The sequence below is a fragment of the Rhinatrema bivittatum genome, chromosome 4 (assembly GCF_901001135.1).
Source record: "Rhinatrema bivittatum chromosome 4, aRhiBiv1.1, whole genome shotgun sequence".
NCBI classification, from domain to species: domain Eukaryota; kingdom Metazoa; phylum Chordata; class Amphibia; order Gymnophiona; family Rhinatrematidae; genus Rhinatrema; species Rhinatrema bivittatum.
Window position 1 is genome coordinate 478,974,858 of NC_042618.1, and position 72,089 is coordinate 479,046,946.

Genomic DNA, 72,089 nt, shown 5'->3' on the forward strand with positions numbered 1-72,089 from the left:
CTTGGAGAAGAGTCCTCTATAAAATAATGAGTGGAGTGGAACCAATAAATGCAAATTGATTGTTTACTCTTTTAAAAAGTACAAAGACTAGGGGACATGCAATGAAGTTACTGAGTAGTAGGGATGTGCATTCGTTTTTCACGAATTAGACAATGTCAACGATATTGTCTAATTTGTCACGGTTCAGTAGCGCCGATATACGAAGCGATTTTTGCCGAACTTTCGGCAAAATTCGTATTTCGTGTTAGTGCGCATTAATAGAGTTACTGCGCACTGCATATCTCTTAGTGCACAGTAATACCAATTAGTGTGCACTGTTTCTCTGGCTAATGAACTCTTCATGAATTAATACTTTTTAATTTTTAAGTAGCATTTTTTTAGTGCGCACTAACATTAGTTACAGCGCACTACTACATGCTTAGGGGGTCATTTACCAAGCGGATCGCACGCAATAATGGACGTTTTGCACGTGAAAAGTCCCTTATCATGTGTGATACCAAGATGGGGGTGGAGTCGGGGTGGCGTCAGCCCCGGAAGAGAAGGAGTCTGGGCAGCAACGGGGCTGACACCGTGAAGACTGTGTCGACAGCGAAAGGTAAGCACCTTTATCACTGTCAGTTTCGCACCGAATAACTACATCTTTTATGGTGTAATTATTCGGTGCGACGCCGGCAGCAATCGCACCGCGGAGGTGCAATCGCTGCCGCCTATCGCAGGACTGCCCCCCCCCGTTTCTTCCCCCGTTACCGCGGGATTCAGGGAACCCTGCGATGTTGGTAAATCTAGGCCTTAGTGCGCTGAAAGTTCTATTAGGGCGCACTAACTAACCTGTTAGTGCGCACTAACGGGCCTTAATGCACATTAACATCTAGCTAGTGCGCACTCTCGTTCATTGTACTGCACACTAATGCGGAGATAGTGTGCACTAACTGGTTGTTAGTGCGCAGTAAGGCCCATTAGTGTGCACTAAGGCACTTTGTTGAAAATTGCCGGAAAAAAAATGAACCGTGGGAAACCGAAATTTCCCGCGCAACAGCCGATCCAAAGCCTGAACCAAAATGTTTAAACGAAGCACATCTCTACTAAGTAGTACATTTAAAAGAAAAAGGAGAAAATATTTTTTTACTCAATTCATAATAAAGCCCTGAAATTCACTGTCAGAAGATACAGTGGAAGCTATTAATATAGCTGGGTTTAAAAAAGGTTTGGACAAGTTCCTGGAAGAAGAGTCCATAAACTATTATTAAAGTAGACTTGAGGAAATCCCTGGGATCCTGCCAGGTACTTGTGAACTGGGTTAGCTACGGTTGGAAACATAATACAGGCTTGATGGACCTATGGTCTGACCCAGTATGGCAAATCTTATGTTCTTATCATACTAATAAAAAGAATAAATATTTCAAAACATTTGAGGAATAGAATAGTATCCAATAATTAAAAACTCATATTAAATAATTTAAAATTTTTTCCAAACACCAGTAAAATATTTCAAAACAGCAAACACATCAAATTACATCCAATAATAAAAACTAATAGTCATTTTAAAAAGTTCTCCACGCTCCATACCTGTGAACTTTGATTTCCAGCTATCTTGAGGCTGTCCTGGAGAGACTGTCCTGGATTAATAGGGGATGGATAGAGTGGACAAACTTTATCCTCTCTCTCTCTATATATCTCTTACACCCACACACTAACACATGTTCATTCTTTCTTTCACACACTCGTAACATATGGGTTCATTCTCACTCACAGTCCCTCACACACACATGCACAACTTCTCACTTACATACTCAGTAGTTCTCTTCCCCTCAAAGACACACACACACACACACACACACACACACACACGCACACTCTCTCTCTCTCTCTCTCAATGGCTTTCTCTCTCTCTCACACACACACAGGCACACTCTCAAGGGCTCTCTGTCTCACACACACACACACATGCACTCTCTCTCTTACTCTCTCACACACACACACACACACACACACACACACACACTCTCTCTCTCACTCTTGGTTGCTGTCTCCAAGGCTGGATTTATATATAGGCAACATAGGCACATGCCTTGGGTGCCCAATTCTGTATGTATCCAAAAACTTGGATTCCTCCCTGCTGATTTCTGATTTCCAGGGTGAGGAGGAGGGATTCCTTTGTCCCAAGTCCTCTGCCAATAGGTAGAACAAAATGGAATAGATGCCGGATGTCCTTTAAAATGCTTTATTTTGGTGGAGACGTATTAAAATTGCCCGACTGGTCGAGTTCCGCCACCTTATGAGTGGCTGCCTCATGCATCGTCTGGAAGAACATGCCCCTGTTGTGGGTGACGCAGTCAATTAATTATATGTTATCTGAATGAATACTTGTGGTTCAGTATCGTGTCAGAAGCCCCTGAGGCAGCCACTCATAAGGTGGTGAAACTCGGCCAGAGTCGGGCAATTTTAATACGTCTCCACCAAAATAAAGCATTTTAAAGGACATCCGGCATCTATTCCATTTTGTTCTATCCTCACGGCTTTTATAGATCGCCTTCCTCACTGTTTCTTGGGTCCATCTCTGCCAATAGGTGCCACCATCTTAAATCCAGCCCGGGATGTCTGTCTGCCTCACACACACACAACACACACACACACACACACGCACTCACTCACTCACATTCAGCAGTTCTGTCACTTTCACACACATACAGTAACTGTCTCACACTCAGTTGTTCTCTTTCCCTCAGACATACACACAGGCACACTTACAGGCACTCTTTCACACTCAGTTGCTACCTGTTTCACCCCTTCACATTCTCACACACAAGCACTCACAGTGGTTCTGTCTCTATCACACACATACAGACACACACACAGTCACACTCTGTGGCTCTCTCTTCCTCACACACACACAGAGACACTCTCTCACAATCAGTGGCTCTCTCTCCCTCACACACACATACATACACACATATGGGAACTCTCTCACACTCAGGCACTACACACATACACAGGCACTCTCTCACCCACGGGCTCTTTCTCTCTCACACACTCACAAAGAGGCTGTCTCTCTCATACACACACAGACTTACTTGCTCTTTCCCTCACACAAACACACACAGGACACTCTCTCACTCTCTGTGGCTCTCTCTTTCACACACAAGTACTCTGTCTCACACACACACAAACTCTCACTTCTCTCTCTCTGTCTCTCTCATACACACATAGGCTCTCACACACGCACACAAGGGATCTCTCTCATACACACAAAGATTCTCTCCCACACACATAGGCTTGCTTTCACACACAAAGGCTTTCTGTCTTTTTCATATACATGCAGACTTTCCTCACACACCCACACACACACACACACACAGGCTCTCTTTTATATTCATGATATACAAGCAGGCTTCTTCTCCCTCACATACATACATACACACACAGGCTCTCTCTTACCCTTTCACTCATACACACACACAGGCTCTCTCTTATACACACACACACACTCTTAAGACCTTCCCTTCTCCTCAGGTCCTTTTCAGGCAGTCCTGCTGGACTTTTCCTTAGGGCACCCCTGGGATAGGGACCTCTTCTGTCCTTCTGCTGAGCCCCTGTTGAGTTTTGCCATTTTCTGCAGTAAGATGGGGTTCTTTTCTGTCCCTCCTGTGGCAATAAGTTCAAACATCAGATGTTTAAAGTGCTTACTGCAGGAGGGACAGAAGAGGGGTGCAAACCACCTCAACTGCAGGTTGTGGGTGGACACTTCAGAACCCCATCTGAAACTGGAGTGACAAACCATTTTTTTGGGGGGTGGCACCTGCCAACCCTTGCCACGCCATAGCAATGTCTTGTGCCTACCAGAGGGGGTGGGGGGGGGGGGGTTGGAAGCAGGAAGAGGGAGAGGGCAGGTCACCTGGCTTGCCCTTTTTTGAGTCCTTACCTGCTGGTCAGTCTCCGAATTGACCCCACCCTGACCATCTCCTTGATGTGCTGCTTCCGTCAGGACCTCTGAATGAACAAGTGGACAGCTGGCAACAAAGAGTGGACAGCAGAAACTTGCAGGACAATGGCAGATCAGGCCTAGAGCCAGAATTTGCACTGAAACAGGAACGTATTTATTTATTTATAATTGTTATATACCGACATTCTTGCATAATATACAAATCATGCCACGAAATAGACAACAGGAAGTTTGTGGCAGGAGTGGGCAGCGAAAACGTGTAACAGGAAGTCTGAAAACCAGGAAGGAAAGTCTTGGCAACAATAGGCTCAGCAGTACGCAGGCTGGGTAGCCTTGTGACTGAGTCCTGCTCAATCCCAAAACCCAGGGGTGAGGCCGTACTCGCTATTCAGTGCACTCGCTTCCCCTTCTCCTCCAACGTGCTCCATGTCACCGGCTGTCCGATCGTTAGGGCTCCCGTCCTGCTTCCTGAGCACTGATGTCTAATGCTGCAGAGTTGCTCTGTCTCCTGTTTCTGCCCGGCTGCGCTCTGCCGATCCTCCCGATAAATGTGTGTGGCCCCCACTCAGCCTCTGCCCTTCACAGCGGCCCAGCTGCTTCTTCGTTGCTTGACCACGTGCGGCGGGGGCCTCCCGCTCCTCTTCACCCTGCTGGCCGATGCCTCCGAAGTGCTCACTCCCGCTCCTAAAGGGGACGGGGCCTCCTCGTGACGGCGCGCGAGCCCCAGCAGGCCTCTTCCTCTTCGGGTGCCTGCACTCTAGGCGGACGCTTGGTTCGGCACAGCGCAGGCCTCCCGCGGACCTCGTCAGACTCCAGAGTCTCTTCACTCCTCCCAGCGACTCGTGGGGGTCACTTCTCATCGTCCTGCTGCACTGACCTGCCCTTCGGGGGTGGGGGGGGACGGCTCACCCCCGTCGCTCGTAGGTGACACCGGAACATTCCCCACAGGAGAGCAGGCGGGAAACCCAAGGGCGGGGAAGAGGGACCTGGGGCAGAGAGAGACCGGAGAAAGGGCACAGAGAAAAGAGGAATGGAAGCGTGAACAGGGGGGCAGGGGAACGAAGGCAGATGCCACAAACCCGAGAAACGATTTTCTCATTTCCATCTATAAACACAGCAATTGGGGGATTTCATGGGGCACGGGGGGCATTAATAGCGTTGTTATGGAAAACGGGTCGTGTTACGATGTTCTTTAAAGTGGTCTGAATGCTCCTAAGAGTGAGAGAATCTCAGGTCACCCGGGGATCCTCCACCGACATAAAGCGGGGGCTGAAAGACTGCATCCTCTTCTCCTGACTGCACTTGTAGAAACAAAACGGTGTTAAGGCATTGCCGAGACAGAGACAGCGAGGAGCAGATTAAGCAGAAGGAGAGCGCTCTTCGGCAAGATTCATGGACCTAGATGAGATTTTAATGCAGCGCTAGAAACAGGAGAGGCATTTGCTTTATGCAAAGCTATTAGGGATGTGAATTTGCTTTGCCCAAATGGGCAAAACCCACAAATGAGTTGATTTTTGGTCCATTATGAGCTAAACAAACCGAAAATATTCAGATGTTTTGTTTTCACCTGCCGTTTTGGAAAAAAAAGAGCACATGGCCCGAGCAGAGCTGGCACCCCACATCCTGGCCATCTGGTGCCTCCCTTCCAGCAGCCCAGAACAGTGAATCCCTAGGATCTGGTGCCTCCCACCAAAACTGCTCCCCAGGCTTACCATGGTATCCCTGGGGTGTAGCGGGGGCAGGATCGATCCCCACTTGCTTCTGCCTGCCCACTGGCACCCACCATATGCTACCCTGACCCAATCAGCGCTGGCCAGCCCCGGGAGCTCCCTGGATGGGCAGGAAAAGACACCGGCAGCCATCACCAGTGTGTTATCAAATAATCTCAGGCTACTTCTCACTGTTATTAGCAGCTGCACACGACAGGAGCACGGACTAGGGATGTGCAAATAATTCAAAAGTGTGTTTTAAGAGGCAGGTTTCAACCCGGTTTGAATTTCAAAGGGATTTCCACATTTTTTTTTTACCCAGATCTGCTGTAAAATAGTGAGCATTACACAGATAAAACTAAAAGAAATGAAACAAATCCCACCCCCCTGTCATGCAAATAAAAATCAAAGGAAATAAACCCCCATCAGCCTCCCTGAGCACCCTATCAAATATTTAGAAATGTTAGTCAGGCGTGGGTCAGGACTCGAAAACCCTTCGGCATTTAGCAAACTTCACTTTTAAGAGAACGGACTTGAATGTGCATTTATTCTGAGTCCTGGAAACCTCAGATGAACTCTGAGACTTCTGGAGGACCCCCCTGTGGAGTAGGGGGGTCCGAGGAGTGATGTCATCTGATAGCTATGTGCGTTCGTTCAATTTGCGATTTATGCACAGAAATGTTTTAGGCGCCTAAAATTTATTTTTAGGAACGTAAAATGGCTTTATCTTCTGAAAATAAATGGGACTTTCTCAACTAAGATCCCCAAAAACAGTCCAAAATAAAAACGGACCAAACCAAACCTCTGCCTTCTGATGAAACCCAGATGGGGGAAAGGTTATGTCAATCCCGCATCATGGACATTTCTTTCGCAGATCCCCTTCTATTCTTAATACAGCTAACGATATAGAGGAACCAAATCCAAAGGGAGGTGGATGGTTTCTGTCCTCCAAACACACCTGTTGCAGGTAAGCAACTTCCACTCTCTCTGAGGACAAGCAGGATACAAAGTCCTTATAGTTGGGAAAATCTCTAGCTACAGACTGCCTTTTACGAAGAAAAGGGGAAACCGGAGAAAAATAGTGCCAACAGGTAAAACTAATTTTCGTGGCAACAAATTATCCACTTTGTCTTTTCTTTTGTTTTTTTAAGGCGTCCTGGAAAAAATAAATTAACGGATCACCTAGGGGTTATGGAGTCAGATTCTAAACCTCAAATCGACCCTGTAGGAAAGATTGACCAATTGATGTCGTGCTGGAAATCTAAACAACAACGAGATGTAACTGGGTGGCCTGAACTCCATATTGCAGCTTTCCAATGTTTTGCATGGAGGCTGATCTCAGGTGGAGCACTGATGTAGCCACATCTCTAACACAATAAGTCTTGACACACACATTGAGAGTCAGACCAGTCTGGGCATAACTGAAAGAAATGTGTCTGGCATCCTTTTGTGGAGAGGTGGTATATAAATTGAATAACCAAATAAATAAATGTGGCAACACCCTGGTCTGCCACTAGAAGGCCCTAGATCCCTGCCAAAGACTTTCCAGCTTAGAGAGATAGACACCATTCTTATGCATCACCTCCCCATGAGGGTGGCTGTGATTGGGAGTCTCTTAGATAGCTTGGAGGGGCTAGGAGTAGGAATGAGGGATGTGAATCGTTTTTTGACGATTTAAAATATCGTCCGATATTTTTTAAATCGTCAATAATCGTTAAAGAGTGCGATACAATAGAAATTCCCCCGATTTATCGTGAAAAAATCGTTAATCGGGTTAGTGTCCACTAACGGGAGTTATTTGGGGGGAGGGCGGGAAAACCGGCACACCAAAACAACCCCTAAACCCACTCCGACCCTTTAAAACTAATCCCTTACCTTCCCCCACCCTCCCAAACCCCCACAAAACTTTTTACAAATATCTGGTGATCTAGCGGAAGTCCCGGGAGCGATCTCCCGGTCTCAGGTCGTCGGCTGCACTAATAAAAATGGCGCCGATGGCCCTTTGCCCTTACCATGTGACAGGGTATCCATGCCATTGGCCGGCCCCTGTCACATGGTAGGAGCACTGGATGGCCCGCGCCATTAAAGGGCCTGGAGGTCATTTACTCTGTGCACTGAAGTGACCGCTTCTAAAAATACAAGCTTCCAGGTCACTGGAGTCTAATGGCTCAGAAGGAGTTTATATCAACTGGGTGAGTACCACATTGAGGACCCAAGAATCTGTTTCATGGTACCATATTACCAGGTTAGGAAGACCCTAATGCGCTAAAAAACGGAGCAAACGTGGCACATGAACTCATCAGGGCACCAAGAGAAGAGCAAAGGGAACCAACAACAGTGGCATTAAGATCCCAAGATACCCAAAAAAGAGTCAAAAGCTGCAAATGAAAAAAACAAGGCACCAAAAGAGAGGAAAAGATCACAAACCATAGTGTCATGAACACCCCAAGGCACCAAGAACGTGGCAAAGAAGCACAAACAGGAGCATGAAGACCCCAAGGCACACAAAGAGGAGAAAGTGGCATAAACAGTGGCATGAACACTCTAAGACATACAGGAGGGGTATGGCAGCACATACAGTGGCATCAACAGCCTAAGATACTGAGTGAGAGGTATGGCATCAAGAAGAGTGCCATCATCCTCCCCAGGACAGCAAGAGGAGTGGCATCAACATGGCATCGCACAAACTAAGAGGCAGAGTAGGAGGAGCAGGCTGGGTAGCAACTGTGGCCCAACAACACAACAAGGTGCTGAACCAGAAGAGAGACTGTGCATGAGGAGCAGAGTAACAAGGCTTCAAGATTCCAAGGTATCCAGAGAGGAGAACATGCTAGTATTACCAGGAGAGAGGCAGGAGATGAGGAGCAGAGCAGGCATCAGTCAGTAGCAGCAGCAAGTCTTCAAGATTCCAAGGTATCCAGAGAGGAGAACATGCTAGTATAACCAGGAGAGAGGCAGGGCACGAGGAGCAGAGCAGGCATTGGTCAGTAGCAGCAGCAAGGCTTCAAGATTCCAAGACGTAGAAACATACATAGAAACATAGAAACATAGAGATGATGACAGAAAAGGACAAAATGGTCCATCTAGTTTGCTCAGCAAGCTTATGGAGGTATCTGCTGTATAGAGTAGATTACCCCCATGGTTATCAGGGACCTTGTTGATTGCTCTTTGAATCTAATTCCCCGTTACACCTTGCTGTTGAATCAGAAAACAATGTTGGCGTTGCATCAAAGTATCAGGCTAATTGGTTAAGGGTAGTAACCGCCGCATCAGTGAGTTACCCCCATACTTACTTGTTTCTCCAGACCATAAAAGTTGGGGTCCTCATTGGTTGCTGTTCAAATCCAATTCCCCTTTTCCCCCTGCCTTGGTCGCAATGGAGATGACTCCGCCCACAGGGAGGAGCCCCGTGGGGAACCACTGCGATAGGCTGACACAGATAGCAGACACAGTATGGACAGAGTCTTTATTGTACTGCTGTAGATAGATGGTAAAGCAGGAAGGTAAGGCACTGATCCACAATGTGCCAGTACGTTCAACAGGCTCAGAAGTGTAGTCTCACCCAGATGTCCACAACAGGCGGGAGCCCGCAGTGCGGGTAACGCTGCAGCTGGTGGGTGGAGTTGGAGCGCCGGTTCGTAGAGGTACTCACAGAATGGAGGCGTCTTCCTCCGTGGTGCAGGATATAAAGTAGATAGGCCCTCGAGGAGCGAGTACCCAAAGTTCAATATCCTGAAAGTAGAATAGAGAGAAAGTCTCCCGTGGAGCGGTTGTCTTAGGTAGTGAGAAGCCCCGAAGGGAAGCTGGAAGCAAGAGACCCCCGAGGAGCGAGTACCTAGAGCTTCTTGCTGGACCGAGGCCCTTAGAGAGAAAGCGGTGTCTAAGCGTGCAGCTTAGAGCAGTCAGAGTAGCGAAGTGAAGTCTTTGCTAACTCAATGTGGTAGCTGAGGCGGAGGCTTGATATACCCGGAGGTACTGACGTCATGCGGTGGGGCCGCCCCCGAGGTTCCCGCCATGACGTGTATTTGAGCGTAGGAGATGTGCGTGCTCTCGCCCTAGGAGGCCACGGGAGTGAGCATGGCGGATGGGGATGCTCATGCTGGTTTGGAAACGCCGAGGCCCTCTGCCATCTGTGACAGACGGACGCAACATGAAGCAGAAAGCAATGTTGGAGTTGAAGGCTAATTGGTTAAGGGCAGTAACCGCTGTACCAGCAAGTTACCCCTTGCATTCTTTTCATTTCCATCCTCTTTAGGGATCCACAGTGTTTATCCCCTGATCCTTTGAATTCTTTCACAGTTTTCGCCTTCACTGCCACCTCTGGAAGGGCGTTCCAGGCATCCATCACCCTCTCTGTGAAGAAATATTTCCTGACATTGGTTCTGAGTCATCCTCCCTGGAGTTTCATTTCGTGACCCCTAGTTCTACTGATTTCATAAGAACATAAGAAATTGCCATGCTGGGTCAGACCAAGGGTCCATCAAGCCCAGCATCCTGTTTCCAACAGAGGCCAAACCAGGCCACAAGAACCTGGCAATTACCCAAACACTAAGAAGAACCCATGCTACTGATGCAATTAATAGCAGTGGCTATTCCCTAAGTCAACTTGATTAATTGCAGTTAATGGACTTCTCTTCCAAGAACTTATCCAAACCTTTTTTGAACCCAGCTACACTAACTGCACTAACCACATCCTCTGGCAACAAATTCCAGAGCTTTATTGTGCGTTGAGTGAAAAATAATTTTCTCCGATTAGTCTTAAATGTGTTACTTGCTAACTTCATGGAATGCCGCCTAGTCCTTCTATTATTCGAAAGTGTAAATAACCGATTCACATCTAATACCTTGTAAAATACCTTGCATGATATACTGCTCCCCCTACTCTCATTTAAAAATAATGTAAGAAATGTTTAAGTTACCATCTACTATGTTGCTAGAATGTAGACACCTTGCAGGATATATTATTGTTCCCGTTTTCATTTGAAATATAATGTAAAAATATTATAAAGTTACAATGTAGAATAAGAAGCACCCGTCTTTTTAAAACCCTAGTTACACTGTAAACCGATGTGACATTCCAGATTGAACACTGGTATAGAAAAACAAACAAACAAACAAATAAATAAATAAATACTCGTTCAAGACCTCTCATGATCTTAAAGACCTCTATCATATCCCCCCTCAGCCGTCTCTTCTCCAAGCTGAACAGCCCTAACCTCTCCAGCCTTTCCTCATAGGGGAGCTGTTCCATCCCCTTTATCATTTTGGTTGCCCTTCTCTGTACCTTCTCCATCGCAACTATATCTTTTTTGAGATGCGGCGACCAGAATTGTACACAGTATTCAAGGTGTGGTCTCACCATGGAGCGATATAGAGGCATTATGACATTTTCCGTTTTAACCATTCCCTTCCTAATAATTCCTAACACTGTTTGCTTTTTTGACTGCTGCAGCACACTGAGCTGACGATTTTAAAGTATTATCCACTACGATGTCTAGATCTTTTTCCTGGGTGGTAGCTCCTAATATGGAACCTAACATCGTGTAACTACAGCAAGGGTTATTTTTACCTATATGCAACACCTTGCACTTGTCCACATTAAATTTCATCTGCCATTTGGATGCCCAATCTTCCAGTCTTGCAAGGTCCTCCTGTAATGTATCACAATCTGCTTGTGATTTAACTACATTGAATAATTGTGTCATCTGCAATTTGATCACATCACTTGTTGTGTCCCTTTTGAGATCACTTATAAATATATTAAAAAGCACCGGTCCAAGTACAGATCCCTAAGGCACTCCACTGTTTACCTTTCTTCACTGAGAAAACAGACCATTTAATCCTACTCTCTGTTTTAACTGGTTCATAATCCATAATAGGACCTTGCCTCCTGTCCCATGATTTTTTAGTTTTCTTAGGAGTCTCTTATTATGGATTTTGTCAAACGCTTTTGAAAATCCAGATACAGTACATCTACGGCTCACCTTTATCCACATGTTTTTTTCCTTCAAACAAATGTAGCAGATTGATGAGGGATAGCTGGCCATGTCCCATTTAACTGTCTTTCTGTTATTTTATTGTTGATTGTTTAGATTTTTTTGTGACACTGAAGACATCATCACTGGTCTATAGTTTCCCAGATCACCTCTGGAGCCCTTTTTAAAGATTGGGGTTACACTGGCCACTTAGGTTACAGATTACTAGCAGTAGGTCTGCAAATGCAGATAAACCAACCTGGGCTGCATATGTGAATATTTCCAGTGGGCTTCTCCTGTTTGGCATGCATGCATGCTGTTTACTTCGCTTACCATGAAGAGTACTGGGAGTGTAGTAATGAAGATGTTCGCCTTAGCTGGTATGCCAGTAACAAGACATGGGATTAAGAGGTGAAAGGGAGTTTGATCAGATAAACTGGAGCTGGAGCATTGTTATTTTGACTCCGGATCACCAGCTGTCTCAGAACGCTGCTCCTATTCTTCCCGCAGCACCATGCCTAGTGCCTACCAAAGCAAGTGCCAGAGCTGTGCACCAGTTAGAGACAAAGAAGAGGAAATATTTTCTGTCGTTGCACAGTTTCTGAATCTTTTGTCATGTTGTTCATTTTAGTGCCTACCACTTTCTTGTACCATTAAAGGAAATGCAAATCAAAATTCATGAATTCAGCTGGGTACAAAGAGCCTTTAATGATAGCTTCAGAGGATGGAATGTATAGGTTTCAGAGAGGTAAGTGAAAATATGGATATTAAACCTGATAGTCAGAGGGAGGAGGAGGAGCAGGCACAGAATACAAGTTCAGAGCCCTTAGTGATTGTGCAGTGATCTGAACTGAAAATGGAAGGCGTCTGCCTTTAATGATCCGTTTATCTCTCAGACCTGATTTTCTCTCATTCTAACCAGCAAGGTTTCTCTCCTCCAGTGTTTACTTTGAGTTTGTTTTGTCAAAGAAGCCTCAAGGGCAAGCTGCTGTGGTATACACAGGTCACTGTTTGCTAAAGTTGTTCCACAAATGGATTACATTATGGCCATGGAGAGAATCGCACAAAATGAATAGACCAATGCGTTAAGAAGGTGGCAGATGCTTCAGAACTGAAAGGCGATGGCTTGAAAGCTTCCATAATAGTGGTTGAGAATAACAGGCTCTTAGGGGATTCATCACTCCGCGATGTTTACGGCGGAATGATGAGCCGCGAAGGTAAAAGGGGCAGGCGATAATGTGTGCACCCGATCGCCACTCAGTGGTGCGGTTTTGCCTGCCGCGGTAGTGGTGCAGGGCACACTATCGCCCCCATAGCGCCGCCGTAAAAGGTGGTGTTATTTCCGGCACTACTGCCGGCAATAATGTCTGCAGCGGTACCGCTAAAAACATTTCCCTAACCCTGCCCTAACCCCTCCCCTCATTTACATTTTACCACTGCGATGCGGTAGGGCGTTACGGCGTTTGATAACGTTCTAACGCACGCGATAACCCCACATCGCATTTTGATAAATGACCGTAAACGTGACAGGTCGGACAGCAGAATGAGACTTTAACCAACAACAAGACAGTTGTAGCAATGATTCCTAATATCTCAGTTAACTCTGATTACTGATATTTCAAGCATCAACAAAACACAATGTATTACGTGTTCCTCCATCAACACAACACAAAAAACACCAGTTGTATTTTAATTAATTAATAGTACCTCAAAATCCTTCCACTATTTTATATCATATTCCTTGGCTTTTCTATTTTTTGTTTTTTATTATTTATTCTTTGTAGGACCTTCAAGTATCCAGAATGTATCATTCACATCCTGCCTACAAAGAATAAATAATAAAAAACAAAAAAAATAAATAAAAAATAATAAAAAACGAAAAATAGAAAAGCCAAGGAATATGATATAAAGTGATGGAAGGCGTTTGAGGTACTATTAATTAATTAAAATACGACTGGTGTTTTTTGCGTTGTTTTGATGTTGGGATAGTCCCCAGATTACATTTATTTATTTATTTATTTAGCATTTTTATATACCGAAGTTCATGTAGCAAAGTTACAAATCAGTTCGGTTTACATTGTAACATTAACAGGCATGTAAGAATGCGATTACATTGAACAAGGAAGAATAACTTGGATCAACTGAACTGGGAAAGTGGTATTTTATAAGATACGCGCGTAGCCGCGCGTATCTTATAAAATCCGGGGTTGGCGCGCGCAAGGGGGTGCACATTTGTGCAACCTGTGCGCGCCGAGCCCGGTGCGCGCTGCCTGTTCCCTCCGAGGCCGCTCCGAAATCGGAGCGGCCTCGGTGGGAACTTTCCTTCCACCTCCCCTCACCTTCTCCTCCCTTCCCCTACCTAACCGACACCTCCAGCCCTATCTAAACCCCCCCTTACCTTTGTTGGCAGATTTACGCCTGTCGAAAGCAGATGTAAATCTGCGCGTGCCAGCGGGCTGCTGGCCGCCATCACCCGACCCAGGGGCTGGTCCGGAGGCCTCGACCACGCCCCCGGGCCGGCATCACGCCCCCGACACGCCTCCCACCCCGCCCCGAACTTTGTGCCTCCCACCTGACATGCCCCCTTTGCAAAGCCCCGGGACTTACGCGCGTCCCGGGGCTTGCGTGCGCCGCCGAGCCTATGCAAAATAGGCTTGGTGCGCGCAGGGGGGGTTTGGGGGTTTTTTGGGGGGGTACACGCATATGTTACGCGCGTACCCCTCTGAAAATCTACCCCATTGTCCCTTGCATACATACACATACACACACACATGCTCATTCATACAGTCTCTCATTTTCACATATACACACAGTCTCACTCACACCCTCATACATGCTCTCTCACACACTCACACGCACTCCCTCTCTCACACATATTCAACCATTCACAATGCTCGTTTACTCACACACACTCCCTCTCTCACTCACACACACCCTCTCTCACACATATTCAACCATTCACATATGCTCCTTTACTCACACTCCTTCTCTCAGTCACACGCACTCCTTCTCTCAGTCAGTCTTCTTCTCAACCCCTCTGGAAGCACAGGTGGTGGCAGCAGCAGCCTCCTTCTTCAGCTTTCCTCTTTCTTCGGACCACAGGGACCGACACTGCTCCTGCTTCTGACGATTCTGCTGGGCCTTTTGGCCCTTCTCCTTTCAACTGTGCAGGTCAATGTTGCTCCACCTCCACCTCCTTGCAGCCACACAGGCCGATGCTGCTCTGCTCTCTTCTCCTCATTCCGGTCATATTCCTTCTGGCAGTGATGAGAGCACTTCCTGTTCTGGGCCTGGATGGGCAGGAAGAAAGAGATGCCATTACTGCCCCCAGGAAGCTGCCTAGTGTGCCTAATCCTTCCATCAGACCTTTGTCATGCACACTCGTGCCACCTTGTCCTCACAGCCTTTTCCTCGCCATTCTGATTACCCCAGCTTTTTAGGAAGCCTGGTACAGCTGCACCACCAATCTCTGCAAACAGTCAAGCCTCCTTCTCTCTGTTTCCCCCCACAGCTGCCCTCTCCACTGCTCCTGCCTCTGCTGAGAGGCTGTTCCATTATTTTTATCCCCTGACCCTACACTGTGCTGCTTGCACTGCATGGAGCTGCTTCCCTTGGTCTGTGGGACTTGTCCGATTCGATGGCGGCACCAAGCGTGCGCAGATAGAGATTGCGAGGCGCTGCCGGACTTCCTTCCCCATAGACCCAAGGCTTTCCTTCACGGTTGACGCTACTGTTCACAAGTAGCTGATTCCTGCTCTTTGTCGGGCCCAAGGCAATATCAAGTGCAAAACTAGTTGCGTTGAAATTGGGCGCGTGTTTTTTCAACGCGCACACATCCCCCTTTCCTGGGCGCCTGATGCAATAGGAAACGAGCTGCCGCACCTAAAGGGACCTGCTAGGGATAAACTGTGCGTCCCTAGCACCGGGAGTTGTGGCTGTGTGCCGTTAGGAAAATGGACGCTCAGTTAACGAGCATCCGTTTTCCTAACCCGCGCACATCCACGGCTTAGAAAAGCAGTCACTCGTAAATTGAGCTTCCGTTTTCTTAAACTGACCGTCAAGATATTTTTTTTCCATACGGCTTCCTGTGGTTCCTCCTACTTAATATGGGGATGACACTAAGTAGGAGGAACCACAGAAAAGCAGTAATGTCAGCTTTTGTTTTTTGAGCCCTTGACATGGCGTCAAGACTTAATGCCAGCTCCCGCATGCAAAAATGTACGTGTTGAGTGCAAGTGATTTTTTGCATAGGGGCAATAGCTAGAATCCATATCTATTTATTTATTTTTATTTTTTTATTTAAAAACTTTTCTATACCGTCGTTTAGTAGTGCACCATCACAACGGTTTACATTTAGGCACGAAATAGGTTTGATAGTTTTCTAAGTTATCCAAGCGGTGCCAATATTTTACGGTTACATTGTTCAATAATATACTCTAATTGAAAAGTGGGTTGGAAATGCTATTTCCGATTGCCGTTCTAATCGTATATGTGCATCCATTCCCACCTATGCATTATAACGTTGCAGGCAGCGGGTGTGGGTGAAACTGCTCTTTGCCTACTAAGAAGGCGGCTTGGCGCCAGGAGAAAGCAGGGGCATCCATCCCCACCATACAGCTAGTCCTTAATACTGGGGTAACTTCTGTGAAGAATGTGGTGGTGTGTCTTTAAAAGCAATCTCAAAATGGAAATGAGAATGAACAGAAGGTACAGTCCTTGCAGGATGCACATAGCAGAGACTGAACTGAAAGCAGTGCCCGCTGCTTTGCACGCATTATTTTCTGCTTCCAGGACTCGATTCAGGTCCTGCAACTTTCCGCTAGGTTTCCAGCTTCCTCTCTGCCCCTATAAGTGCTGTGAGCATTAAGTTTCAGTTTGGCATGCAAGCCTGCCATAATGTTTCTTAGGGGAAATGGATTGCAGAGAAACTGTACCCCAGATTTCAACCTCAGCCTTCCTGTCAGAATCCGCTCTCTAGACTCACATCAAACCCAGAAAGCGACGGCTTCTGATCCGCAGGCAGGGCCAGGCCCAGCCCAGCGATGTTCCTGCAAATTTCTCTCTGGCTTCAGACGCCCAGCTGCAGGCTTGGCACTCCCACTCCCGGGCCTGCTCGCTGGAGGCTGCTAGTGCATGACAGCAGCGCGGGCGCTGAAGTCCCTGCTTCCTGGGTGTCTTTAAGAAGACCGGAACAGAGACTGATTTTACTAACGTTTGTAGAAAATGTTTACAGAGGCAGGAAAACTGTGGGTCCACATCGTCAGGTCCTTTAATTGTACAATTGTAAGGGTAAAATGCATTCCAAATGTGTCCTCATAAACATATTTATAGCAGGGCAATTCTGTACATTTGATTAATATCCTGATAGAAAAATGGAAAAAATATTTGCAATCTATGTATCACTTTGATTTGCAATCTACTCTGGTCCTTTTCCTTCTGCACACCCAGTCCCCTCACGCTGCTGTAAAACCAAACTCAGTAGTGAAACCCTCCTGCACGTGGCTGATTCAGAGGATCCCAAATTTTATATACCCCCAGGAGAGGAGGCGCGGGCCTGCTCTCTGGTGCCACCTCCCTTCACTCTAAAGTGTGGAAAACGATATCGCCCCGAATTACTGTTCCACTTCTGAAACAGCCCCTATAAGAAGGTCGGCAAATGCAGGCTTCAAAACTAAATTCCCTGCCTGTGTCCACGTTGAAAATTATCCCAAGAGCGCCAGTGCGCAGTTACAGCTGCTGAACTATAAGCAGAAACCTTTCAGGAAAACTCCAAGGAGGTCGCCTCCAAAAGGTTGATGCGCATCAATGGGCTTTTGAAAATTGCTATGATATGTGCTGCTCTTACGCACATATAACTCCTTTGGAAATGCAGCACTCCTAAGTGCGTGCTTTACGAGAATGGAAAAGTCTGCATGCACATGTGAACCCCTCGCAGCCGGAAAGCCCGCCATCGGGCTGGGTAAGCTTGCACGTGAACAGGTCGCACCCACGCCAGTTTAACAACTTGTGGGGTGGGCGTTTTATAAAAGCCACTTTCATGGGCAGAGCCCCCGAGTATGTTCTCGTGCGCGGGCAGTAAAAATGGATGCATACTTTGCCCCTAGAATTTGTGCTCACCACTGCAATCACCCCAAAGCATGAATGAGGAAGGCAACATCTCCTAAGGAGGCCATGCAGCCCTCGCTACTGCTTCTGCATCCTGCTGCATTTACAAAAAAAGATCCCTAAAATTCACAGCTCTTCGGGGCTTCATGCAAGGCATCAGATTAAGGTCGTCCTGCCATATGAGTTGGTAGCAGGCCTGTAGCCTATGGGGCAGGGAATGCAAGCAAGAATACATACGGGTAGGATGTAAGCTTTAAGCAGTCACTTCCATTTGGGTGCCTGTGACTGAGGATTTGGAGAGCGAGGTGCTTCCCTAGCTCTGTATCATCTGAAGTAGCTGGAACAGCTACAGATAAAAGAAAAGATGGATTTATTGAGCAAGAATAGGAAATAACCGAGTGTGCTTAAAACATTTTTCATTGAGAGCCTGCCGAGTCCTTTTACAAGACGTTTGCACCACGTGGCACTGTTTACCCTGTGGATGGTGCCTCGCAGGCCGCGCAGCTATAGATTTCAGGAACGCAGCCTGAGTTAATCTAGAAACCGAATTGATCAGTCTGGCAGGGAGCTGATGCCACAAGCCGTACCCAGTGGCACTTTCTGCTTCTTGCCCGACAGGCCTCAGAACATTATCAGAAAGTCAATATGCTAAGCCCATCTAGTGATATACTTGCAGCCCTGCTTACATTAAAACTCAGGTGCTCACATGGTGGATACAGATAGACAGACAGACAGCCTGACTCCATCCACCATGGGCCACAGCGAAAAGAATCGGGCTGAAGCCAGCTCCCAGGTTTCATGTGGTTCTCAATGGCCCCCAGAGCCAGCCGAAGCAGTAACATAGGATGTCTGTCTCTGGCTAACGTCCCCTGTGCTAGAAAGCTTGACTCTGCCTCTCTCCCTGTCTCTCAGTTACTTACAGCCCCTGCGATCAGGTTACCTTCTTTATTCTCTCTCCTCTTCAGGTTTTCTGCCTCGCCACATTAATTAATGCTTTCAGCTCCTCAGTGTCCTCTTTGAGGCTTCTTTGTTTGCCTAATATATATATATATATATATATATATATATATATATATATATATTTATTTATTTTTTCTCCGTAAGTGTACGAGGGACTTCTTTTCATAAAGCTGGCTAGCAGAACGGCTTTCTTCCCCCACTCAGAACCGAATGTCACCCACCACAATCGCCCTTGTGAATTCGGTTCAGTTCGCAAGGCCATCCTCACTGATGCCTCTTTCGCACCGCGCAGTTAAGACGCCTGTTCTGCTCTGCACGTGCTTTCCTGCCGCGCAGAGCCGCGGCCCGGCCCTCGCCACCACCCACGGGACTCAGACACCGGGCCCATCGAAACCCGCGCTTTGTTTCACAGCCGCTCAAGGTGCTCCGGAGAAATGTGACACGAGCCTGGCCTTCCCTTCGAGGGCTGAATAGAATTCTCTCCTAGGTAAAAGCAGCCCAATCGTACGAGCTTTCTGACCCCTGACAGGCGGCGATTCTCTTCAGCAAAGGGAAGCCATTCATTGCACAGCCCCTTCTCCAGCCTTCCCCCTTCTCAGGCGGATAAAGATGTGAAGGTAATGTATTTATACAACAAAACAGGCCTGTTACTGCTTCCATCTGAACTCCGCTGAACCCTGCGAGTCTGGCATATTTGTGCTTAAAAGCTATGCAAATTTAATAAATTGACCCTATAAAAGGTTTAAGTAGAAGGGAATAATGCTTAATGGATCCAGATTAAAGTTTTTAAATTGAATGCATATTGCCAGGCATTCTTGTGCATGACACAACAGCAGCAGCATCACCTCCCCGGCTGCTTCCCTGGCAAATTGTTTTGGAGCGTACGTTTCTGCAAATTTCTCTCTAACTACCTCGAGTAGCATTAGTTGTAATTGCTGCTCTGCAGTCTTGTAGAAATTATAGCGAGCAGTGATCTGAACCGGCGTGTCACCGAAACGGAGACTCTGACAGCAGGGCCCATCTCGCCTCCTCCTTTCCCCTTGCCAGGCCCTGCTCGATCTCCGGCGTTAACGTTGCTTCCGTCGCCGATTCGCCAGGCATCCTCCCTGCTTGTCCCATGCCATCGCCTCCTTGAATTCCTTTACCAGCTGTGCCCAGCACCGGGACACCATTCATCCATCCCCCTTTCAGTAAAGCGTCTTCTGATATTATTTCTGATTCGTGTTGGGCTGATGGACCCTCGGTCTGACCCAGTATGGCAACTTCTCCTGCTCTTCTGGGTATTGTAGGTATTTTTTAGATATCTGAGAGCATCTATCATATCTTTCCCCTTCAGGGTAAACACAGGATGTCCCTTAACTTCATAATGTTTATGGTGTAGACCGCAGAGAACTGTGCCAGCTTTCCTCTGGACTGCCTCTCTTCATATCTTGCTGGAGATCGCCGCCAAACGTGGGCACAACGCTTCAGATGGGCTCTCACCAATGCTTTTCCCTAAACGTAATTTCTCTCCCTATGCATCGGCTCTCACCAATGCCGTCCCTCACTTGATTTGCCTTTCTTGTTGATGCTGACCCTTTAATCCGATGTTTAGGACATGTATCTCATACGCTAGTTTTATAGCTTCTGTTTGAAACACCAAATTAATTCTTAAGTGAAGTCTAAGTCCATCCCAAAACACGACCTGCTGCTCGTTCTCACCGTGGGCAGAAGTGTTATGCCAATTTTATACCAATTTTCAAAAGGAAAAGTTCCCTTTGAAAACCGTGTCGGGAAAAGTATACGTACAGATGTGTGCTGAAAATTCCCGAAAACTGTGTGTGTGCTTGTTATTAACCCTGCACAGCCTGCACCCCAAGGGACACCTCCCCTGCCCCATGGTGGCACTACACGGGCATCTTTACCCTCAGCGAGGGAGAGCAAGGTACAGAGAGCCTGCTTCCACAGGTTAAAGCATTCTTTTACCCATAGAAATGCCCTCCCTATTATAAAAAAAAGCATCTTAGGATGTGGCCGAAAGGCCATTCCGCACCGAGTTTCACGTTGGCTGATTCTGCTCCCGTGGCCTCCACACTACGAGGAACCTGCAAGGCCACTTCCCGCCCTGCCTCACACCCCTAGGGCAACACTGCTTAGATCCTGGGTCTGAGCTGTCAAGCCAGCACTTAGCCAAGTTGTTGGAGGGGAACAGGAAGAGGATGTTTCTGACTAATTGCCTCCCAGGAATGGAACGGTTTAAGATGAGAGATGCCCCCGCATAGCCTCTCTCAGTCTCTTCTTGCCTCACCAATAATCCGACATCACCTGCAGTGAATTCACATTCGCAGGGTAGCGCTTGGTCATGTTTATTAATGGTACAATCTATAAAACCCCAACCACCAGGACCGTGCACTCCACCCTCCCAAAAGTGAGACTTCTTGTGCTCCTTCCTAACAGCTGCTCCTCATTCTTTGACTCTTTCTAACCTTCTGAATTTCATGTAGAATAGCACAGTCTGTCGCCACTAATAGGAAAGGGGACCCGGTACAAGGCTGGCAGGAGAAGTATCCGCTTTCCAGACCTTAATCTACAAAAGCTCTGGGGCCTTGTTCCGAGGGTGGACCGGAAAGCTTCGGAAATGATTTACTATGAATTACAAAAGAACCAGGGATCTGCATTCGTTTACAATGAATGTGCAGCCCAAACCGAATAAGGTTATTTTTTTATTTGTTTGTTAAATCCAAAACAAATAAAAAAACAAATGTCTTCAAAAACTCCCAAATTTGGGGATGTTTCATTTCAGCAAATAGTGTGCACTATTTGCTCACTATTTGATGCAACAAAAAAAATCAGAAAAAGCCCCCCAAAATAACATTTGGTCAAAAACTGTGCAAACTCTGAATTTAATGAACCAAACCAAAAATATTGTGCCTGCATATTCCTATAAAGAACATAATTAAACAGCATGAACTAGTATACATTGGACACAGAACCTGCAACAGCTGCTTAGATTGGGTATATCGTAACACTTGTTATTCCATGGTTGTTCCGCGTCTCTAATTTTCTAATTAATGACAGCTCACATTCATACTCGTGCTAATAATCTTCGCAAAACATTCACATAAGTGACTATAAAATAGCAAAATCACCCAATGCAAACTCGAGTAATCCAAAGAGAATTGCGTTTTCTTGATGACATCGCCTATTCCCACTCTGTAATCACAGTTCTGTTCTCCCTCATGGCTTTCTGCCTTCCACTATCAGACTCCAGAATAACAATGTGGACCTGATGTTGGCTGCCCCCGGCTTTGTCCTTACGGTAATCAGAACCTGAAGGTCTGGCTCATTAAATCAGATCAAAAACAAACACTGGATTCAGAGCAATGTCAGGGTTGCTTTGATAAAGATGGGTTTGTTTATTTTTTTTTGCCCTGTTCCTTTGGGATTCTAGCTCAGTCAGAATCTGACCCGGTGAGCGCTATGGGGCCATGAACCTTCCCTTTCAACTACCTGGAGTTTTCCTCTCGTTTCTATTTTCTTTCTTTCCTTCCATCCTTCCCCTATAACCCGTGACTGTCCTGGGTGGAAGCTTCCTTCAGAGAGAGGTGGACACCTTGCATTGCAGCTGGATTTGGGATCGTGCACTTCCACTGAGACACTGGGCCCGCCCATCTCAGACATCTGTGAGGAAGGGAAGGGGCCTGGTCTTAATCTGAGCCACCTGAGAGCAGTATCTGGAATGAATGATCAGGGGGCTTTCTAACCTCCTTAGTGCTGGAGGGACCTGAGTCCATTCAGAATCAAATACCCACGCATAGGATGCAAGTAAACCCTAACATCATATACAAAGTAAACCAGAAGAGCAAATGGGTATTACACAGACAAACGTAGCTGATATATATTTCTTGTTTGACTATGATATCTTTGCTAAGATTTTTTCATGCTCTTTACAGGTATGCGGTACTAGCACGTGCATACCTAGAGAAATAGCAGCAGTTTCTTACTCGCAGTTCATTATTTTAGTTATAAGTAAGGATAGACATTTAATATTCTTTCCTCTTTAATGATAGTCAGATCATCACTGGAAGGAAATATGCAAGTGCGAGTGCTGACAGAGGACAGCATGGAAAAAATGTTTTGTTCAGTTTATTATTTTGATTCGATTGCTATTTTTTTTCTAATTTTATTCATTTCTGTTCCCAGGTTCATTCATTTGTCACGTTACTTCATTCATTTCCATTAAAGTCAATGAGGGAAGCAATGCATCCTATCCTGGATTCTAACACTGTGGTTTTCCATCCAAGTTCAATGAAACTTGCAGGTAGACATGAGCAGCAGAGAGAACAGCACTCCAAGAACAGAGAAAAATGGCACCAACAGGGTCATGGACAGCCGAAGACACCATGAGAGGATCAAAGCATCCCAATCAGTGGTGAAACCACTCCAAGGTACCTTGAGAGGAGCAAAGAAGCACCAACAGTAGTATATTCACCCACAAGGCACTGTGAGATGGAGAAAGCCACACAGACAGTGGGGCAAAGGGCTCAAACAACAGTGACAAAAATACTCCACAGCATCCAAAGGGGGACGTGGCACAAACAGTGGCCTAGTGCAAGGGGTAGGACAACAAGCACAGTGGCAACAACACCCCAAGATACTGTATGAAGGATGAAGCATCAAGAGGCACAGAGTGCAGAGCGAGGCAACAACAGAGCAAGGAGCTGAAGCAGAATACATTGGGGAATGAGGAGTAGGCTGGGTAGCTGGCAGCAGCAGCAGCAACAAGGCTCCAAGATCTCAAGGTATCCAGAGGGGGGGGGGGAGGAGAAAGGGGGTATAACCAGAGAGATGCAGGGTAGAAGGAAACAGCTGACAGTGGCACAACACAGCAAGGTGCCGAGGCCTAAAAGTGTTAGCATTGGTTTGGTGTAACTGTGCATTCGTTCCTTCTGCCACTTGCATGGAAATTCAAGGAAACCCAGCAGAGAGAGGTTTATCTTAAGGACGACCAACCTTTTCACCAATTCTAGTGTCATCCATGAATGTTGTGGTTTCATGGTATTTGCTGCCATTGAGAATACGAATTTACTAAACACACTGGTTGTGGGAAGGAAAGGAAATACTGAGCAACCTTGGCAAGCTCCAGCCAGAAGACAGCCTTGTATACACAGTATGCTAATAGGTCTGTGTCCATAACCTTGATGGTTCCTCCAAGGTACCACATGTCTACAATTTGTACATAAGTCTCCTTTTATGGGGGAGGGTGAATACCAATCTCTTTTGCTAACCGCTAAAGCTATGATTTGTGGCAGGAGAGCTTATTGTTTGGTAGACACAGGGTGGGATTTGGTGTATAAAGGTGGGAAGAAAGTGGTAGTTTCAGAGCCTGCTGGTCATGACAGTACTATGTGGGAAGCCCACTTTTTCCCCTGATGCATCCCCACATTTCCACTTTCCTCTGACACTGCCATTCTTACACCCTAATCTCACTAGCTTCTCCTTCCACTAAATCAGATTTTTGGACTGGAGGGTGACACTCCCTTTCATCTGTGGGCCACACAGAGAGCCAGCATAAAAAGATCCACATCAATCTCAGCATCCACAGCCAAATTATAAAGGGTGTCTGTTGCTCCACTAATCTCTGCATCATCAAATATTTGGAATTCCATCTTGTGCCTACATCCTGAGTAAGCTGGGGCAAAAGCACCTCAACTGCTTCCTATTTATCATGCGGAAAATGCTCTCCCTTCTCACTCTAGTTAAAACGCTCTGCTATTTTCCTGAACCTATCAATTCCTGCAAGACAAAGTTGCTGCCTTACTTGGTCCCCAGTCTCAGAGAGTCCCTTATTGCCAGGTACAGTAAGTATGTAAAGCATTGGATACCGTAGTAGCTCACTGCCATAGTCATGTTTCTGCTATTGTCTAAAACCACTAAACCAAGAACCATTGTCCTTTTTATCAATTTTAAGATATGAGATGAGGTATGGCTGTGGTCCAGCACCTGGATGTGCCGCAAGTTCACCTGTACCCTCCTTATGCGTTCCTGACAGAACTGCTGTCTGACCCTGTCATATCTGCTACCAGTGTGCTGTCAGGGAGAGGTAGGAGTGTGTAGTGGTCTGGCTAGTCCAGATGTTGCTGCTACTCCCCTCCACCTTGGACAGCTGTGCCTGCATCCGGGCTGGGCACTGCAGGTAAAGGGTAGGGATCACCTACCTATTAAATGTTTTCCTAGAGGGAACTTTGTATTTGTCATCTAAGATGTGAGCAGCTGCTTAAATCCCAAATTCTCAACCACCTTCAGGGGTTGGTCATCTAGAGCAAACATTTCCCTGATGATCTGTGCCTCTTCCATTGATGCTGCCTGCCTCTTGCCCTAGGAAAGTGATGCAGAATATCACTCCATCTGCTCCATGGTGTAGGGGACGAGGTTGTGGGCCTGTCGTCTCTCTGAGACAAGAGGCTGGGGAAGGAGGACAAGATCCCAAGACTTGTATCAGCCTCTACTGAAACCAAGACTAACAGGTGTTGATTTAGCAAATGATGCAGCATACCTCTCCTGGCGGCCTTTCAAAAGTGAATGCAATCCAGAAAATGCTGGTCTTCTCTAACTCTAAACTGCCTTCTGTGATGGGATAGCTCCCTTGGCCCAGAGTCAACTGGTTCCAGACAGGAGGGGACCATGGATGTCAGCCCCCAGGCAAGCACAACTACACTGGGCAAAGCCTACATTTCCCAGAGCAAAGAGACAAATTGAAAGAACTACAGTTCCCATCAGTGAGCAGGAGTGGGAGAGGAATCTCTGAGTACAGGGAAGGCGGAGGCACCAACTGCCTGCAGAAAACAGGTGAGGTCGATAAAGAGGGGCTGGAAGAGGATGAAATGGAGTTCCTCCTATCCGAGCCACATGGAGAATTTAATGAAGGACCCAGTAAGCAGCCGATGGAGACGGAGGAGCCCCTGTAACCCTGCAGAGTTAGATTCGGACCGGGGTTCATTCTCTTTCTGATTAAAGCACAAATCTGTTCCTGGATGTTTGTGCTGAATCACTGCTGGCTATCTGTTTCTCTTTCCTGAATGCTTGTGCTAAGTCATTGCTGCCTTTTTGTGTACGAACACAAAGACTGTTCCTTCAGTGTTTGCACTGAGCCACTGTCACCTTGTTTGCTGTGCTGAATCATTGTTGCCTTTTGCTTGCTAGCACCAAAACTATTTGACTGTGTTAAACCATCATAGATTAGTTTTAAAGGCCCATAGCCACTCTTTGCTTGTTTGGGCTGCAGCTCTACAGCTGTATTTACCAGCATAGTAACATAGTAATGATGACAGAAAAAGACTAAATGGTCCAGCCAGTCAGTCCAGCAAGCTTCTTATGGTAGTAACTACTGCTTTGTGCAGTTGACACAAGCCTCACCCAAGCCTTATGTCTTGCATTGAGTCAAGAAAAGGTAGAAGAGAACAACCTCTGGAAGTGCACTCAGTATTCACGGATACCAAGAGATGACATTGCCAGCGAGGACCATCACAAGTTGTGGTAGCGGTAGGATCCAGAGGACCTCATGAAGGTCCAGACTGGAAACAGCCTCAACTCAAGGTCTCTGTCAAAGTGAGTCTCCTTGGAAGCAAGGGTGAGGATACTAGAGGGAGGCCGGCAAGAGAGTTACCCAACTGGCATGGGAGTATTAAGGCGGAAAAACCTAACAGAGGGTAAGGGATAGCATCGCCTGAGGGAGGAAGAAACCCAGATGTGGGGGGAGGGGGGGAAGGATAGTCATCCTATCTTGAAAATCTGTACTTGGGTGTGTGTATGTTTGGGTTTGTTGTAGGATGTCAAGACGTTGACAGAAATGGATTGTAGACCAATGCCAGAAGCAGTACGAGGCCACACGGTAACTGGTCAAGGAGACATTGAGGAAACAGACATAACATCAACAACCACTCCTGAAGCTTATCAAGGAACAGCTATAAACCACCAAGAACTGTTCTCCCTGCAAATGCCAGCTGTGGAAGACAGAAGTACTTTGCCTGTGGGATGCAAGAGCAAGGGAGGACAGAGGATGGGTGCAAGGAGCCTTATCCTGAGCAAGATGGATGAAGAGGATGAACTGGATGCTTGCTTAATGACATTTGAAGAGTGGAGGCAGCTGGGTGGCCCATGTCAGTCTGACTAATCCCATACCTCACTGGGGAAGCACAGGCAGCATATAGGGCTCTAGACTCTGCTCACACTACTGACTATATGGCCCTATGGGCAGCAATTAGGGGCCACCTGGGACTGACACCTGAATTATTACAGTTGCTTCAGGGAGATGAGCAGGAGAGTACAGGACCAATATCTAAGTTCATGAGCAGTGGACCAATATCTAAAGCACCTCAGCTGCCAGTGGTTGATCCTAGAAGAAAAATCTCCCATGGAGAATGAAGAGATGATAATACTAGAGCTTTCCTGCTGACATTAAAGAGTGGGTGGTGAAGTAGAAGGTTAAAAGCCTGTCTGAGGTCATAACCCTGGAGGCAGGACCCTCCTATGCAGGCCTCAGGAGTAGACATGCGGAAACGCCTGGGAGGGGTCCTTGGAGTAAAGTGGAGAAAAATGTGACCTCCTAGTGGAGATGGGAAGTGGAGTACAGGTAAAGCGCCTTGAGCAATTTTGGGTCCTTAGCACCTCAGAGGCTCATAGCTGAGGATGTGAGAGTGTTGGGTCACCTCCAAAGAGAATGTCCTTCAGAGTAGGGGAGCAGGTTTCCCAAAGAGGTCTGCTCCCTCTATGCCCAAACTCATATGTGCAGGTAGGAACCATAAGGACTCCTGTACTCATAGTCCCAGGGGCCAATCAGAATTTAAGTATCAGAAGAATTAGCCTCAAGGGTGTCAGGGGCCCTCCCAGAGGGAGGGTGATAGAGAAGATTCCAGTGCGCTGCATCAACAGAGTCTGAAGATAATACCCAACCCAAGAAGCAGACGTGACTAGTGGGGGGGGGGGGATATTGGAGTGGAGGAGTAACCTAGTGGTTAGAGCTTAGTGGATTCAAATCCTGTTGCTGCTCCTTGTGGCCTTGGGCAAGTCACTTCACCCTTCATTGCCTCAGATACAAACTTATAGGGAGATTTATAAAGCTGTGATATCTTATCACGAAGGGGAGGGCATTCCTGCAATGTTTCACCCCTCCCCAGGAAAATATTGCAGCGGTATCATGCGGTTATTTGTTCTTACGGAAAAACTCTGCAAGAAAAAATAGCACAGTGGGGCCCAAAAAAAAGCGTGATAGCCACCATCATTTTAAAAGGTCTCGAGGCCCAAAAAATACTCCCTCAAAATTATAAAAATTCACCTGGGGGTCTACCAAGACCCCTGCCTGCCCCCACTCCCTATCGAGGCTGCATGGGCCCAAAATGTTTATAAAAATAAAATCAATGGCGTGCAGCGGTTCCCCGCCCCAAGCACTTCCCCTTTGTAGAAAATACCCTCTGCCCAGAACCCCCCCCCCCCCCCCCGGTTCTGCCTCCCCAAAATACATCATCCATGGGGTCTAGTGGATCTCCTTACCCCCTCCCATCACTCCCCTTCCATCAAAAATAGAGCCTGGTGGTCTGGGGGGACCCCTGACCCCCTCCAGATCCCTACCATACCTTTAGAAAACTCATGAATGGGGCAATGGCAGATCAGAATGCACCCTAGTTCGGGGTCCAGTTGATGCCATCTTTCAAAATGGCGCTGATCACGTGATGGGGCAATGGCTGACCAGCGCCATTTTGGAAAATGTTGTTGAGCGGCCTAAGGCTATGGGGCACTCCAGAACTGCCCCGAGTCTTCTAAAGGGATGGAAGGGTCTGGGGTGCTCCCCATAGACAACCAGGGTCATGCAAGGGGGTGGAGGGAGGGGATGAGGAAACCCCAAGAATAATGTTATATTTTGTGTAGGGGGACTCAGGGGGATAATGGGGGGTATTTGTTTGGGGCAGGAGGGTATTTTCTACAAATGGGGGAGAGTTTGGGAAGGGGATGGGGTGTTGCTACATGCCATTGATTTATTTTTTTTTAATCTGTTTTGGGCTGTGCCACCTCGATAGGCAGTGGGGGGATGGACAAAGTTCATATGAAATAAGAACATGCCATACCGGGTCAGACCAGGGGTCCATCAAGCCCAGCATCCTGTTTCCAACAGTGGCCAATCCAGGCCAAAAGAACCTGGCAATTACCCAAACACTAAGTCTATCCCATGTTAGCGTTGCTAGTGGTAGTGGCTATTCTCTAAGTCAACTTAATTAATAGCTGGTAATGGACTTCTCTTCCAAGAACTTATCCAATCCTTTTTTAAACACAGCTATACTAACTGCACTAACCACATCCTCTGGCAACAAATTCCAGAGTTTAATTGTGCGTTGAGTAAAAAAGAACTTCCTCCGATTAGTTTTAAATGTGCCCCATGCTAACTTCATGGAGTGCCCCCTAGTCTTTCTATTATCCGAAAGAGTAAATAACCGATTCACATCTACCCGTTCTAGACCTCTCATGATTTTAAACACCTCTATCATATCCCCCCTCAGCCGTCTCTTCTCCAAGCTGAACAGCCACCAGATAACCCTGGGATTTTCCAGAGCTTGGATAAACGAGGTTCCCGAGTGCACAGGGGTGCTCTTGTTTTGGCGGAAAAGCATCTCCACGCTGGTCCATAAAAAGGATAACAGTCTCTGCACAGAGTCCCAATTTTCTCTTTCCCCAGGGCTGAAGACTCCAAGTGGGGGGTCCTCAGACTTCGTTCAATTTTGATCTTCCTCGCAGTTCTCTTGAATCCTTCAATGGGAAAGAACTCACAGCTCTGATGTTCCTTCCTCAGGGTAGGAAGGGGGCAGCAAAACCCTCTCCCAGATCTTGTAGCCAAAAACTGAGTCCGAAGCAACAAGAGTTCCCTGCAGCAGGTCCTCCAGGATGGTGCAGAGGGACAGGTCTCCCCTATCCTAGGCTCCCCAGAGAAAGGTTTCCCCGTGACCTCTCTCCAGGCATCAGCCAGGGGTTTCTCAAGGCTTCTTACAAAGACAAATTCAACAAACACCCAAAACAAAGCCTGGATGTGAACCCTACCAGCCAGTAAGTGGACCTGAGGGCAGCCTCCCAAACTCTCTGAGGGACACCTGAACCCCGAAATTCCAAAAGAGGTAACTCCAAAACGTAGACTGCACTGCTCCAAGGTCTCAGGGGTAGAGCTGCTTTCAAAGCCACAATTGGACGGCCATCTCGGCTCCCTCAAAGGGAGGGGCTTCCCTGAATGGTGCCTCCCCTTAATTACTAGTCTGCACTGGTCCTAGCTAAAGGGGTTTCCAGGGCAACTACTAGTAATGAACCCCAGAGCCTCATCTCACCTACAAGAGCCTTCACTCTGCTGCTCCTCACTACCTCTCCTCCCTTATCTCTCTGTACACCCCTCCTCATGCACTCCCCTCAGACAAGTCCCTCCTATCTGTGCCCTTCTCTGCTGCCAGTTCCTGACTCCGTGCTTTCCAGCTGGCTGCGCTGTGAGCTTGGAATAGTCTTCCTGAGCTGCTGCATCCTGCTTCCTCTCTCCCCGTGTTTAAATCCCATCTAAAATCCCACTTTTTTGATCCTGCTTTTAAATCTTAGTCCCTGATTGTCCTGTTTACAGCCTCATTACATTTTAACCTTTGACTTAATAAATGACATTCTCAAAGTCTCTTCTGCCCTGTTTGTTTGTCTTGATTTAGATACTAAGTTCTACTGAGCAGGGACTCTCTCTCATATGTTTTTGCACAGCTCTGCATAGGCTGAGTAGCACTATAGAAGTATTAATTAGTAATACTAATAGAGTGTCTTACAATCAGTAGGGAAGGCGGTTTATCTTAGGGAGAGACCATGACCCATTAAAATGGTTAAATCTGATGAAAGACATGCCCGTATGACCCACTGCTATTTGCATGAATACAATTTCCAATCAGTGAGGAAAGAACACGGGGAGCAGGAAAGAGAAACTGGAGATAATGAAACAGGGACGGGTCTGTGATGGGTTAGCCATGGTTTGTTCAGCCCAGGGTCAAGTGGGTGCAGAGCACAGGGTACCATTGACGTCAGCCCCCAGACAAGCACAACCAGGCTAGCGAAGAGACAGAGTGAAAGGACTAGAGTTCCCAGCAGTAAGCAGGCGTGAGACATCCAGTGGGGCACTGGCAAGGAGAGGCGCTGACCGCCCATAGGAGACCTGGAACAGGAGGAAGAGGATGAATTGGAGTTCCTCCTAATGAAGGACTCGGTGAGCAGCCCCTGTAACCCTGCAGAGTTAGATACGGACCGGGGGTTCATTCACTTTCCGATTAAAGCACAAACCTCTTCCTGGATGTCTGTGCTGAATCACTGCTGGCTGTCTGTCTGTTTCTCTTCCCTGAATGCTTGTGCTAAGTCACTGCCGCCTTTTTGTGTCCGAGCACAAAGACTCTTCCTTCAGTGTTTGCACTGAACCACTGTCGCCTTGTTTTTGCCGCTGGCACAGAAACTCTCTGGTTATATTGCTGTGTTGAATCATTGCTGCCTTTTGCTTACAAGCAACAGAACAGTTTTCTTTATGTGGCTGTGTTAAAGCACTGCAGATTAGTTTTAAAGCCCCTAGATGCTGATTGTTTGCTTGTTTGGGCCTGGCTGAAGCTCTACAGCGGTAATTTCCAGCAGACACTCAGTAAGCGCTTACATGGACTCAACCCAAGGTAGAGGACGCGCACCCTTTGTTCGCAGACACCAAGCGATGGCATCCCCAGAGGGGACCCTCATACGCCTCACCTCTGATGTCATGCGGGTTCTTCTCTGTGATTCCTTGGGTGCTGCTGCCCGGGGCTTGGGTTGAGGACAGACCAGGAAGTAAACGGCCAGGGGCGTCTCTCAGCTGGGGGGGGGTGAGCTTAGCCCTGGCAGAACCATTTGCTGCTTGAGGTTGTTCACTCGATATCGTGCTAGTAAGCAGGTTCTCCAAACCCTCCTCGCATGCGAGACTTTTAAAATCCCCTTCATCCAATTCTTCAATTCCCCTCACATGATTCATGGGACTCAGTAGGTTCTGCAGGATCCTCTGCACACCCCTGTCAGAACGGGACAGGGCGTGCTGCACTGGTTTTGGGTCATGTTGTCTTCTACCTAGCACCACCACCACCACCACCACCACCACCACCACTGTGACTGCAACCCTCCACCGACTCTGCCTTCTTCTGCTCCTGCACAGTGGAAATGGAGTCAGATAGCTACTGTTCTACCTTCTCCGCCAACCCTGCCTCTCTAGCTGGTTTCCCCCCACCCCCTTAGAAAATAAATCCCTTCTGAGTTTCATAGAAAGGCTCTTGGTCCTCCTCAACCATCATCACCGGGTCTCTCTGCAGTAAGAGCCTTCCTGCTTCCTCTCCCATTGCCATGTTTGCCTCTTGATGCCAGAGACAGCATGATGGATTTATTAAAACAGATCGCTAGCAGGTAGGGGCTTCTACTGTTACAGTGTTTGAACACCTTAGTATGAACCCACATAGATAGCTGACCAATCGTTCACTTCTGTCCACAAACAGAGCATAGCGAGTGAATTGGTGATGCTTGCCGAGTGACTATGTGCACTAAGAAAATAAGTCAAACTCGGTGCAAGAGTCACAAAGACCAGAAGCAGTACATTGTCACACTAACTCTTTTACACAGAGTCACTGCAGTGCGCATGCTGCAAGAAAGAGACAGATAATCCCTTTGTTTGTGTCTTTCCTGCAAGCGTAGGCACAGAGTCATCTGTAGTACCTCCTTACTGGCACCTCCGAGTTCGGAATCTGGTTCCTCAATGTTGGGGTAGAACCCGAAGGGAATGTGCGGCTGACTGCCATGTTCCTTCATCTCCAGCTGCCCCTGCTGACGCTGACAAAGCTCCTCTCCTGGGTGCGTGGCAGGCCACTATGTGCTGCCTCTCTCCTACCCTGCTGCCTTCCCAGGCCCCTCCTAAACACGGAGTACTCAACTAGCCTCCTCTTAAAGGGCACAGGGCGGTAAACAACCAGCGATGCCTAAAGATGACATCATCATTCTGACCCTACATAAGGCCAATCCTGCATTCACTCCCTGCCTTGGTACTGAGTCGACTAGGAATGGCACAGGCAGGTAGAGAAGACACTGAAGACTGAAGACAAGGAACCAAAGGCTGACCACACGAAGGATGAGGAACTGACAGCTGACCACGGGGAAGACGAAAACAAGAACTCAGGAACATAAACCAAACTGCCAACCCAGGAAGAAAAGACCAGGGCCTCAGGAACCAGAATCAGGAACACAGGAGGACACTGAGGCAAAGCACTTCTACCGAGGTAGTCGACCCAGTACCAAGGCAGGGAGTGAATGCAGGATTGGCCTTATGTAGGATCAGAATGATGATGTCATCTTTAGGCATCGCTGGTTGTTTCCCGCCCTGTGCCCTTTAAGAGGAGGCTAGTTGAGTACGCCGTGTTTAGGAGGGGCCCGGGAAGGCAGCAGGGTAGGAGAGAGGCAGCACATAGTGGCCTGCCACGCACCCAGGAGAGGAGCTTTGTCAGCGTCAGCAGGGGCAGCTGGAGATGAAGGAACATGGCAGTCAGCCGCACATTCCCTTCGGGTTCTACCCCAACACCGAGGAACCAGATGCCGAACTCGGAGGTGCCAGTAAGGAGGCAGTTCACAGGCCTGCCTCTCGAACTGCTGAACTCAACATTCAGCAATGCCGAAGATATAGGAGCATGATTCAGTTAATCATATTTGTATGTGAATGGGAATTATTAAGCAATTTATTGACTGCAGAGCGCAAATTACATGGAGAACAGTAAAAAACAGGCCTTGGAAAAGATGCAGGAGTGGAACTATTAATGGTTTTAAAAATCATTGCTTTTATGTATTGATGTAAAAGATCTTATAGTCTGCATCCTCCTAAATAATAGTTCGTTGCGGATAACAAATTAAAACACACATAGTTATCTAAAACACATTTACAACAATCATAAAACACACTTTCAATATACTAAAACAAAAATAGCTTAGAAATACAATCATAATACAGAACAGGAGTTAATAATTACCCTACACAAATGCCCTCTGAAACAACAACATTTTAAAACCCTTTCTAAAACTTTTAAACTGTATGAGTTGATCTATAGGTAACCAATGGAGTTCGGTCAGAGCAGGAGAAATTTGAGCATATAGTGGGATACTTGAAACCAGATGGGCTGCCTAGTTTTGAATAAGTTGTGATGCATGAACTGTGGATTTCGGTAGACCCAAAAAGAAGGAATTACAGTAATCTAAAGAGTTCATGACTAACGCTTGGGTTACAAACTTTAAATATGAAGAACTTAAGAACATAAGAACATAAGAAAATTCCATACTGGGTCAGACCAAGGGTACATCAAGCCCAGCATCCTGTTTCCAACAGTGGCCAATCCAGGCCATAAGAACCTGGCAAGTACCCAAAAACTAAGTCTATTCCATGTAACCATTGCTAATGGCAGTGGCTATTCTCTAAGTGAACTTAATAGCAGGTAATGGACTTCTCCTCCAAGAACTTATCCAATCCTTTTTTAAACACAGCTATACTAACTGCACTAACCACATCCTCTGGCAACAAATTCCAGAGTTTAATTGTGCGTTGAGTAAAAAAGAACTTTCTCCGATTAGTTTTAAATGTGCCCCATGCTAACTTCATGGAGTGCCCCCTAGTCTTTCTACTATCCGAAAGAGTAAATAACCAATTCACATCTACCTGTTCTAGTCCTCTCATAATTTTAAAAATCTCTATCATATCCCCCCTCAGCCATCTCGTCTCCAAGCTGAAAAGTCGTAACCTCTTTAGTCTTCCTCATAGGGGAGCTGTTCCATTCCCCTTATCATTTTGGTAGCCCTTCTCTGTACCTTCTCCTCCGTCGCAATTATATCTTTTTTGAGATGCGGCGACCAGAATTGTACACAGTATTCAAGGTGCGGTCTCACCATGGAGCGATACAGAGGCATTATGACATTTTCCATTTTATTCACCATTCCTTTTCTAATAATTCCCAACATTCTGTTTAGTTTTTTGACTGCCGCAGCACACTGAACTGACGATTTCAATTGTTATCCACTATGATGCCTAGATCTCTTTCTTGGGTTGTAGCACCTAATATGGAACCCAAGAATGACTTGATAGAACACAATAGATGAACTATATGAAAGGATTGAATATGACGATGTAGAGAGAGCCTGGAATCAACCAGAATCCCCAAATCTCTAACTTCAGATCTGATTGGAATCATTATGTCAGTAACTGTCCAACCTTTGGGTGCATTATCTGTCCAGAGGAGCTACAGTCTCTACCAGGGAGACACTTAAACCATGTGATGCCTTCGCTACCAGCAGAAGACCACTTCCTCGTCTATTGATTCGTGGTAAGCATAAAGCGGTTAACAGAACTATGTCTGATGGGAAAGATCAGGATTCATTGATACATAACAGATCCAATGCCTGATCTTTCACTCAGTCTGTCAAGATTGGAATCTTACAAGGAATAGCTTGGCCATTAATCAAAGTGAAGGGGAACCACAGCTTAGCTGTTAGTGTAGAGGAGGGTCCAATGATACCTGGATTAGTGTGAACCAACCTCTTTAGAGTACTTGGATCTAAAAGGACAGGCAGGAAGAGACCCATAGTATCCTCTCCCCAGCACTACTGGGGAATGAACTGAATGAGCCAAAAAGGACTCGGTTATTTCAGAGACTGCACATGTTTGGTTTGGGTGACTCAAAAATCTACTCATTTGTAATGTTTTTCCATTTGGATCCAAACAAAAGCACATCCCTATCAACAATGCTGCTGTGGCTCCTTGTGACCTTGGGCAAGTCACTTCTCCCTCCATTGCCTCAGGTCCAGACTTAGGCCTGCTTTACTAAGGCTTCTCTCTCATTCTGGGTCTAAGGGAAAAATTCTTAGTAAATGAGGCCCTTAGATTGTAATCCTCTGGGAACAGAAATACCTAATTGTCTTGAGCTACCAATGGAAAGGCTTCAATAATAAACGCTTTAACAAATATCTGCATAACCCCTTTTTTGAAAGTAGTTTGTTCTTTCAGGGCGCACACCTCGTTTATAGCTTCAGGGCGTCTCTGGCTAGCACTGCTCCCAGATCCTGAGCTCTAAAATCTCTCCCAGCGGCCTGCCCAGGTCAGGGGTCCCCTTCTAATAAAGGAAAGCCTGTCCTACCTCAGTTCCAGTTCCAGTGCAAACCCCCAGCCCTGGGTCCTGGCCCCCGGTACCTGCAGATCTGGACGGGGCCTCCATGTTCTTACTTTAGCTGTTTTGAAAGGGTCACTCCTCGGATCAGGACCCTGCGATCCAGCCTGTCCCCCAGTGAGGACGGCGGGCTTAAAAACCTCCTCACAACAAAGGAGAGAATATCTTCTTCAGTCCTGGAAGGAGAGTCCCGCAGGGCTTCCACCTCACTGTAATTAAAATCCAAGAGACCCTCTGGCAGGGGGTGCACAGAGGAGACTCCCCTCAAAAAAGCACAAACCTGATGAGGCAGGGAGAAGCCAGACATCTTTACTGCTCTGTGTCTGTCCTGAACTGATACTAGCCACACCTTAACCACAAAATGGCCGCTTATAAGCGCAAGGAGCGACCAATCACAGCTCTCCTAGGTGGGAGGAGCTCAGTGCTAATTAACTGCAATGGAACTAAGGGCATGCAGTGGCCGACTGGAGGGAGGGTCCTGCCACATCTGGAACAAACCATTTGTTCTAAAAAAAAAAGCTGCAGCTGCTTTAAAGAGGCTTAAGAACTATGTTAGACTCATTAATGCCACCCCTTTTATAAAATTAAGTTTTCTAAAGGGAAAAATCATCAGCAATGTGTTTTCTCATAAAGTGTATGTTACCCCAACGGGGGTACATGAAATATGACTGTTGTGTCCGTCGATGCTAGAAGGATTCGCCCAGTTTGCCTCACCTTGTTCACGGTTCCTCCTGCATCCCTAGGGAAAATGGCTGCCGCCACATCTACAAGCCGACCTCTCCAGCGTCCCCAGAATGGCTATGGTGCTGCCTCCCACCATGCTCCTCCCAAGGACCTACTAGGGTGCGTGCGTGCACACCACCCACATCTTTATTCCAGCTATGGCGCAAACCTCGGGGGCGTTCCCCTCTACTAACGTCACGCCATCCGGGTATTTAGCCTGTACTTTGTTGCTAGCTCGTTGAGTTAGCAAAGGATTGGTTTCAGCCAGTTCTAAGCTACTCTGCCACTTCCTTGCTGCCGCTGGAAGCTCTCTCTCTGCCCTTCAGGATATTCTCTAACCTGGTACCTGCTCCTCGGGGGCCCCTCTGCTTTCTTTCAGGTGCCTTACTGGGATCAAGTACTCGCTCCTCGAGGGCCTGCTCTCCCTGCCTCGGTGCCTGTACCATCTTCTTCAACCTGGTGGAATCGCATATCAACAGCAACACCTAGAGAGTACTCTAACTCTCAGTCTGTCTCATCTATAGCATTGCCTTGCTGGGAAACCTACACCGGAATTCCCCTATACCAACGGGGTGAAAAGGGTCCACTCTGCCGAGGGTTCCGAGACTGCTACATCCAGACTACCTCACTACTGCCACCTCTGGTGGTATACATCAAACTGTACAATAAAAGATCTAATTCTGTGTTTGTGCGACCTGAGTCTAGCTCAGTACTGTGGCTCCCCACGGGGCCCCTCCTTGTGGGCATGGTCATCTGCCACAGTTCCCAAGAATCCACCCAAACACCGCTTAACCATAACAGATTGCTAACTCCATGGATTCAGCTCAGCTCACCGCATTGCAGGCCATTCCAGGCCTGGCCCAGCGAATCGCCAAACAGCAAAATGCGCTGGAGAATTTGACTACCGCATTCAACTTGCTGCACACACAGATGAATTTACCCACCACCTCAGGTAAAGAAGCTACACCGCCAGAAGTGATGGTCAAGACTATTGTACCTCTATCTGCTCCTACACGCTTCTCAGGGGAGGTTTGGAGATGCAGAGGTTTTATTAATCAGTGTTGTATGCACTTCTCCCTGCACCCTAGCCATTTCCCCACAGCTTATGCCAAGACCACCTATATCTTGTCCTATCTGGATGGAAGAGCGTTGACTTGGGCCTCTTCGCTGTGGGAGCACGAGGATCCTATTCTACATGACATTGAAGGATTCCTCGAGCTATTCAAATCTGTTTTTGATGTCCCTGCCCGGTATACCACTGCAGGATCTTCGTTGGTTCACCTAAAGCAAGGTAACAAACCTTTGGTTGACTTCGCTAACGAATTCAAGACACTGGCATCTGAATTCCATTGGGACCCTAAATGCCTGAGGACCCTCTTCTTTGAAGGACTGAACTCTCGTCTGAAGGACGAGCTCACTGCTCGTGAAATGCCTGAAACCTTGGCTGAACTGGTGAAGTTGGCAACAAGGATTGATCGCCGACTTCGTAACAAGGTTCAAGAGACCAAGACTCCCAGAAGACCCTTTCAAGGTGAAACTCGAGTTAAGTCCACACCCAAGCCTGTTCCTCTGGCTCCAGTTGCTGGCGAAGAAGAACCAATGCAATTAGGCTGCAGCCTTCTGACAGCTAAAGAGAGAAGAACATGGAAGAAACTGGGGCTGTGCATGAACTATGGACAAGCTCTATACATGCCCTATGGACAAGCTGGCCATGCTCTATACATGCCCTATATGTCTTATTTGCCCATACATGCCCTATATGTCTGCGAAACTTGAGACCTAAGTCCTGCGGGAGGACTCTTCTTAGGTCTTACTGCCCCCTCTCCTCCGCTCTCTCTTCCTGTATCCTTGATCTGCAGACCCTTGGAGTATCAGACTCTTGCCCTAGTGGACTCAGGGGCAGGAGGTAATTTCATTCTTCAATGATTAGTGGAGCACTTGCGGATTCCCACTACCACTATGAAGTCTCCGCTACTCCTATCTTCAATTCATGGAGAGCCCTTGCCGGAAGTAACCCAGCTCACCGAACCAGTATGTCTGCGGACTGGTGCTCTCCATTCTGAAACTATCTCCTTCTTTGTTTTAGAGAAGGTCATGCATCCTATAGTGCTGGGGTTACCATGGCTGCAGCAGCATATGCCGCAGTTCAATTGGGCTATGTTGGAGCTGTCATGATGGGGCCCAGACTGTCACGGAAAATGCCTGATGGAGGTCGCTCCTATTCCCTGCATGCCAACTACCCCAGTGATTTTATTTTTATTTTAAATTTTTATATACCGGAATTCCTGTATGCAATACAAATCAGTCCGGTTTACAAGTAACGAAAGAGGTTGCCCTGGTCTGGGAAGTTAGACCTGGGTTTTTTTACATAGAACATGGAACAATAACAATAAACCATTGAACATTATTACAAGTAACATAGAATGTAACAATAGCATTTAACAGATTTAACCTTTTTTTACAAAGAACTTTAGAAGCGAATATGGTCTGCAGTAGACGGTTATATAAAGGTGAATAATGATGCCGGGGTTGCCGCCTCAATATGCATCGTTCCAAGATGATTTTTCTAAAGAAGCTGCAGACGTACTACCGACTCACAGATCCTATGACTACGCTATTAATCTGAAGCTGAACACTGAACCACCCAAGGGATGGGTGTACCTTCTCTCTGTGGCAGAAAATAAAGCCACGTCCGAATATATTCAGGAAAACCTTCAAAAAGGCTTCATAAGACTTTCCAAGTCTCCTGCTGGCGCAGGCTTCTTGTGGGGAAGAAGGATGGAACTTTACGTCCATGTATAGATTACAGAGGTCTCAATGAAATAACTGTGAAAGACCGTTACCCGCTACCTCTCATCTCAGAGCTATTTGACAGACTATAAGGAGCCAAGATCTTCTCCAAGCTTGATCTTAAAGGAGCCTATAACCTACTTCGCATTCGCTCAGGCGATGAATGGAAGATGGCCTTCAACACCTGGGATGGTCACTTTGAATATTTAGTGATGCCCTTTGGCACTACCACTATGCCCCGACTGTCTTTCAAAATTTAATGAACAACAATTTCAGAGATCTCCTCTACAAATGTGTCATCATTTACTTAGATGACATCTTGATATTCTCTCAAGATATGACCACTCATCTGGAGGATGTCAAAAGAGTGCTGCACAGACTCCGTGAGAATCATCTATACGCTAAGTTGTCTAAGTGTGAATTTCACAAAGAATAAGTGCCTTTCCTAGGCTATATTGTTTCCAACCAGGGGTTCCAAATGGATCCACAGAAGCTGGAGAGCATAAAGAATTGGGCTCAACCCACAGGTCTGAAGGCTCTCAGACGTTTCTTAGGGTTCACGAACTATTATAGGTCTTTCATCAAAAACTACTCATCGCTTACTGTTCCACTTACAGCGATGACAAAGAAAGGTGTCAATGTTGCCAATTGCTCCACAGAGGCTATATCTGCATTCCAGAAACTAAAAGACGCCTATTCGAGCAAGCCGTGTCTCCGACACCCAGATCCCACGAAGCCCTTCATCATTGAGGTCGATGCCTCAGACGTTGGCGTAGGGGCCGTGCTAAGTCAAGCCGGTGATTCCAAGGCCTTACACCCATATTCATTCTTCTCTTGTCGCTTCTCTCCAGCAGAGAAAAATTACAGAATAGATGATAAAGAGCTCCTGGGAATAAAGATGGCATTCAAGGAGAGGCGCCCTTGGCTCGAAGGAGCGCAACTTCAAGTCACAGTCTTTACAGACCATAAGAACTTGGAATACCTCCACCACGCACAGTGCCTAAACCATAGGCAAGCGAGATGGTCTCTGTTTTTCAACAGATTCGACTTTGTGCTGAAATACCACCCTGGAGATAAAAATATCAAAGCAGATGCCTTATCTCGCTCATTCCTCTCTGAGGATATCCCAGAAGAACCACAACACATCATTGATCCGAAAAGAGTTATTCTGGCAGCTACTCACTCAGTACCTGCAGGTAAAACCATCATACACAAGAACCTCAGAAAAAAGTTGTTAGCATGGGCTCACAACTCTAAACTGGCTGGACACCCTGGTCAACACAGAACTCTGTCTAAACTACAAAGGTTTTACTGGTGGCCCACCCTGAAGGAAGACACATTGCCTACATTGCTTCCTGCACAAATTGTGCCAGACAGAAGATGCCACCCAGGTGTCCTTAGGGTCTACTCCAACCCTTACCAGTGCCCGACGAGCCATGGACACACATAGCTACAGACTTTGTGGTGGACTTACCACTCTCAAGAGGAAACAACACGATTTGGGTAATTGTAGATCGGTTCTCAAAGATGGCTCACTTTGTGGCTCTCCCTGGTTTTCCCACAGCTATGGAGCTAGCCCAGCTCTTCATCACGCACATCTTCCACCTACATGACATGCCTAAGCACATAGTCTCCGATCACGGAGTCCAATTCACAGATAAATTCTGGAAGGCATTATGCAAGAAGTTTGACATTTCTCTCGACTTCACCTCAGCATACCATCCTCAATCCAACGGTCAAACAGAGAGGATGAACAGGACACTCAAGCAGTTCATTCGTGCCTACGTGAACACTCGCCAGAATGATCGGGCAGAACTGTTGCCCTGAGCTGAATTCGCCATCAACTCTCATCCAGCAACATCCACTGGATCAACACCATTCGAAGTGGTTTACGGACGACTACCATTGCCACCACTGCCACTTCCACTGTCCGTGTCATCCCCGGTAGCTCAACCAACAATTCTGGACTCAGAACATAAAGGGGAGGGACTATTTAGAAATTTATCAACACCTCATGCTATCTGGAGGAATGCCAAGGACTGTCAATTTTATGAGGGCACCTTTCATTTGGACAGAGGAGAAGGTGAGTCTGATATTCATGGATAGGAAATCTTTCCCTGTGTCAAGTGATTGGGGTAGCCTGCAAGTAAGTCACTCCATTCCAGGATTTCACAATCAGGTTTTATTTTAGCATACACTTTAGCAAAAAAGCAAATATATCCTGGCTCATACTTGTAAGATTATATATCATGTTGTAGGTTTCTTTTCTTCATTGACAGCAAGGGAACAAGGTTAAAAATGAACTTAAGCAGAATCAGGCTCTGCTCAACCTCATAGTTCATTTTGGTCTAGGACATGTTGCACAGTTAGCACAGAATTCACCACATCCCCCATACAGTCACAGATACATTAATCTACAGAAATACAAGACTCACAGATCTCTTCTGAGTCCTCACAGCTTGGCCCTTTTGAGTCTCTGAGGATCCTCACGGGTGGGGTTACTAGTCTGGGCTTGGAAGAGTAGAAAGCTTTTTCTGCTTGCTCTGCTTCCATTCCATATAGCCACCAGGTGGCTCAGAAACAATGTCCCTGCCTCTTAGCCTAGCAATAGGCTGGCCAAAGCTCTTTTGCCCTGATGCCCTGTTAATTAAAGATCCCTCTTTGAATCTGCACCGATCCCTGTGGCACTCCACTTACCTCTCTCCTCAGAGTCAGTTCCATTTACCATCACACGCTGTCTCCTATCAGTGAACCAGTTTGTAATCCATGCCAACATCTTGGCACCCAATCCCAAGCTTCTCATTTCATTCATGGCCAGATTTGGATTGGTTTGGGTTCCTTTAAAGAAATTGATGTGATGACATCACACCCTGGCTCTTTTAATGCCTACGGCCATATTTGAATGATATACACCAGTTATAAAGTGAAAGTGTATAAGTGTCTCTGTTGTTTGTGTTTTAGAAGTTCCAACCTAACCCTGAAGCAGACAGATCATTTTATGGGAATCATTGGTTGGCAGAGAACTTCATTCATATAAGTATTAGAAACTGACTTTTTAATTGACAAAGAAAACTCCCCCAAAATTGAGATGTTTATTCTGTGTAACGTTCGGTCACTACACTGGTACATGATTATACTTGCGTGTCTTCAGCCGTTGTTTTGGCTGACAGCGCACTATATGATACCGGATTTTACCTTCCAGGCAGCAATTCCTTGGTTTCAATGTGTTTCGATGAGATCTTGCCAGGATCAACATTCTGTCTCCATTGCCGAACCCGCTGAGCTTTTCTCTCCTTCCCACGTCACTTTCTACGTCTCATGTCTCCTCTGCCCTGGGTAGTTCTGAAAGAAGGCTCTTGGAGAAATGGTTGAGCAGAGCCTGGTTCTGATTGAATTTTTAGCTGGGTTAAATATTAAAAATACCAGTGGATCTTAATGCAGCTCGCCTGGCACCTTAGCAAGTGTAGTCAACTTTAGCAGTGGCAATCAGATATATTAACTCGGGCTTCCAGGGCCCAAACTCTTCTCACTCCCAAAACATAAATGACCCTTCCTTGAGCTCCACCTCTTCTCCCTTTGAAGCACAAGAGGCCTCCTGTTCCATTATCCTCCCAAATCATTATGGCACCCCCCTGCCTCCCCAAGATTCAATAGGCCTCCAAGCTTAGCACCCACTTACTCCCAGATTCAACTTGCCCCAAAACAGCTTCTTAGTAATGTTTTCCAGCAGGAGGAAGCCATTTTCCTTCCAGTGGTGCCAAAATCAAAATGGCGTCCCTGACACTAAACTAAAAGCCAAAACCTTTTGGGGGGCTGATTTGGATCTGGAAGAGTGGAGGTGATGGGCCCAGAGATCTGATGAGTTTCAAGTGAAATGGGGGTAGATTTGGGTGAGAGGGGGAACTTAAGGCATGGCATGTGGGTTTTAGGGGAAGGGGGCCCAAGACCCATTGAGGTTTGGGGGTACGGCATGGAATGAAAGGGCCTAGAGACTTGATGGTGTTTCAGTGAGAGTGAGGGTGTGGTGGGACTTTTCTCATGCTAGTTGGCCCTTTCTCTTTAACACACTCATGGTAACGATTCTGGATCCTACATATTATTTTTATGCATCAAACATTAAGTGATGGTGTTAAAACCAGCAGAAAACTTGCCTTACCATACCAGTTTTATTGCCATATAGTAGACCTCTAGGTGATTTGTGATTAAAAAAAAAAATGATTTGGCACCAAATGGGTTGTCAGCCTGTGTCCAGTTTGCAACTGAGGTAAAAAAATATATTTTAGCATTATGAATTTCTGTCTGACTGTCCCTCTGCTTATTTCTGTTTGTCTGGACGGAGACGGCACCTTCAAAAGGATATAAACCAGATAGAGTTGGTCCCAAGGGCGGCTACTAAAATGATCAACAGTCTTCATTATAAAGCATATGGGGACAGTCTTAAAGATCTAAACGTGCGCCCTGGAGGAAAGGCAGGGTAGAGGGGAGATATGAGAGAGACATTTCAATACCTCCAAGGAATAAATGCTCAGGAGGCAGAAAGGAAGCTCTAGAATGAGGGGTCATGGGATGAGGGTGAAAGGGGGCAGACCGAGGAGTAATCTTAGGAAAGATTTCTGTACAGAGAGGGTGGTGGATGCATGAGACAGCCTTCCTGCGGAGGTGCTGGAGATCAGGGGAAAAGCACACAGAGCTGAAGGGACTATAAAGCTGAGCAGGAGATGTGGATGGGTCGCGCGCTCTTTATCTGCCGTCATGCTTTCCGATCTCTTTCTATGACTGCGTGCGCTCTTTATCTGCCGTCGTGTTTTCCGATATCTGTCTATGACTGCGTGCGCTCTTTATCTGCCGTCGTGTTTTCTGATCTCTTTCTATGACTGCGTGCGCTCTTTATCTGCCGTCGTGTTTTCCGATTTCTCTCTAGGACTGCGTGCGCTCTTTATCTGCCGTCGTGTTTTCCGATTTCTGTCTATGAATGCGGGCGCTCTTTATCTGCCGTCATGCTTTCCGATCTCTTTCTATGACCGCGTGCGCTCTTTATCTGCCGTCATGCTTTCCGATCTCTTTCTATGACCGCGTGCGCTCTTTATCTGCCGTCGTGTTTTCCGATTTCTGTCTATGACCGCGTGCGCTCTTTATCTGCCGTCGTGTTTTCCGATTTCTGTCTATGACCGCGTGCGCTCTTTATCTGCTGTCGTGTTTTCCGATCTCTTTCTATGACTGCGTACGCTCTTTATCTGCCGTCGTGTTTTCCGATTTCTGTCTATGACCGCGTGCGCTCTTTATCTGCCGTCGTGTTTTCCGATTTCTGTCTATGACCGCGTGCGCTCTTTATCTGCCGTCGTGTTTTCCGATTTCTGTCTATGACCGCGTGAGCTCTTTATCTGCCGTCGTGTTTTCCAATTTCTGTCTATAACCGCGTGCGCTCTTTATCTGCCGTCATGTTTTCCGATTTCTGTCTAGGACTGCGTGCGCTCTTTATCTGCCGTCGTGTTTTCCGATATCTGTCTATGACTGCGTGCGCTCTTTATCTGCCGTCGTGTTTTCCGATTTCTGTCTATGACTGTCTGATGTAAAAATGGCTCCAGTCTGAGCGAGAGTATTAATGAAAGGGCAGCGCCAACAAAATGAGTTCTCTCCTTGCAACAGTTTCAGTCAGTTTTTCAATTCTGAGTTTACAACTGCAAAAGTTAAAAAGAACATTTTTTGTGTCATAAATTCTGAAACTAAAGTAAGCCTGTGCCTCTGAGTAACTGTCAGTGCAATGATGACTTTTGCCAAAGTGAAGCTGATCATGGTTTGGAGGAGTTGGTGACTGCTCTTAGTTATAAACTCAGACAAAAAAAAAAAGTGCCGAACGAAGCTTGCCAGCCTGCAATACAGGCATCAGCCATCTGTGCTCCTGCTTCTATGTTTAATGTTTATACATCCAGCACGAATAATTAAAAGCAACGATAATTAAAAAGGACTACAACAAATCACGTCTTCTTCAAAGTAACTTGTGCGTTTCCTTATGACTCTCAGTGCAACTTGTCAGAGTAGCAGCCTGCTGAGCCCAAACAGATGCCATTTCTAATAGAATGTAGTCCACATGTCAAAACCACCTCTGCAAGCCCTCTGCTCAAATACATAAGAACTTGCCATACTGGGTCAGAGCAAAGGTCCATCAAGCCCAGTATCCCGTTACCAACAGTGACCAAGCCAGACCAGAAGTACCTGGCAGGATCCCGAGAGGTAGGGAGATCCCAAGCTGCTTATCCCGAGAATAAGCAGTGGATTTCTGCAACTCCACCTTAATAACGGTTAATGGACTTTTCCTCCAAGAACTTGTCCAAACCTTTTTTAAACCCAGTTACATTAACAGCTTTTACCACATCCTCTGGCAATGAATTCCAGAGTTTAATGATACTGCCTTGAAATATTTAAGCAGTAACGACTTGTTGTCCAGTATTGACTGCTGAAGTGATTTTAATGCTTTCAGGTTGTCTGTAGGGGGAAGATGGGATCTCATCACAGCTCAGCTGACTGATGGTAGCAAGATTCAGCTCCAGCTCTTTGCCCAGTAATTATTAGTTGTAAGGTTATGGTGCTGGTATGAAGCAAGGTTTTCACAAATACTGCAGTAGACTTTTATTTGCTTTAGGTTTGCATTCAATGTAGACAGACCTGTAATTGCCTTATCTGGACTGAGTAGCAAACAGGATTCAGGGCCATATTTCCATGCTTTCATGCAGTGGTTCTTAACCTAGAGTTTGTAGACCATTTGGCTAATCTAGTCTTCAAAATATCCACAATGAATATGCACGAGATATATGTGTATACAATAAAAAAAAGTGCATGCAAATCTATCTCATGTATATTCATTGTGGATATCCTGAATATCAGTCTTGAGAACTGGAGGAGAGCATTGCTCTAGTATGAGATGAGCTTCGTTTTTCTGGCTTGGGTTGGGTATCAGTTAGGGCACTTCATGGGAAAACTCGTTTTCCCACGGATCGTTTTTCGGCAAAAACGAAGCTGGAACCCGAACCCGGAAAAACAAATTAAAAAAAAAAAAATCCGAATCAGAACAATAACCACCCCAACTCTTCACATTTACTGTATTACAAACCCCCCCCCCCCCCCCCCGCCATCCCGATCCTTCCCCAAGACTTACTAAAAGCCCTGGTGGTCCAGCGGGGGTCCCACGAGCAATCTCTCCCTCCGGGCCGTCGGTCCTGCTACGAATCAAAATGGTGCCGATGGCCCTTTGCCCTTACGATGTCACAGGGGCTACCGGTGCCATTGGTCGGCCCCTGTCACATGGTAGGAGCAATGGACGGCCGGCGCCATCTTGTGCTCCTACCATGTGACAGGGGCCGACCAATGGCACCGGTAGCCCCTGTGACATAGTAAGGGCAAAGGCTATCAGCGCCATTTTGAATACTGGCAGCCGACGGCCTGAGTGCAGGAGATCGCTCCAGGACCCCCGCTGAACTACCAGGGACTTTTGGTAAGTCTTGGGGGGGGACTCCTGACCTATACACTTTTACTGGCAGCCGACAGCTCGAGTGCAGGAGATCGCTCCAGGATGCCCACTGGACCACCAGGGACTTTTGGCAAGTCTTGGGGGGGACTCTTGACCTCTTTGGGGGGGACTCCTGACCTCCCCAAGACTTGCCAAAAGTCCCTGGTAGTTCAGCGGGGGTCCTGGTGCGATCTCCTGCACTCTGGCCGTCGGCTGCAGGTATTCACAATGGCGCCGATAGCCTTTGCCCTTACTATGTCACAGGGGCTACTGGTGCCATTGGTCGGCCCCTGTCACATGGTAGGAGCACAAGATGGCGCTGGCCGTCCATTGCTCCTACCATGTGACAGGGGCCGACCAATGGCACCGGTAGCCCCTGTGACATCGTAAGGGAGAAGGGCCATTGGCGCCATTTTGATTCATAGCAGGGCCGACAGCCTGACGGCCCAGAGGGAGAGATCGCTCATGGGACCCTTACCACCAGGGCTTTTAGTAAGCCCTGGTGGTAAGGGATCGGGATGGTAGGGGGGTTGAAATACAGTAAATGTGAAGGGTTGGGGTGTTTTTTTGTTTTTTTTTAAATAAATGTGCCCCTCCCCCCTGCACTAACCCGAAAAACGAATTTTCCCCGAAGTTCGGGGAAAATCTGTTTCGTGGTTCGCGTCCCCGGAACCACGACGAATTAGGCAATTTCGTTGCAATTGTCTAATTCATGATAAAAGAATGCACATCTCCTGCGTATGTCAAGCTTTGGAGTGTCCTTCCAAAAGGTCACTCTTTGCATCTTCCATTGACAACTATTGTTGTCATTAAAATAGTGTTTTTTTCAAATTGCCCCTCCTCCCCTCCTCTTCTGCCTCCCCATCCTCTTCCTCTCTGGTAGACATTGGAGCATATTTTTCTTGGAAACCTCTCCTTTTGCCAGCTCTCCTGGGATCAAGAGACGTTTTCCCGCGTCTGTCCTCGTCACTAACAAGCAGCCCCACGTGCCAGGCTTGCTTTTATACAGGGGAAAGGGGGACTGCAGATGCCCAGCTCAGCATCCGCACACTATTTCAGAATCAGGCAAACAGAGAGCAAAGGCTGTGGCAGTACAATAAATACACTGTGCAAGTTACTGGTGGTGCGCTACTCTTTAGTGTGTGCACCAGAAGATTTAGGGGGTAATATTCAGTCACTGGCCAGATTGCAAAGTTGGCCATAATAAAATTATCCGGCTAACTTTGGAGGGATATTCAGTAGTGCAGCTGCACCACTGAATGTAGACGGCTATGTAAAGAGAACTGGATACGTTTAGGGCATCGCTTTGGCTCGAGCAGGGCTAGCTGAGTAACTCTGGAGATTGGCGTTAGAGGGATAACTTAGCCAGCTAACTTAGCTCCTTCCAGAACCCCCCCCCCCCCCCCAGAATTCCCCCATATTATCCGGCTACATTTTAATATAACTTGAGAGGTCTCTGGCTAAGTGCCTCTGAATATGGACCCCCTTAGTGCATTTGTGTGTTAAGTGAGGTTTTTAATGAGCTCATGCTAAAATGGGGGTTTTTTAGCACAAATTTCGGTCTTTATTCAGTCACCACAAGTTCAGAATGAAAACGTACTCTGCAAGTCCCATTATCCTTAAGGGAAAGACTTCCAGGCTTTTGGCGGGGCGGATTCCCTGGGAACAGCCCTGGGGAGCGGAGCTGTAGTCAGAACATTTTTTTTTGTTTCAGGCTCCCGGTGCCCTGAGGCCTCCTTGGATCTCTCTGCCTAGCTTGCTGGGCCTCAGAAACTGCAAAGAGTAAGAGATGCCCTGAACCTCTAAGCAGCTGGGGAAGCTTGTGGCATTTTCCTTATGAAAGCAAAGATGACCAAGGCAGTTTTATTTAATTTTATGTCACTTTTTTTTTGTGGTACCATACAAGAGGCTGCATGCAGGAATACTGAATCCCTGCCCCGCAGATCTTACAGTCTAAGGGCCTGATTTACTAAAGTTTTATTCTCACAGAGACAGAATGAGAGGAACGCAGATCCAGGGAGGGCAATAATTAAAACCAATGCTTTCTGCCCACAGATATGGGCAGTTTGATTACTGCCCACCCTCTCTATGGGTAAAAGTGTGTAGGTGCAACCCGCGCGGGTTACAGGTTTCAATCAAATTCACCAAAATCGATGGGGAAACTCCACCTGATTCGCTTCCTCCATATACCCTGCTAAAATCCATGGAAATGCAGAGGAGACCTGAGGAATTCATCAATCTGCAAAATCCAGAGTGGATCCGCCTGCATCTCTGCCAACCAAGGGGAGGAAGCCATGGCTTTCGCTGGGGTTTGGTGGGACTGGTTCACGATGCTCTCTCAGAGAAGGTCCACTCGCCTCCAGCCAGCACTTTGGCCCAGCAGAACCGAGACCCGTAAACGAAGCGGAAGGTAAGAAGCAGCCCTTCCGGCACTTCAAAGCAGATTGCGTTCAGGTTCTGCAGGGACTTCTAAGAGATATCCGTCCGTCCGTCAGGGGCCACCGGCACCAGTAACGTGCTCAGAGGACTGATATATCCCCACTCTACAGAATTAACATTAGAAAGATCAAACGCGAAAGGGGAATGAGAGATACTGCAGTGAAGATTCCTTTTGTACGCTTTCTGAAGGACGTCAGTCTGACTGGCACCTGCTCCTCTGAGTTTTCTTTAAACCAGCCTTCTGATCAGTACAGTTCCTGTCACCTGAGAAGTCCAGCAGGCAGCTGAGATGTCACGGCACAGGACATCAAAGGTGCCCGCGCTCTGAACAACGGCAGCGTTTGATCACATTGTGGGCACTTGGTGTGACTGGAAGATACTGTAAGGGAATGCCGATGTGAAATATGAATAAAACATGGCAATGATATGAGAGAGAGAATCCAAAACACAATCCCAAACTAATGTTTTATTAAATGCTACAAGTAGTTTAGCACTGCTATTGCACAGTATTTGAGGGCTATTATGTTTCGGGATTTGCACTTATTAAGTGGTGCGACGGCTCATGCTAATGTAAACATGGCGCGTCTTGAGGGGATTCTCCGCAGGATCTGACACCGTTTATCGGAGCAGTCCGAGAATTATGCAGAGATGTCACAAAGTGTGACCCTCATCCCAAGAAGGGACCCACGTGGTGTCAGAAACAGTATCATCTCTAGATAATCCTTCTTACAGTTCCAGCTTCTGCACAGCCTCCCCTGCTCGGAACGGCACCTCCCAGAATGTCCTTGCTGGCCGAGCCTTTCTCTCCTACCCAAACTCCTGCCCTACTTAACCCTACTTAACCCTGTCTGTTCTTCTCCCCGGTTTACTCTTACCTTCAAGTCCTTGTCTCACGGCCCCTGAGCCTTTTGACACTTGTTTCCTGTACCATGGCCTCTGGGCCTTGCGTTCCTGGTTCCCTTGCCTGTCCTGTGGCCCACAGGCCTTCTGCCCTGTCAGGCCTAACCCAAGACTCCCAGGTCTCTTCTGATTCTAGGCCTCTCTGTTTCCTGGCCTCGCCTGCGACTCCCTAGGTATCTTTCCCATCAGTAGGCCTCACTCTGCCAAACCCCTTGAGGCATTCCTGTATTGTAGCCTTCTGGCTCTGTGTTTTATGTTCTGTGTTTGTCCTGTCCGGATCTGTCCTGTTTGAGTCTTGTGTGCCAGTCTTTCCCTGAGTTCACTCTTATGTCCACTCAGCCCCAGTGTGTTCCAGCTCACTCTTACCTCCACGCAGCTCCAACGTGTTCCAGTTCACTCTTTCCTTCATCAGCTCCATTGTGTTCCAGTTCACTCTTACCTCCATGCAGCTCCATTGTGTTCCAGTTCACCCTTACCTCCACGCAGCTCCATTGTGTTCCAGTTCACTCTTACCTCCATGCAGCTCCATTGTGTTCCAGTTCACTCTTACCTCCATGCAGCTCCATTGTGTTCCAGTTCACTCTTACCTCCATGCAGCTCCAACGTGTTCCAGTTCACTCTTTCCTTCATCAGCTCCATTGTGTTCCAGTTCACTCTTACCTCCATGCAGCTCCATTGTTTTCCAGTTCACTCTTACCTCCATGCAGCTCCATTGTGTTCCAGTTCACCCTTACCTCCACGCAGCTCCATTGTGTTCCAGTTCACTCTTACCTCCATGCAGCTCCATTGTGTTCCAGTTCACCCTTACCTCCACGCAGCTCCATTGTGTTCCAGTTCACTCTTACCTCCATGCAGCTCCATTGTGTTCCAGTTCACCCTTACCTCCACGCAGCTCCATTGTGTTCCAGTTCACTCTTACCTCCATGCAGCTCCATTGTGTTCCAGTTCACTCTTTCCTTCATCAGCTCCATTGTGTTCCAGTTCACTCTTACCTCCACGCAGCTCCATTGTGTTCCAGTTCACTCTTACCTCCACGCAGCTCCAATGTGTTCCAGTTCACTCTTACCTCCACGCAGCTCCATTGTGTTCCAGTTCACTCTTACCTCTATGCAGCTCCCTTGTGTTCCAGTTCACTCTTACCTCCATGCAGCTCCATTGTGTTCCAGTTCACTCTTACCTCCATGCAGCTCCATTGTGTTCCAGTTCACTCTTACCTCCATGCAGCTCCATTGTGTTCCAGTTCACCCTTACCTCCACGCAGCTCCATTGTGTTCCAGTTCACTCTTACCTCCACGCAGCTCCATTGTGTTCCAGTTCACTCTTACCTCCATGCAGCTCCATTGTGTTCCAGTTCACTCTTACCTCCATGCAGCTCCATTGTGTTCCAGTTCACTCTTACCTCCATGCAGCTCCATTGTGTTCCAGTTCACTCTTACCTTCATCAGCTCCATTGTGTTCCAGTTCACTCTTACCTCCATGCAGCTCCATTGTGTTCCAGTTCACTCTTACCTCCACACAGCTCCATTGTGTTCCAGTTCACTCTTACCTCCATGCAGCTCCATTGTGTTCCAGTTCACCCTTACCTCCACGCAGCTCCATTGTGTTCCAGTTCACTCTTACCTTCATCAGCTCCATTGTGTTCCAGTTCACTCTTACCTCCATGCAGCTCCATTGTGTTCCAGTTCACTCTTACCTCCATGCAGCTCCATTGTGTTCCAGTTCACTCTTACCTTCATCAGCTCCATTGTGTTCCAGTTCACTCTTACCTCCATGCAGCTCCATTGTGTTCCAGTTCACTCTTACCTCCATGCAGCTCCATTGTGTTCCAGTTCACTCTTACCTCCACACAGCTCCATTGTGTTCCAGTTCACTCTTACCTCCATGCAGCTCCATTGTGTTCCAGTTCACCCTTACCTCCACGCAGCTCCATTGTGTTCCAGTTCACTCTTACCTCCACGCAGCTCCATTGTGTTCCAGTTCACTCTTACCTCCATGCAGCTCCAATGTGTTCCAGTTCACTCTTACCTCGATGCAGCTCCATTGTGTTCCAGTTCACTCTTACCTCCACGCAGCTCCAATGTGTTCCAGTTCACTCTTACCTTCATCAGCTCCAATGTGTTCCAGTTCACTCTTACCTCCATGCAGTTCCAATGTGTTCCAGTTCACTCTTACCTCCACACAGCTCCAATGTGTTCCAGTTCACTCTTACCTCCACACAGCTCCATTCTGTTCCAGTTCACTCTTACCTCCATGCAGCTCCATTGTGTTCCAGTTCACTCTTACCTCCATGCAGCTCCAATGTGTTCCAGTTCACTCTTACCTCCATGCAGCTCCAATGTGTTCCAGTTCACTCTTACCTCTACGCAGCTCCAATGTGTTCCAGTTCACTCTTACCTCCATGCAGCTCCATTGTGTTCCAGTTCACTCTTACCTCCATGCAGCTCCAATGTGTTCCAGTTCACTCTTACCTCCATGCAGCTCCAATGTGTTCCAGTTCACTCTTACCTCCACGCAGCTCCAATGTGTTCCAGTTCACTCTTACCTCCATGCAGCTCCATTGTGTTCCAGTTCACTCTTACCTTCATCAGCTCCATTGTGTTCCAGTTCACTCTTACCTTCATCAGCTCTGTGTTCCAGTTCACTCTTACCTCCACGCAGCTCCATTGTGTTCCAGTTCACTCTTACCTCCAGGCAGCTCCATTGTGCTCCAGTTCACTCTTACCTCCAGGCAGCTCCAATGTGTTCCAGTTCACTCTTACCTTCATCAGCTCCATTGTTTTCCAGTTCACTCTTACCTTCAGGCAGCTCCATTGTGTTCCAGTTCACTATTACCTTCATCAGCTCCATTGTGTTCCAGTTCACTCTTACCTCCATGCAGCTCCCTTGTGTTCCAGTTCACTCCTACCTCCATGCAGCTCCCTTGTGTTCCAGTTTACTCTTACCTTCATCAGCTCCCTTGTGTTCCAGTTTACTCTTACCTTCATCAGCTCCCTTGTGTTCCAGTTTACTCTTACCTTCATCAGCTCCATTGTGTTCCAGTTCACTCTTACCTCTATGCAGCTCCATTGTGTTCCAGTTCACTCTTACCTCCAGGCAGCTCCAATGTGTTCCAGTTCACTCTTACCTTCATCAGCTCCATTGTGTTCCAGTTCACTCTTACCTCCACGCAGCTCCATTGTGTTCCAGTTCACTCTTACCTCTATGCAGCTCCCTTGTGTTCCAGTTTACTCTTACCTTCATCAGCTCCATTGTGTTCCAGTTCACTCTTACCTCCACGCAGCTCCATTGTTTTCCAGTTTACTCTTACCTTCATCAGCTCCATTGTGTTCCAGTTCACTCTTACCTCCACGCAGCTCCAATGTGTTCCAGTTCACTCTTACCTCCATGCAGCTCCAATGTGTTCCAGTTCACTCTTACCTCCACGCAGCTCCATTGTGTTCCAGTTTACTCTTACCTTCATCAGCTCCATTGTGTTCCAGTTCACTCTTACCTCCATGCAGCTCCATTGTGTTCCAGTTCACTCTTACCTCTACGCAGCTCCATTGTTTTCCAGTTTACTCTTACCTTCATCAGCTCCATTGTGTTCCAGTTCACTCTTACCTCCATGCAGCTCCATTGTGTTCCAGTTCACTCTTACCTTCATCAGCTCCATTGTGTTCCAGTTCACTCTTACCTCCATGCAGCTCCAATGTGTTCCAGTTCACTCTTACCTCCATGCAGCTCCATTGTGTTCCAGTTCACTCTTACCTCCATGCAGCTCCATTGTGTTCCAGTTTACTCTTACCTTCATCAGCTCCATTGTGTTCCAGTTCACTCTTACCTCCATGCAGCTCCATTGTGTTCCAGTTCACTCTTACCTCCACGCAGCTCCATTGTGTTCCAGTTCACTCTTACCTCCACGCAGCTCCAATGTGTTCCAGTTCACTCTTACCTCCACGCAGCTCCATTGTGTTCCAGTTTACTCTTACCTTCATCAGCTCCATTGTGTTCCAGTTCACTCTTACCTCTACGCAGCTCCATTGTGTTCCAGTTCACTCTTACCTCCACGCAGCTCCATTGTGTTCCAGTTCACTTTTACCTCCATGCAGCTCCATTGTGTTCCAGTTCACTCTTACCTCCACGCAGCTCCATTGTGTTCCAGTTCACTCTTACCTCCACGCAGGTCCAATGTGTTCCAGTTCACTCTTACCTCCATGCAGCTCCATTGTGTTCCAGTTCACTCTTACCTCTACGCAGTTCCAGTCTGTTCCTATGTTCCAGTTCACTTATCTCCAAAATAGCTCCAGTCTGTTCCAGTTGTTCCTGCTCCATGCTTACCTGCTCCAGACCTCCAGTCCTGTCTGCACTCCATTCCAGAGCTTTATCCCAGCCTCCACCCTATTCCTTGTTCCAGCCTCACTGGGCTGCTCACATAGAGTTCCAGCTTTGCTGTGCTGCACCACTCTGGAGGTGGTGTTCACCACACCACTTCTACAGCCAATCCCACAACAATCCTTACATCAGGTTTGGACCGATCTCGTGTCTATAGGTGTGACACTAATACTGAGCATCGTTAATATAAATCAGCGTTTTTAAAACTTCCTACAATAATAATTGAGCTTGCTGAAACCTCTCAGAGGTGTAGCCATGTCAGGCGCCACCTTATGGACTAAACCAACTGACTGAGGCGGGAGTTTTCCAGGACAAGAACTGACCTCATCTGATGATGTGGACTCTTGTCCTTGGGAGCTCCTGCCTCAGTAAAGCCAGTTTAGTCTTTGGGCAACTATTTTGAGTCCAAAAGTTTAGCCTCGCTTTAGGCACTTAAAACTGATGTGCCTAGGTCCGATGGCCAGCGTTTTCTGAAAAAAAATCCATTTTACAGGGCATGCCTTTTGACTTAATAACAGGAAGCTGATTGGTGGAACACGTGGTGCTTATCCATCGATATCTTCTCTGCGTCTCTAAATGTTGATTCAACCACTAACATGATGAAGACTCTATATTCTTCATTAAAGTGGCCACAGTTAGGGAGACTCCATTTTTTAAGGTTTATGTAGAGCTGCCCACTGACTAAGGGCCTGATTTTAAAAAGCATTTATATGCTTAAAATGCACTTTACCTGTGTAAGAAGGCTTTTGAAAGTAGCTGCAATATATGCCATTGAATTTTCCATAGGATTTACCTGCATAATTTATTTATTATTTATTAAAGGCTTTTATATACCGACTTTCTTGATACAAATCAAATCAACTCGGTTTACATCGAACTAAGCAGAAACTATAACCAACCAATCAACAAGAGACAATTTGAAGGAGTATAAAGTTACATTATAACAAGGATGCCTTAACTGGGAGTAGGAAATAAGAAAGGGAGAACGAAGATAGAGTACAATATACAAGAGAGAATAGGAGGGAGGCAAGGAGCCGTCCTCATGATAACTTGTAAGCGTGATTTAGCGTTTATTTATTTATTTACATAATTGCTGGAACAATTCTAAGTCAGGCTGTTGGACTAGTGGTGGGGAAGGCTCGGCAGAACAGCCATGTCTTAAGTTTCTTTTTAAAAGTTAGTAGACAAGTTTCCTGCCTGAGGTCCGGAGGTATGGCGGTCCAGATGGAGGGACCTGTGATAGAGAATGTCCGGTCTCTGATGTTTGAGTGGTGCACAACTTTGATAGAAGGAACATGTAAGGATCCCTTGTAGGCATCCCTTAAAGGTCTGGCTGTCGAGTGCAGTTTGAGGGGGTGTAGCAGATCAAGAGGGGTCTGATGGTGAATATTTTTGTGGATAATTGTGAGTGATTTATGGAGAATCCTGAAGTTTACTGGGAGCCAGTGAAGATCTTGTAGAATGGGAGAGATATGTGCTCTCCGATTGGTATTCGTCAAAATTCTCGCCGTTGCATTTTGGAGCAACTGGAGAGGTTTTATAGTAGAAGCCGGGAGACCTCGCAAAATGGAATAGAAGTAGTCAATCTTGGAAAACAGAATGGCTTGGAGGACAGATCTGAAATCATAATGGAATAGGAGCGGTTTGAGTTTTTTGAGTACTTGTAACTTGTAGAAGCACTCCTTTGTAGTGTGTTTTATAAATTTCTTTAGGTTCAAGTGACTATCAATAATGACTCCAAGATCTCTAGCGTGGGATATTTGTATGTTGGTTTGCAGTTGGTGTTGGAAGGGACTGCCTTCTGGAATGATTAGCAATAGTTCTGTCTTGGAGGTGTTGAGCACCAGATTGAGGCTTGAGAGGTGATGATTGATCGTTTGCAGGTGAGAGTTCCATAATCTGAGTGTTGAGTCCAGTGAATTGGATATTGGGATTAAAATTTGAACATCGTCTGCGTATATATAGAACTTAAGTTTTAGATTTGAGAGTAAATGGCAGAGAGGGAGTATGTAAATGTTAAACAGGGTAGGCGATAAGGAGGAGCCCTGGGGGACTCCGAATGGGGCATTAGTGTGAGAGGATTCCTTGTTCTTGATTTTAACCTTATAGCCTCTATTGCTAAGGAAGGAGTCGAACCAACTAAGAGCTGATCCTGCAATTCCTATGTCTGATAGCCAGTTTAGAAGGGTATTATGATTTACAGTATCGAAAGCTGCAGAGATGTCGAGGAGAGCTAAGAGGAACGACTGTCCTTTATCAAAGCCCGTGTAAACATGATCAAGGAGTGAGATGAGGAGGGTTTCGGTATTGTGTTCTTTTCGGAAACCATATTGTGACGGGTGTAGAATATTATGGTCTTCTAGGTAATTTGAAAGTTGCTTATTTACGATTTTCTCCATGATCTTAGCTACAAATGGGAGATTTGATATGGGGCGATAGTTGTTGAGGTCCGGGTCCAGGTTCAGTTTTTTGAGTATGGGTTTGAGTGTGGCCAGTTTGAGAGCATCCGGGAATATTCCTTGTGAGAGGGAACAGTTGATAATATCAGCTAGATATTTGGAAATGTATTCTGGTATGAGAATCAGAGATTTGGAAGGTATTTGGTCTAGAGGGTGGGTCGAAGGTTTCATTCTTTTTATCAGGGATTCCACCTCTAAAGTGTGAGTAGAATTGAAGGATTCCAATCTTATGTCTGTGTTCAGTAGGTGGAGGGTATTCGGAGGCAGCGAGTTTGGGCTGGTTGGTAGTCTAGCCAGTGTGTTGGAAATTTTGTTCTGAAAGAATAAGGCGAGATCGTTGGCCTTCGATTGGGCTGTGTCGTCTGGGATTGTAGGGGGAGCAGTTTTAGTGAGTTCCGATACATATGAAAAAAGAGCCTTCGCGTCGAACATCATATCGTGGATACGGTGGGCATAGAAATCTCTTTTTGTTCGAAGCGTTGCTGTTCTGTAATGGTGGAGAGCGGCTTTGTATATAGTTAGAGAATGTGGATTGGGATTCTTCCTCCATTCTTTTTCATTCCATCTTAAGTTTTGCTTCTGGGTACGGAGCTCATTTGAGAACCAGGGGTGCTTGTTTTTTTGAGAAGGATTTATGGGGTTTTTTGACAGTGGGCATAAGTTATTGGCTATCGTTTCTGTGATGTTTTGCCAGGAGATAATAGCAGAATTGGGATTAGATAGATCCAGGTTAGAAAGTTCTTTGATCAGCAAGTTGCCTAGGTCTTCTGAAGGACATGGTTTCCTGTAGTACAGAGTGGTCGCCTGAGGGGGCGCAGAAGATCCTGTCAATGCAGCATAAGTTGACTTTACATGTGTAAATGGCTTTTGAAAATTGCTATGATAGAATGTTATATTTACACCTTAGGAGGGTTCCCAGGGGGCTCATTTCTGCTGGTCAGGCTCATCCAGGACTTAGTTTTACCACATTACATTCACAGTCTTGCAATTCTGCTTTTCTATAATGGGGTAAAACCAGAACAGTATCAGCCTGACCAGCAGAAATGGAGCCAGTCAGAATCTTTAAAGCAAATTCCAGATTATCAGGGGCAGTGACCCAGGTCATTCTGAAACTCCCATAGTTCCATATCTGTCGCACTCTTATGTAACGGGAATGTGCAGGGAAAAATATGAGATGTTTAGGTTTTTTCATTTCAGAGATTTTGTTTATTTGGGTTTTAGTTTGTTTAATGTATACTTTTGTTTGGTTTGTTTACTGAACTGAATTGGATATTAAATCAATTTCAATTCAATTTATTTAACTTAATATACATCTCATGAAAGGTTTATTAGAAACAGCCTACAAATACAATCAGTTTAAATAATATAGTAAATCAGCATAATAAACATAATAAAATAACAAAATACAAACCAATAATAAAAAAAATAAATTATATAAAAATAATAATAAAATAAGCAAACAAAACAATATCAAATTGATCGAATCAGAATACAATAACACAAAAAACCTTCAAGACCCCCCCCAAAAGAAACAGCCTCCCCCTCCCAGACCCACTTATCACTTCCATAGGGGTCTCCAGTGAAGAAAGGGGCAGGAACAATCCAGCACCATTGACATTTTAATACCATACAGCATACGGCCGCTCAACAAAATGACACCAACACCATATTTACCCCTTGAGGCAGGAGTGTCGGGGGATTGTTCTTGCCCCTGCCTTCACTGGAGACCCTCTCAGAAGGGAGGCGCTTAGGAGAAGGCTGCAGTAGTGGCATTTCATGTTGGCTTTTGTTTCAAATGTTATGTTTTTCACTTTGTTTAAAAGAAATGCACATCCTTAAAACCTGGTTAATCAAGTTGGTTGAAGACCGGGGTCCTTCGAATCTCACTGCCTTCTGACTGCTTGGCAGTTCTCTCTAGGCCAGGCAATGAAACTTCAATCCTGAAGGGCCACACCCTGGTCGATTTCCAGGATCTGAAATACATTTGCTTGCACAGCCGTAACTGTATGCAAATATCATGCACAGTCATTTTATTTTCTTTCATTTCCCATTTTTTGTGTGTGTAGTCTACAAATTGTGCACATAAAATAGAAAATGACATCAAATCAAATTATAAACTAATTTTGTCGGCATTTTGTTCATTTCATTTTGAAATGACATGAAGTGCACGAGCCTGCCTTGCTGCATTTTTGTATAATTTCATAATGAATGCACATCTCTATTAGAGATTTATTGAAAACCTCACCAGTTTGCAGCGCTTGAGGACTGCTGTTTGACAATCCTGATCCATGTAATAATCCAGGGGGAGTTTGATTTTGTCCCTGGAAAAATTTAGGACTACAAATCCCAGGATTGATTGATTTATTTATTTAAAAAAATGCACAAATCACCTCACTCAAGAATCGTTGTTCTTGCCAGACCACATAATATTACATAACTATGGATAGCAATAGCTGTTAAAAATGAGAACAGCTTGAAAGTAGTTTAGAGTACAGATCTGTGAATTTTCGAACCCAAAACTGTGAAAACATTTTTTAAATTCTTTCTGGAAAAATATCTTTTTGTTTAGTTCAGACATTCGACATGAACTCATGGAAGCATAGGATTATTTACCATCATTTTCCGAAATTCTCATTTTCCCCAGCTCTTTCTTGGGGATTCACTTTTTAAGAGAAAACGTTTGGTAGAGGTTGAGCGTTGGAAAGGCAGGTGCCTCTGCACTAAAGGTTGGAGTACATGCTAAGTTTGTTTAGCGTGCCTGACATGGTAAAGTTTCAGTAAACCCCTGAGTAGACAAGATAAGTGGCTAAAGGTAATCTAGATGTGAGCTGGGTCTCCAACTGAAAATGTACCTTGGTTTAAACCACCAAATAGCACAGGGCCTGGGCTTATGCAGCTACATCCCTCTAACCCGCTATTGATAGCTTAGGCGATAGCAGCTTGGGAAACAGCCAGGAGGAATAAGGAGACAGACTGTGCAATTTTATTTACAGTGAAAAAGCAATACAGAAAATAATGCAGCTCACCTTGCAATTCTGGTAGCACTCAATGTTATGGGGAGCGCTGGAGAGCGGTCCCCTGTCACAACCCCAGGTGGATCAGGACCGCGCCAAGGGTAGGTGTAGCGTGTGTCAGCGTGGGTGGCGAGAGACGGCCCGACCCCCAGCCGGACCTGCATGCCTCTGGAACCAACTATGGAAAGTTGGTGATGAACAGTCCTCCGACCGTTCCCGGCCCTTTCGGACCTGCCGCTGGGATGGCAAAAGGCAGCAGGCCGGACTCAGGGCGTGGGCAGGTTCAGGAACAGAAGACGAAGACTCGGGAACCATAGACTGTAGACGCAGACTCAGGAACTTGGAAGGTTCAGACATTAGCACGGTCCCTCAGGGCGCCCTACACAGCCAGTACCACTGGTCTGGTCACGGACCACCCTGTCCTACATCCGTGGGAGCGGGACCAGCGCAGGAAGGGGACGAGGTACTGCACACCGGCAGTCAGAAGCGAGGTACTGCACACCAGCAGTCAGGAGCGAGGACTGGACAGGAACAACAGGAATCAACATCAAGGAACATCAGGAAACATCAGGAACATGCAAGACACCGGACACCAGACACCAAGCTGGAACAAATAACGAAGGCCTGACGGAGCGCTGGAAGAGGAGACATCCAGAGACAAGTAACTCCAATGCAAGGCAATGCATGAGTGCTGGAGAAGAGCTTTTATACCCCAGGAGCAGGCAACTGCCTGGGGGGAGTCCAGATGGACCACACCTCTCTGGCTCTACAAGAGTGGAGAGGAGCCGTGGGCCCGCCCCTTAGGAGAAGGGCGTGGCCCACACCAGAGCATCCAGGCTGCAGTGGAGTAGGCCTTAGGTAGGCCCTGCTGGCACCGAAGGCCTCCCAGGCTGTGGAGCAAGATCCGTACAATTACTCAGGCGAGGACCCAGCTTCAGAGCGGCCTCCAGAGAAGGCGAGAGGCCTCCCATGGCACAGCTACAGGAGGAATTGTAACACTCAAACATCAAACATAGCAGGTCTTCACATAAATTGGTTTCTTGCCCGCTCCCTGGGGCCTGTCTAACCCTTCTGGGCCTTGACTCCTTATAGTATCATGAATCACCCAGAATCCCTTGCGGACTGGTCCATAAGGAGGACTGGGCCAGATACCTGTGGCCAGTGCCTCAAGGTATTCTGAGGGAGTTTTCTGCACATTCCCTCACATACCCTCCCCCTCAACTCATTCTTACTAGAGTGGGTGCCTGCCAGTACTAGTGACACCTCTCTAGGCAGGAAATTCACATTGGAATTTTCCTTTCCTGCCCTATGTCAGATTTTATAGTTGAATGGTCATAGGGCCAGGAACCATCTCATCACCCTCATTTGGCCTCCTTCTGTTTATCCAAAGAAGCGGTTGTTGATCCATCACGAGTGCGTACAGCTGCCCTAACAGGTAGTACTGAAAGGCCTCTAAGGCCCACTTGACTGCCAAGGCTTCCTTCTCCATTGTTGAGTACTACCTCTCACACAGCATCAGCTTCCGGCTAAAGTAGGCCATTGGATGTTCCTGGCCATTCTTTTTTTTTTGGACTAAGACTGCTTCCAAGCCTACCTCTGAGGCATTGGTTTTCACCGTGATTGATATTGTGAAGTCCAGTTCACATCATAAGGCCTCTTTCACAGCTTGGAAGGCTTTCTCTGCTTTGGCAGATGATTGCTGGGGCTTTCTTCACCAATAGCCTTGAGAGGGGTTCCACCTTCTCTGAGTAGTTGGGTATGAATCTTCCATAGTACCCTGTGAGGTATAGGAAAGCTCTTATTTTTTATTTTGTTTGCAGAACTGGCACCTGCGTGTTTGCCTCGACCTTCCAGGTTTGTGGATGGACCTTCCCCTTCCCAAGGGTATAGCTGAGATACTGGACTTCTTTCCCTTCCAACAGGCATTTTTTGGGGTTGGCTGTCAGTCATGCTTTCTTCAGATTTGTTAGTACAGCATGGAGTTGGCTTAGATGCATCTCCCAGTCTGGGCTGTACACCACAATGTCATCCAATTAGGCAGCTGCCTAACCTTGATGCGGGCGCAGCAGGTGGTGAACCAAGAACTGAAAAAATGCAGGAGCTCCATGGAGTCCAAATGGGAGAACAGAGAACTGGAAGAGTCCACCTGGCATAGAGAATGCAGGCTACTCCTTTGCCGCTATCATGACAGGTCCAGAGTAGAAAAATACTAGGCAGTCTTCAGATGCTGTATCAGCTGTCCACTCAGGGCATCGAGTACACATCAAGCTTTGAGACCTTGTTGACCTTTTTAAAGTCAATGCAAAACCTGATACTACCATCTGGCTTTGGCACCAGTACGATGAGTTCAGACCAGTCACTGTTAGATTCAGAGCATCTCCTTCACTGCAGCCTCAATGAATAGCATCTGGCCTCAGGAATCGAATATAGCCACTACTGGACAACTCCATGAAGTAGTAATGATGGCATGCTATAGGGGTGTGCCTTCGTTTTTGACGTATTGGCAATCCGCAACGTATATGTCCCTATTCGTTGTATTCGTGGGGTCACGAAATGTATGGCGAACCCCCACAAATACAACGTATCTAACAAATAAACCCCCCACCCTCCTGACCCCCCAAGACTTACCAAAAGTCCCTGGTGGTCCAGCGGGGGTCCTGGCATGATCTCCTGCACTCGGACTGTCGGTTGCCGGTATTCAAAATGGCGCCGATATCCTTTGCCCTCACTATGTCACAGGGGCTACTGGTGCCATTGGTCGGCCCCTGTCACATGGTAGGAGCACAAGATGGCACCAGCTGTCCATTGCTCCTACCATGTGACAATGGCTGACCAATGGCACCGGTTGCCCATGTGACATAGTGAGGGCAAAGGCTATCGGTGCCATTTTGAATACCGGCAGCCGACAGCCCGAGTGCAGGAGATCATGCCAGGACCCCCACTGGACCACCAAGGACTTTTGATAAGTCTTGGGGGGGTCAGGAGGGTGGGGGGTTGTAGTTAATTAAATCTAAAAGGTTGGGATGGGGGTTTTTTTGGGAAACGAATACATACGTAACTAATGAATGGATCTGGTTCCCCGAGAACGGATGCAATGGATTTGGCTCCCCACAAATATGAATACTGAATGGGATGAATCCGTCCCTGCTGCACATCCCTATCATGCTATACAAGGTAACCATTAGATAACCGAGAGGTTAAAGGGATTCTTAGGAAGATAAGGCCATTGCAGAAAGACTAAATGAATTCTTTGCTTCTATGTTTACTAATGAGGATGCTGGGGGGATATCAGTTCCGGAGATGGTTTTCAAGGGTGATGATCCGTGACAACAAGAGACCGCGCTTTCTCCATAGCGGGAATCAACCTATGGAACAAGATGCCCACTGACTTGCGTCTGGAACCCTGCCATGAGAAATTCAAAAAAGGCCTCAAAACGTGGTTATATGAACTAGCTTTCACACAATGATACCCAATTTAAACGGAAATGTCACACATTGATACCCAATTAAACTGAAATACCTTTCAATTTGCAACCCTATTTATCCCATGCTCCTTGTCCCTCCTACCCACTGTCCCTCCCACTTCTTCACCTCCCTTTTGCCTGCACCATCCCCGATTATGATATTTTAATTGATTTTATATAATAGAATTATCCATTGATCAATATTGAATTTGTATTCCCACTCAGCACCGTTGGTGCTGAGTGGGAATGGTTTTAGTGTTGGTTTGTAAATATTTTTAGTTACTTCAATTTCCTTATTGTATGTTAAACTCTAATGGATGGTCCACGGTCTGTACAGACTGTTTCTCCGTCAATCCTGTTAATTGTAATTAATTTCTAATTCTAGTTAATAATGTCAATTGTAAAGCCTGTTGCTAAGTTATTGTTAAATGTAAACCGCGGTGATGTATATCCTTACGTACTGCGGTATATAAAAATCTCTAAATAAATAAATAAATAAATGAGTCAGATGAACTGAACCAAATCACTGTGAAACTAGAAGATGTAGAAGGTCAGATTGACAAGCTAAAGAGTAGCAAATCACTTGGACAGGATGGTATGCACCCCAGGGTTCTGAAGGAACTAAAAAAATGAAATTTCATATTTATTAGTTAAAATTTGTAACCTATCATTAAAATCATCCATTGTACCTGAAGACTGGAGGGTGGGCAATGTAATCCCAATATTTAAAAAGGGCTCCAGGGCAATCCAGGAAACTATAGACCAGTGGGCCTGACTTTAGTGCTGGGAAAAATAGGGGAAACTATTCTAAAGATCAAAATCACAGAGCATATAGAAAGACATGGTTTAATGGAACACAGTCAGCATGGATTTGCCTAAGGCAAGTCTTGCCTCACAAATCTGCTTCATTTATTTGAAGGGGTTAATAAACATGAGGATAAAGGTGAGCCAGTAGATGTAGTGTATTTGGATTTTCAGAAGGTATTTGACAAAGTCCCTCATGAGAGGCTTCTAATAAAACTAAAATGTCATGGGATTGGCTCCCTTTCTGGTCATGGTAGTGAGAGGAACTGTCAATGATGAGTAGTTCTTAATAAAGGAATGTAGTAGTTCGTAAAGCCCAAGAAGCGGTACAGTGCCTTCAGGCCTGTAGGTTGGGGCCACTCCCGGATGCTTTCTAATTTCTTAGGGTCCATCTGAAACCCGTTTTTAGAAACAATGTAGCCCAGGAAGGGTACAGACTCCTTGTGGAACTCACACTTCTCTAGTTTTGCATATAAGTGGTATTCCCGCAGGCGTCTTAGAACCTTCTTGACATCATCTTGATGTGTTTGTAGATCTTGTGAGAAGATCAGAATATCATCAAGATTTACTACTACACATTAATATAGTAAGTCCTGTAAGATGTCTTTCATCATATTTTGAAAGACTGCAGGTGCGTTACTTAATCCGAAGGGCATGGCGAGATATTCGAAGTGTCCATTGCGGGTGTTAAAAGCTGTCTTCCATTCGTCTCCTTTGCGAATGCGCACCAAATTGTAAGCTCCTTTGAGATCCAGTTGAGAAAATATCTTGGCTCCCTGGAGTCTGTCAAATAGTTCAGAAATCAAGGGTAGGGGATACCGGTCCTTGATGGTAATTTCATTCAGACCCCTGTAGTCGATGCAGGGACGTAAGGTGCCATCCTTTTTCCCTACAAAAAAGAATCCTGCACCAGCCGGGGATTTGGTGTTACACTCTTCTTCTCCAAAGGGGAGGAGCTAGCAATCTGTTACGCTCGCCTCCTCCAGAGGGGAGGAGCTAGCAATCTGTTACGCTCGCCTCCTCCAGAGGGGAGGAGTTAGCAATCTGCTGTCGCTCACTCCGCCAGGAGGGCGGAGTTGGGAAGCTGTTCTGCTGTGCTCCTGAAAGGGGAAGGAGTAGTGAAATGACATGACCTGCTCCTCCAGAGGGGAGGAGTTAGCTATCTGTAATTCTGTTAGTGAACTGCTGTTAGATGCTCCTGTAAGAAAAGGAAGTAGCAAGCTGTACAATCTGCTAAGGAGTAGCAATCTGTTATGGATCAACTCTCCAAGGAAGAGGAGTTGGCAATAGGTAGATTGCTATTGAGATAGCAATCTATCATGCCCCCCGCTATGGAGTAGCAATCTGTGTATATATATAAGCTGCTGGCAAGTCTCAGAAAAAGAGGAGTAGCTGTCTATATAATACTTCTGTGAGCGGCGTCAGTGGTCTGTAGTGGTTGGCTCCCACAAGGTCACAATAGTGAAAGGAATGACCACTTGGAGGAAATGGTGAATCCCTGGGCCGATGGCAGATGACAGCGCCCCCAGGAAGAGATCCTGAGAGGAACCACCGGCTAGGCTAGAATATGAGATAAACACAATAGTTCTTTATTAGACTGGAAGCTGGACCACCAGAGGTGGCAGTAGTGAGTCGCTGTGTCCGGCAAGGCTGAAGTCCTTCTGATATTGGAATATAATCTCTGGGTCGCTGAGCTGTAGAGAGAGATTAGAAGTAATGAGTAGACAGGGTATACTGGATACAAGATGGTACACTCACAATAGTAGATGTCTGCAATGGTCTCTATGCCACAGAGAGTCTTCAGTACATTCAGGAACAGGAGCCATAGGCGAGCACTGGTTCCCACAAACAGTCTGTAATAAGAACTCACACTTGCTGTATATGAAATAGCTTCTAAAGTAGAAGAGAGTTGGTATAAGATTCTAGGAACATGGGACCTCGTGGAGCGAGTACCGGTTCCTATCTGTAATCTTGCCAATGTAACTCTTGATCTCTGTACCTGCGATAACATCTTGGACGGAAGGGAGTCTTCAGAGCTATAGGAATGTAGGCCCTCGTGGAGCGAGTACCGATTCCTATGTAATAGAACTCACTGTGTTCACGTCCGCGATCGCTTCCAGGAAATGAGGAGTCTTCTGAGTGTTCTGGCAATCTGAAATCAAGAAGAGAGAGCGGAGCCCTCGTGCAGCGGGTACTCCTGGTAAGTTTGTAAAGGCCGAGCAGTAGGGACAGGTTCCCCGGCTGACTCGGATCGTTGGTGCAAGTATTGTGGACTGCCGAAGCAAGTCCCGTTGGAGTTCCTTGCTAACTCGTTAGACGTTAGCAGACAAAGACCTTTTAAAGTGCAAATGGATGACATCACTACGGGGGGATGCCCCCGAGGTTCGCACCCTTGCTGGTACAAAGTCTGGAGCGCGCGCACCCTTACGTCATCGGGAACATGGCGGATCCGTAGCATCAGGCCAGCCCGGGGGAACCAGGACCAAGAGGCGAAGAGAAGTCACGGCTGCACTGTCCGTCAGAGCCGAAGGGAGTCACATCCCAGGTAGAGAGGGTGGAGTGAAGGGCGATAAGAGGCACGAACGCCACATTTGGAGGGTCTGATGAATCCTTTTTGAAGGTTCTCTTGTATATAGGCGGATATGGCCTTAGTCTCAGTTGCAGAAAGAGGGTAAACTCTTCCCTTTCGAGGCTCCGTATTAGGTTTCAGGTTTATAGCGCAGTCAAAAACTCTGCGGAGGGAGTACATCTGCTGCTTGTTTAGAGAAGACATCTTTAAGGAGGCGTATTGTGGAGGTAAGCCAGGTAATGATGGTGTAGTGAGCATGCAAATTAGTGGCAAGACTTCCACGAGACACCGACCATGACAGCCAGGTCCCCACTGGGATAATTCCAGCGTGGCCCAATCAAAGTGTGGCATATGATCTTGTAGCCAAGGCAGTCCAAGTACCACCGGGTGCATGGCCTTCTCCAATACGAGGAAGGAAATGGTTTCAGAGTGTAAAGCTCCAGTGTGCAAGCCAATGGCCTGGGTAATCAATGAAACTTCTCCAGGAAGTTGTTCCCCATGGATTGAAGACAATAGCAATGGTTTAGCTATTGGTGTGGTAGGAATCCGTAGATGTTCTACTAAGCGTTTTAAAATGAAATTTCCTTGGATTCGAAGTCTATGAGAGCGAGAGTCTGAAATTCAAGGCTTCCGCAGAGTAGTGAGACTGGTAAAGATAACGGAGGAGTTGGAGAGGTTAGGCCTAGGAGAAGTCCCCCTGCAGATCCTAGGCCCATCAGTTTCCCGGATAGATGGGACAGGTTTAGACGGTGTGGCCAGATTGGCCACAGTACATGCATAACCCCATGCATTTGTGAAAACATCTTTCTTTAGAAGTTAAATGACTTCAGCCTAGTTGCATAGGCTCGTCTTCTTTTAAGGAAGCAGACGGTAGGCTTGAGGCAATTGGCACAGGTTTAGGACAGTTAGCTCCCGAGGCGGACTTTCGAGGACTCCTGCCTTCTTGAGTTCGGTCCCGAATACGGTGGTCAATTCTCCCAGCCAGTTCCATAAGAGACTCAAGGGTATCAGGAATATCACGAGCCACCAGGTCGTCCTTCAAGTGAGAGTTGAGGCCCTCCATGAAGATAGCACGTAGACATCCAGTGTCCCAGTGTAAATCGGATGCTAAAGTCTTGAATTCGATTACATAGTCTGTAAGTTAAGCAGAGCAGATCCAGCAATGGTCTGGCGAGCCGGGTCATTGAAGACAGACTTAAAAATTTTCAGAAATCCTGATAGGTCATTCAGGATAGGATCTTCACGTTCCCATAACAGTGAAGCCCAAGTCAAGGCTCTTCCTTCAAGTAGAGAGAGGATATAGGTGGTCCTGGAAGCTTCTGTGGGAAAGAGGGTAGGCTGCAAAGAAAAATGCACACTGCATTGGTTGACAAACCCTTTACACGTCCATGCTTCGCCCGTGAAGCGGGTAGGCATGGACAATGGTACGGTGGTTTTGACGGTCACCACCGGAGACAGCAATTCCTTCACTGGAGTTGCTGAAGTATTCAGTTGTGCATGTAACTGATTGAAGGCAGTAGCTAGGCTTTCCAGAGACTTTTGTTGCTCGGTGATCCACTGGGCTAGGCCAGGAATGGCCTGCAAGGCCGCGAGCTGAGCCGAGTCCATGGAGTTAGCAATCTGTTGGGTTTGTGGCATACTGTGGACTCTTGGTCGAAGTGGCGATGACTCCTCCCACGGGGAGGGGCCCCGTGGGGAACCACAGCAATAGGCTAGACTCTAGTAAGCAGACACTGAGGGAAGAAAGCTTTATTGTACTGCTGATGTAAGTAGAATCTTGCATCAAGGAAGGGATAGTACTTAAGGCCAGCGATATCACAGTAAGCTCGGACAGTCTCTATAGATGATGGTCTCACCCGGATGTAGCAAGGTTGGGTAGTGTTCCGCAGCGTGGGATAAGCCGAACCTGAAGGGTGGAATAAGGAGAGCTGGAGCGTAGCAATACTCACAGAGTGGCAGTGCTGGTAACTTCCTTGGTAGAAGAATGGAGAGAGGGACACTAGGTCCGAGGTGCAGGATACCCTGAGCAGGATAGGCCCTCGAGGAGCGAGTACCTAGGAGCGCCGAAGGATCCTGGAAGAAAGTAGATAGGACCCCCGAGGAGCGGGTATCCTAGGTTAGGTCGTTGAACCCCAGAGGGCAGACAGAAGCGATAGGCCCCCGAGGAGCGGGAACCCAGAGCTTCTATAGGAGCGAGTTACCCCAGAGGATAAAGAGGAACCCAAGCGAGCAGCTTAGAAGTGGTCAGAGTAGCAAAACCGAAGTCCTTGCTAACTCGTTGGGCTATAGTGGAGCGGAGGTTTAAATACCTGGAATTACTGACGTTATGCGGTGGGGGCGCCCCCAAGGTTCCCGCCAAGACATATTCAAAAGCTTAAGTGGCGTGCGAGCGCGCGCCTAGGCCTCAGGAAGAAGCATGGCGGACGGGGACGTCCATGCTGTGTCGGAGACGCCGAGGGTTTCGGCATTCAGCACCGGAGGCAGCCATTCTTCCCAGGGAGGAGGAAAAAGGTAAAAGAGAGGTGAGGCGGAGCGGCCGCAGCCGTCTGCGACCGACAGACACAACAGTCAGTGTCCTCCGGGGTCAGAGCAGGCAGATCTCCCTCCCTGGCGTCAGTGAGATGCATGGGCTGGAGCTGGGCGAGTCCCCCTCCGAGGCCGGTCTTCCTTCTCCTTCCAGACTCTCCCGGCTGGATGTCCTGTGAGCGAGGGTGTTGCACAGCCTTCCGTTTAGCACAGGTTCACTAATTTGTCTATGTGCTATCGAGCGATCGGGTGGGCACAGCCTGGAGAAGAGTACAGGGGACGGGGCGGAATGCAGTTACGGCACTTCCCTTCAGGCAGGTTATTCTGCAGGGAAGAGGGGGCGAGGGGCTGAGCCTGAAGCACACAGAGGGGCCGATGCAATAAACCCAGCTCAGCCTAGCACACAGGTCAACGCGCAGTTGGACACGATAGGCTAACACCTGATGCAAAAGGGGATTAGTGCATCCAAAATGCACATTCAAACTCACCTGCAGCTAACAGCACTCATCACATGTAACTTCCAAGTAGATGAGGATATTAGTTATTACCCCAATGCAGAAAATCGCCGCTCGGCTAATGCACCCTTGTTAATATGGCAAATTTAACTCCAACCCCGGAGCTGGAGTTAAACTGCAAGTCAGGGATACGTTAGACAAGTGGCGAGTTTCTGCTTCCTTCCTTCTACCATGCAGGCCCGAAGAGGCCCCGAAACGGCCCGGGCCGTCCCCAAGGTACGTGAAGGGACCTGGGCACGGCCCGGGACCGCAAGAAAAATCGTTTCAGAAGCCAATCTCTATCAGGCTCTTCAGGCTCTAAGACTAGTGAGACAATTAATGTAGCGGGGACTGCAAGTCTCGATAATGGCGGTCAGATCCATTAATGGTGTTTCAATAGGCTGCAGAGATTCCATTCCTTCTCTCTGAGTTCCCGTCTTCCTTCTGTAAGGTGGCAGATAGAATACTTTACAAGCTGGAGGTATAGCATTCTCAGGTATCTTTAATATTTCTATTAAGTACCTTTTGAACGTATCCCTCGGAGGGGCCTAACGGGACTTTAGGAAAGTTAATAATCCTCAAGTTCTTATTTCTAATAATGTTCTCCAAAGCTTCCACTTTTAAGGCTATGTCACAGGGGCCGACGGTCGGCCCCTGTGACATAGTGAGGGCAAAGGCTAGCGCCGGCGCCATTTTCAGTACTGGCAATACGGCCCGAGTGCAGGAGGTCGCTCCCGGACCCCCGCTGGACTTTTGGCAAGTCTTGTGGGGGTCAGGAGACCCCCCCCCCCAAGCTAGCCAAAAGTCCCCGGGGGTCCAGCGCCGGCCATCCAGTGCTCCTACCATGTGACAGGGGCCGGCCAATGGCACGGATACCCTGTCACATGGTAAGGGCAAAGGGCCATCGGCGCCATTTTTATTAGTGGCAGCCAAAATGGCGCCGATGGCCCAAGAGCGGGAGATCGCGCCGGGACCCCCCCCACTGGACCACCAGGTAATTTAAAACATTTTGGGGGGCTCGGGAGGTGGGGGATTTGTTTTAAAGGGTCGGGGTGGGTTTAGGGGTTGTTTTGGTGTGCCGGTTTTCCCGCCTTCCCCCCCTCCCCCGATTTACGATTTTTCACGATAAATCGGGGGAGTTTCTATTCTATCTCGACTCTAACGATTTTTGATGATTTGAAAAATATCTGACGATTTTTTTAAATCATCAAAAAACGATTCACATCCCTAGTTGGGACTGCTGCATAGATTCACATCTACCCGCTCTAGACCTCTCATGATCTTAAAGACCTCTATCCTATCCCCCCTCAGCCGTCTCTTCTCCAAGTTGAACAGCCCTAACCTCTTTAGTCTTTCCTCATAGGGGAGCTGTTCCATCCCCTTTATCATTTTGGTCGCCCTTCTCTGTACCTTCTCCATCACAATTATATTTATTTATTTATTTATTTAAAGTTTCTTTTATACCGATGACCGTTTACACATCGCATCGGTTTACAGTTAAAAAGGAACAAATGGGCAGAACCCTTACATATAACATTGAAAAAACAGGTTAACTTTTGGGCAGGGCCCTTACATGTAACTGAGAACAAGGTGGTTAAAAGTGGGATAGGGTATAGAGCTGACTATGCCGAGCAGCGTCCGTGAAATCAATAAATAGATACAGCAAAATCAGTAAAATCACAACTATTTACAAAAGCTAATTACATAATTAGCCGAGTCAAAGTACAAAATCGATGGGCATGAGACATATTCCGAGAAATAGATTCCTAGTCATGTAGCAAATTCTTAGTTACTCAATTTTTAGTTAAACAGTGGGGGTTTATGTAATGGCAGGTGATGTGTGGTAAGCTTGCTGGAAGAGCCATGTTTTCAGTTTTTTCTTGAAAGTGGGTGTGTATGTTTCCAGGCGTATATCGGGAGGCAGGGAGTTCCATATGGAGGGGCCAGCGAGAGAGAAAGCTCTGCTTATGGTAGATGATAATTTGCAAGATTTGATGGGTTGGGCACGTAGGGTTCCTTGGAGGGCTGTACGTGTGGGTCTATTCGAGGTACGGGGGAGGAGTGGGGGGTTAATCCAATTGAGGTTAGAGTTCAACAGACTTTTGTGGATGA